This window comes from Plecotus auritus (assembly GCF_963455305.1).
Source record: "Plecotus auritus genome assembly, chromosome: 6".
NCBI classification, from domain to species: domain Eukaryota; kingdom Metazoa; phylum Chordata; class Mammalia; order Chiroptera; family Vespertilionidae; genus Plecotus; species Plecotus auritus.
Window position 1 is genome coordinate 34,145,408 of NC_137773.1, and position 72,089 is coordinate 34,217,496.

Below are 72,089 nucleotides of genomic sequence, written 5' to 3' on the forward strand. Positions count from 1 at the left end.
CCATCTTTCTAGGAAGAAAAGGAAGAAGAAATGGCCAAATGAGGGGAACCACCCCCACACTCTAGGAAACAAGCTCCCAGCCTATGGACTGCTCCCCAGCCTGCCAGGCAGCAGGCCCAGGGTCACCCGTGCGGCTGCACAGGCTGCAGGCTGCACACTGGCCCATTGTCTGCCCACGGCCCGCTGTGGTCAATGGGAAGCAGATGGCCACGATTGCCTGTGCGCACTGCACTCCCCTCACACACCTCGGATGCAGGGGCTGCTTTGAGCTGAGCCGCCAGCGAGGCAATCTGCTTTTCATTTGATGGCAGAGAAAAGCCAGAGAGGAGGGAGGGAGGCCATAGTTTTGAAGGCGTCGGGGGAGTTAATGCAAGAATAATTCAAATCTCCCCTACTCTGAAAGGCAAAGCAGTCCAACCCCACAGGAAGCCTGCAGCGCTGGCCTGAAAACTCAAACTCACCTCAAACTACCTCCGGTGGCTGCAAGCCAAGCCCGGAACCCACGGCCTGGAAGCCGAGGCTCCAGGCTCTTCGGGCCAGCAGGGGAAGGGCGTTCAAACAGGGGCTTCTTCGGTCTGCATTGTGAAGAGGAGCGGGAGGAGGACTGGGCAGCCTCAGAGCAGCAGGGGAATTACTATAAACACGGAAACCAGGGGAGCCATCTGGCCTGTGGGGTCCCTCCCTCCCCTTGCCTTGCGGTGCTATCCCTTCCTGGGTAGGACCTTGGGTTCTGTGGTGCCTATCTATCCAGGATCTTATCCCAGCTCTCTGCTTTCTTGCTGTGTTACCTTAGGTGAGCTACCTAACCTCTCTGAGCCTCTGTGTCCTCATCAGACAGGTGGGCAGGAGACTCAGGTTACCTGATGAGACTGCGGGAGATAGTCCATAGGAAGTGTCTACACAGTGCTTGGCACATAGCAAGTGCTTGTTGACTGCTGGCTATTGTTATAATTGCCAGGTTCTCTCTGGGTCTTATGTCCCTCGTTTTTACACTGTGACATAATTTACACCGTGGCATGCTCTTGTACGAAATTTCTCCCCATAGCGGCAACTGTTTCCATTTTCGGCCTCAGGGTGGTCTCTGCCTGTGTACCACATGTGAGTCCCCACCTGCAACACCGATGATTCATGTTGTCTTTGGGATGAGTGGGTGATCACTGTGGGACAGCCCAACGCAGCCAGGGTCCCTACCAGGCAGTTGTGGAGCAGGGACAATGGTATGGAATCTCCCGTAGGGAAGTGCCACTCTGAAGTGCTAAAGTAAGGAGAGTCCCAGGAGGAGAAAGCCCAGGGCAGAGGGTAGCACGGGCCAGTCTATGAAGGAGGAATGGTGGAATGGTTCCCAGAGGAAGGGGAGCAAACAGGAGCCTCTGACAGGTATGGAGGGGCTGCAATTTGAGAAACTTCAGAGAAGGTACTGAATTGCAACATTCTCAGGAAGGAGAAATGCTTCAGTGGCCCGTTGGAGGTGGTGGCAGAAGAGAAAGCCCCTATGAGAAAGATATCATCACATGAAAGTCTGGAAAAACAAGAATCATAAGGGTGCCTACACGATGGACAAATTGTAGGCGCAGGGAAAGAAAAGAGGATTCTGTGCAGATGGCTTGGCAATTGAGATTCTCAGAAAGAGCCGGCAGGTAAACTGCTTCAAGGCATGTCGCAGTAAGGTGAGGATGCTCTGACTGGCAGCTTTCTCTGAATGTGCTAATTACAGTTATTTGTTCTCAAGCAAAAATAGCTTATTTGTCATGAAGGCTGAGGTGCGAGAGTGAGAGAGCATCTTCTCTCCGTGAACAGGTCGACAGTCTGTTTGAATAACAGGAAATGCATGAATATACCACACCACAACCATTTTCATGAAGATTTTTGGATGGGGTGTACAGCAATATGTCACAGAAGTAACTGGATCTGGGGCCTGGTTAGGATGAGGGTTTTCAGAGAAAACGGGCAGGGAGCAGCAAGATTAACAATGAGACGACCCTTTGTCTCCCCAGCATCGGCTAGGTTACGATGCAGGAACAAGCAACCCCAAATCTCCGGGCTCTAAACAACCAAGGTTTATTTCTCATGTACACCATACTCCACAGTGGGTTTGCAGCCCGGGTGGCCCACTTCTTCCCTGTGTTTCTAGGGAGCCAAAGCCGCCCACCTAGGCTCTCTCCTGTGGCTTCTTCTAATATAAGCCCGTCCTTTGTTTCCTTGTCCCCAGCTTTAATAAACACACTCTCAAAGCCACCTGAACTTGTGGTGTGAAACCCTTCCTGCAGAAAGTCAAGAACTCACAACCCCCTCCCGCCCCCGCCCGGCCAGCCCAAGGCAGACCCGCTCCAGGCCCCCGTCCCCGCCCAGTACCAGACCAGCCTTCACCCTTGAAGCCATCAGGAAAACAAGCTCAAATAAACACCCACCATGTTCTCTTTTCTTGCATTCTTCACTTCATTCAAACCATCTCACACAACCATGACAAGGGAAACTTTCAAACATTCTGCAGGCATACCTTGAAGATATTGTGGTTTGGGTCTAGGCCATGGTTATAAAATCAGTATCACAATAAAGCAAATCATAATCGTTTTGCAGGTGGAGAGTCTTGTCTTCAATTTGTAAAACACACCACACCTGTGAAGCGTGATAAAACGAGGCATGCCTTTACGCACACCCTACCCTTCCCCTGCTCAGAAACCTGCAGCAACGACCCCATGCCTGGGACATCAATTCTGGGTGTCTAATCCCAGTGTTCAAGGCTTCCCAGCCCTTTCTCTCCTTCCTACTGAGCACAAACTCTCTATTTCAGGTATGATGGTGTCTGCGTGGCCCCACTGCTCCCTTCCCCTGGCCCCTGATCACCTGATAGGGGCTTTATTTATTTATTTTTTTTATATATTTTATTGATTTTTTACAGAGAAGAAGGGAGAGGGATAGAGAGTTAGAAACATCGATAAGAGAGAAACATCGATCAGCTGCCTCCTGCACACCCCCTACTGGGGATGTGCCCGCACCAAGGTACATGCCCTTGACCGGAATCGAACCTGGGACCCTTCAGTCCCCAGGCCAATGCTCTATCCACTGAGCCAAACCAGTTTCGGCTGATAGGGGCTTTAACACGCCAGCCCCCAGCAGCATAAAATCACCCGCTGTGGCTCTGCCCACTGCACCTCATTCCCCTACTGTTCCACCGCACCTGGCACACTGTGACACATCCCTGCAGTCAGTCATAGCCGAAAATAAACTTCCACAGGTGTCGCATCATTCAGATCTTCTTTTCCTGACAAGATTTAGGGCAACCACCAAGGTTCCTCCAGGTGCTTCATCCACAATCAGAAAAAGTAGTAGGTGTACCAGTTACTAATGCGAATTTTTTTCAATAGATGGAGTCACGCATATGTTGATATATATGCGATTTAATATGTATGCTATTTTGTTGTATTGACAGCAAGCTTCAAAACTTCACATGTCAAATTTGCTGAAGTTGTTAACATAGATATTTTTACGCTTAAAAATGTCAAATTTCGTGCCAAAAAATGAGCACTTGCAGGAAGTTTTAATTCATTATTTTGAAGAAAAGTGCTGCTAAAAGTTATCGTATACTTCGGGAAGCTTACAGTGAACATGCTCCATCTCAAGATACTTGTGAACGCTGGTTTAAACGCTTTAAAAGTGATGATTTCGATGTGAAAAACAAAGAATGTCCAGGTCAACCAAAAAAGTTTGAAGACCAACAATTACAAGCATTATTGGAAGAAGATGTGTGTCAAACTCAAAAACAACTTGCAGAAAGATTAAATGTTGCTCAGCCTATAATTTCCGATCGTTTACAAGCAATGGGAAAGATTTTAAAGGAAGGAAAATGGGTGCCACATCAACTGAACGAAAGACAAATGGAAAACCGAAAAGCCATTAGTAAAATGTTGCTTCAACGGCACAAAAGAAAGTCTTTTTTTGCATCAAATTGTGACTGGCAATGAAAAGTGGATTTATTTTGAGAATCCCAAATGCACAAAACCATGAGTTGATCCAGGTCAACCATCAACATCAATTGCAAGGCCAAATCGCTTCGGAAAGAAGACAATGCTCGGCGTTTGGTGGGATCAGGGAGGTGTGGTGTATTATGAGCTGCTAAAACCAGGTAAAATCGTTAATATTGATGGCTACCAACAACAAATAATCAATTTGAACCATGCTTTGATCGTGAAATGACCAGAATGTGCCAGAAGACACGGCAAAAGTAATTTTGCTTCATGATGACGCACCATCACACACTTCAAAACCAGTTAAAGACACGTTAAAAGATCTTGCCTGGGAAGTATTAACCCACCCGCCGTATTCACCAGACCTTGCTCCTTCAGATTACCACTTGTTCCTATCAATGGCACACGCACTTTCTGAGCAGCACTTCAAAACGTACGAAGTAGTGGAAAATTGGGTCTCTGAATGTTTTGTCTCAAAACAAGATAAGTTCTATTGGGACAATATCCACAAATTACCTGAAAGATGGGGAAATGTGTAGCTAGCGATGGACAGTACTTTGAATAAAGCACTTTTTATGATTCTCTTGAAATTATTGTTTTCTTTGATTATAAACCTGCCATTATTAACCGGTACACCTAGTAATTGCACTCATAATATGCCCAAATGGAAACAATGCAAATGTCTATCATCAGGTGAAGAGATAAACAGATTGCGTTATATCCACACAATGGGATACTGCTCAGCTAAGAAGTAAATTATTAATAACATGCTACCAAATGGATGAATCTCTAAAACATTATGCTGAGCAGAAGACACAAAAGATACAGTCTAAACTGTATGACTCATTTATATAAAAGTCTAGAAGGATCAAAACTAATCTCTATCAACAGAAAGCAGGTGAGTGGCTGCCTAAGGCTGAGGGTCAGGAGGATGATTGCAAAGGGGCACAGGGAACTTTTTTGGGTGATGAAAATGTTCTGTATGTCAATTGTGGTGGTGGCTACATGAATGTATACTATTTGTCAAAACAGCTGCATTTTATTATATGTAAAATGATGCCTCAATCAAGCTGACAAAGAAAATCTTAGTATATTCTGAATCAACGAGGACTGTTGGAAATGTCTTAGGTTAGGACAGTGGTCGGCAAACTGTGGCTCTGTTGACTAATGAGTTTGCCGACCACTGGATAGGTGCTTAATCACAAGGAACAACAGCCTATAATTATTGGAATCAAGAGTCTAGGTCAGTGGTTGGCAAACTCATTAGTCAACAGAGCGGCAAACCGCGGCTCACGAGCCGCATGTGGCTCCGAGCCGCAGTTTGCCGACCACTGGGTTAGGAGGACTTTACCTTTCTGAAACGGAGATCAGCACGTGGTTTGCAAAGGGTGAGCTGAGTGCAGGAGATTGTCTACAGGCTCATGTGTGCGCAACCGGGCCCTGGGAAGTGGTGGGACCATTTCTTCCACACAGATGAGCTCCCAGGCTGACAGCAAAGTTGAGTTAATCAACTTGAAGAAATTGCTCAGCAACAGAAGTCCAGAAAGAGGAGAGAGAGGGCCGAAAGGAGCCACGTGTTCAGGAAGTGAGGCCTGGGTTGGGAGGCGCAAAGACTAGCCACCCGCGAGCTCTCACCCTGCTGTTCGGCAGGTGAGGCTCTTACAGAGGCCTCACTCTATGGCCAAGGAAAAGCCATGGAACCAGCTACCCCAGCTTGCTCTGCATCCACAGGCCCCAGCCTCCACCTGGTTCCAATCTGTTCTAAGACAGCCAGGTCCTAGAGAGGGGCCATGGGTTTCCCACCAACAAGAAGTACCCCCCTCTGGGCCAGAGGGCCACAGCCTGCCACGCTGCCTGGGGTGGCCTTAGGGTAGCCTGCCACAGCCCCTTCTCCCCACCGTCGCTCAGGACACTGCCCGAGAGGAGAGGGCCAGCGAGGGCAGCAGCTGGAACAGGAGGAGAAATCTGCAGGGCTCCAAGCCTGGAGAGGGCCAGATAAGAAGAAAACGTTCACCCTAGCTGGCTTGGCTCAGTGGATAGAGCATTAGCTTGCGGACTGAAGGGTCCCAGGTTCAATTCCAGCCAAGGGCACATGCCTGGGTTGCAGGCTTCATCCCCAGTAGGGGGCGTGCAGGAGGCAGCCAATCAATGATCCTCTCTCATCATTAATGTTTCTATCTCTCCCTCTTCCTTCCTCTCTGAAATCAATAAGGAAATATATTTTTTAAAAAAAGAATAAGAAAACATTCCCTTTCTTTGTAAGAAAGAAATCATACCTGAGCGACTAGCACCCCTCACTGTAGAGGCAGAAACCCAGTCCTGAGGCAGGAAGAGAACGAGAGTGTGCCCAAAGGCTAGGGCTGGGTGAGAAGCAGAGTGTGCTGGGAGCTAGTGAGTAATGAGGCAGCAGGAGGAAGAGGCCGTGAGCTGGCGTGGCCATGAGCAGCAGCTGAGATTACTAGTAAAAGGCGCTAACAGGAGAGGCAAGTGGAGGTCAGCTCTGAGATCACAGAGCCTGCTTATCCGAATGACTCCCCTCCCCCTGACCAAGCCCAGAAGCTCCTCTTTCTGCCTGAGTTCCTGAACATGACCACCGGGACCACCTTCCATCGGAGCCCCCAGCGCCATGCTGGTCAGCATGGCCCTGCCCCACCACCCAGAGGCCCTGTTCCCTTTTCCCCGTAGGTCAGGGGAGGTTTCATGCAAACTGTCTCACACAACTGTGACAGGGGGCTCCCGGGAGGTTGCTGGAAACTCTTAATTAACTTCCTGCCACCCTACTTGCTGAATGGCATCGACAGGCACTCAGCCACAAAGAAGGGAACCAAGATGTATCAAGTGTTTATTATCCCAGGATTTTAATTACAATTCTCCTAACAACCCTAGGAAGGCAGTGCTATCTTCATGCTGACAAAGACCTGGGTTTAGTTCTTTTGCCCAAATCCAAACAGCTGGTACAGGGCCAGCCAGGATTCAAACCGCCTTCCATCGCTTCTCTACTGCTCCCAGGTACACTTAAGTACAATCCATTTGTTTCCCTGATCAAGATCCTTCAGTGATTCCCCACTGCTTACCCCAGTGTTGTTCGTTATTTTTGTGTGGTTATAACTCTGTTTTCTCCAAAAATTGTTTGTACAGAACACAAACCTAGCACACAGACAACAGCAGAGCTGACTCTATGAGTGGGGTGAGGGCCGGCACCCTGCCCACTTTCCCAGCTGACATCTCCATTTGAAGACTCAACGTCTTATCAGTCATGAACTCTTGATCTGACCCCTGGCCTCTTGCTGAATTTCCTATCTTAACATATTATTGGGCCATCCATTCAGGAACCTGAGAGCCACCCTTCCTACCATCTTCTCCCTCATCTCCCATAGTAGCACGTCAGCAAGTCCATTTGATTCCCTTCCCCTTCTCTCTCCAGCTAGCCTCCTGCTCCTCACTTGTACCGTCAACACCAAGCACCCAAGTTCACGTGGTTATAGTCTCTCCCCTGGGATAGTGGCACAGCCTCCCCACATCTGATCTCACACCCCAAAAGTCCCGTCATTCCCCACATCAGCCAGACTGAGCGAACACAAAATTCCCAGGCAAAGAAGAGGGACACTCTGACATAGGAACTTCCTGGCATTTGAGTGACATTGTCACGCCCCCTTGTCCTCAATCTAATATGACTGTATATTTTCTTCTTTCTTTTAATTTTATTAAAAAAATTTTTTTAATAAACCTTTGGTTGATGAGACTATCAACTGTGGTGCGGTGTTTCTTCCTTTTCCGTGTCCCGCATGGAAAGGGAGAAAGACAGGTTCCTGAGGGGAGGAGCTGGGGATTAAGAAATTAGAGAAAGAAAGAGAGAAGAGACAGAAATAGATTCAAGCTGGGTGCCAGGTGGCTTCCTGTCCTCTGATAGAGAGACAGTCACACACACCTCAGACAACACAGCATATTTATTGGTTTCCAAAAGGGATTTTATGATCAAAAGGAGTTTCGGGTGTGCCCAAATCCTATTCATCAGGATCTGAGTAAGCTCCTTATTTTGGGTGGGTCAAGGTCCTTTTTGTTCCTCATTCCAAGTACAAGGAATCAGTACTGATAACAGGATTCTGCCAGTGCCCTCGGGCTCAGCTGATAAGAATTAAAAAAGTATCCATGTGCCTTCCCCTTCTCTACAATCAACCAAAAAAGCAAGCTGAGAATCAAGAAAATGAGGTGTGGGTTAGTTGATTTGTGTGACCACTGAGTTTCATCAGCCATAGAGCAGAATTACCAGAATCTTCTCCCTCTCTTCCCCTCAGTTGTTATGGAAATAACTTACATAAAATGTTCCGAATTACAAGGGACATATACATCTGAAGCACTCCCATGTTTTGCTGACATGAAATGATAGATGTGGATCTATGGACATCTGGTTGACAATATGACGTTCTAAGATCTAAAACAAATTTGACAAAGTAATTAAATACCTATCTTTCCACTTTTACTTGTATTTAAAACAAGATCCCTCTTGAAGTCTGTCTATATTTATACATATAAATCATGTGCAAATTTGGAGCAGATGTTGGGTAGCTGGAATTCTGTTAGGACTGGATGTTAATGGAAAAAACGACACAGTGCAGACTTCCTACGTGCTTCACAGATGGAGTAATATAGCTACTTGAAAGGAATCCTTACATCCCAGATTGGTGGATTTTTAATCAGCAAACATATTTGCTTATTGTCTGGTCCTCAATGAGTGTGTAGGCATTTCCGGGCAGGAGGGGGTGGGCTGCCAGGGGAAGGCTAACAGTACCTGTTCTGTCCAGGTGGCTGTGGGGTCTTTGTCCTCTTGCTGGCTGGTGATCTCTCCCAGGGCCTCTTCACAGTAGCTTCCAGTGGCCTTGTGGCCTCAGAAACTTGTCCCAGAGGGAACTGGTAAATGCGAGCTAAACCTGAGACCCACCCATTACACAAAACAAATCTTTGGCTGTGTACATTTCAAAGATTTTTTTAAATCCTCTGTTTCGCTGTGTTTACTCCTTTCAGCGTTTCATTTGAAGTCTTCGTTTTGAAACTTGTTTGGAACAATTTTCAGATATGATTCTAGGGAGGCAGATTGTCCTTCTGAAGACAAGCGCCTGTGCTTTCGAGATAAAGTAGGCGACATTCTGCTGCATGTGGCCTCTGGCTCCCCTTCTCCCTCTCGTGTTACTGAGCGGAGAATTACAAGCCAGACTCCAGATTTTCTTTTTCTTCTTCCTCCTTCTTTGGTAACTTGGAAAATGAAAAAGTAAAGCTACAACGTTCCACGTGGGAGGTCTGGTGGGTAAACAGATTGGAAAATGACTTAATCCAAACAATGACTCAATAGGATTTTCTGACAGAATAAGGTTGTTTAATTCTGCTGATCTCGGTTAGGTGTTCTGAGTAACTGAATCAGCATCCTCTTTTGGGCACTATCTGTGATTTCAGGGGCGGTCGGGGGTGGCTGAGCAGAAGAGGGACTGTACCAAGGGCCCCTGCGATGTTGTGGCTTGAGGATGCGGGATGCTGAGCCTGCTTCTTTCCTGCACTTAGCACCCAGGTGCAGAGGGCTCTGTTTGTGTTTTTCTGCAGGAAAACGCTGGGGTTGGAAAGGCAGCCACAGACCCAGCAGCTGGCTTGTGCCACCTCAGAGGAGCCTGGGTTCAGTCTGGCAAAGTGAATAGCAGACAAAGAAGAATGACAAGAATCCCATACATCCCAAAATCACTTTTTTTGGTTGAGGTAATTGCAAGGATCACTGAAAACAGAATACATGTTATCAGTTCAGAGAGACATGTACATGCCTACTACGAGTGAGTCCAAGGCTAGATAGACCATGCTGCCCATGGCATTTGTTACTTCAATGGTTTATTGAATGCTTATTACATACTAAGCACTGTACTAATCAGTGATCATGTGGCATCCCAACCCCGCAAAGTTCCACGTAGTTTTCACCAGCACAATGTGTTCTTCATAATAGATTGAATGAAAGAAAGTAGTTTGAATCACAAAACCAGTATAAGAACATAATCAAACGATTAGTTATGGCTCTTTGGGTAATTGGATAATGGGCAATTTTTATGTTCATAGAGTATTTAAAATACACATATGCCACTACCCAGGATATGTCTAACACAGGCCACCAGGAAAAAGTTCTCCCAAGAATGAATCATCTACAATTAGCAAGGGCAACATGTTATTTGTTGCCATAGCTACACAAATCTTTACCGACTGGTTACTTACCACGTTTGCCTTTGAGAGCTTGTTGATGTAGATTTCTGCTTAGGAAGCCCCCACTCTTCGGTCCTCTTAGATAGCTTCGTAGCTTTGCAGTACAAAGTTCCTGGGTGGACAGGTCTGGTTCAAGTCCCAAAGAACCCATGCATCAATGCCTATTTGTCTTGACATATTTTATGTGTAAGAAAATGGAATTTACATCTATTTCAAAGCCAACGTAACCGGACCTTCCATTTTCCACCAGGAAAATGCATCACGTTATTGCTTTTCATCCCTTTTCTTTGGACAAGTTTGGACAAGAGACATAAACTCTAGGCAATGCCGAATGTGCCGAGGGGAGCGGGGACACCTGCGGAGACGGAGGTCTTCAGTGAGGAGCACTGGGAGGCACACTGCTGAGTGGTGGCCAGAGACCACGCCTTATGAAGGCGGATTGCATTGAGCAAGCATTTGGGGTTTCATGTAAATGTTTCTACTTAACATATTTGCAGAATTTGCAAGGAAGACAACAGTAAAAATGAACTATTCAGTGGATTAGGGATGACCAAAGGTCATCTTACTGCAGGGAAAAAGTGTGTGAACTGGTCCTCAATGAAATCTGCTGTTGTTGTGAGTCGTGGATGTGCCCCCGAGTGACCTGACAGTGGCAATTATCCATCGTCCGAGAAAGATGCCCCACTGTTGCTATAAAGTTCGAGGCACAAAGTGTATGAATCCTGTTTTTGCTTTGCAGTCAACCAGTGGAAAATGCCAGTTTTGAATTTGGACCTGACAGAGCGCACCTCTAAGCTATGCTTTGATTATCTCAGCATAAATTCTCTTCACATGTTTACTAAACAGGGTAACATTGCCATGGATACTTTCCACTGCCCCATAACCTCCCATACACATTCTGGCACTTTCTCTCACAGCGACCACATATGAGACCAGTTGAACACATTAGCATGTCCTTTGTTCTTAGCCCGGATGGGAACTCCAGGGGAAAAGCTGCATACACATATGAAGAGAGAGGGAACATAAATGGAGGTGAATGGGAGGGTGCAGACATGCAACTCGACTCAGAAAATGCACTTGGGTGACTTAACGCTTTCCTAGCTCAGGAGCCCCCAGGCTTAGGCTAACCCAAGTCACTTCCTTGGGTGGGAATAGGTGAATATGTTTAGCTGAGATAGCTGACAACAGGAGGCAGAGAGAGGACAGCGGTGACACCCAGAGGAGGAAGGAACTTTTACCCCAGGGTGCACATGCAGAGGGCCTGCGCTCGGCCCTCAGCCTCTTCACACGCCCAAGCTGTGACTACAGAAGGCCTGCCGGGAGCTGGCCATTCTGAGTTATGTGCTGGGGTCATAAGAGAGGACGACAGGGCTGTGGACATCCATTCAGATGCTCTCTGCTGGGTTGCGACAGAGATTCCAAGTGAGCAAAGTAAAGACATGGGTGACTGTTTGCTGCCCGTGTTCCCTCCTAAAGTCTCTGAAGTCTGCTTCTCCCCACCTCCACGGCCAGCTGAGACACAGCGGCAGTGCGGCCGAGTACCCCTCACCACGCTTCTCAGTCCTGTCGGCCACGCTCCAGTCTATCTCCTCACGGCAGCTGGGGTTCACTTCTCAAAACAGATACTTTGCAGGGACTATAGCTCATCTCAATCTTGTAAGTTTTTTTGAGCTCAGCCTGGCTTGTTGGGATGCTTAGGGATCTGGCAAAAGCAAACATCATTCCTCTCTAGAATTGTAACCTCAGCTTAGTCCTCTATTTCTACAAAACTTTTTGTCAATGCAATGTCCAACACAAGATTAAAAGTAACCAGAGCTACTCAGAGACAAGACAACGTGAAAGCAAAATAGGAAAATCAATGGAGAGAAGAAAGAGGCTCACGAGGGCTTCTTGCAATGTGAGAGTTGCATACAGACTTTCAGTAACGATGCTGTTTATATTCAAAGAGCTAAAGGACAAACCTGAGAATTTTAAAAAAATATATATTTTATTGATTTTTTACAGAGAGGAAGGGAGAGGGATAGAGAGCTAGAAACATCGATGAGAGAGAAACATCGATCAGCTGCCTCCTGCACACCTCCTACTGGGGATGTGCCCGCAACCAAGATACATGCCCTTGGCCAGAATCAAACCTGGGACCTTTTAGTCCGCAGGCCAACACTCTACCCACTGAGCCAAACCAGTTAGGGCAAACTTGCGAATTTTTGTCAGAGAACTAGTACTATCATAAAGAATCAAATGTAAGTTTTGGAAATTAAAAATACAATCACTGAAATTAAGAACTTAATGAATGGGTTTAATAATAGGTTAGATATAACTAAGTAGAAAATTGGTAAAATAGGTTAGAATATTGTATTAAACTGATTTGTAGACCAGATGCATTGACATAATCTGGGAGTAGTTTCTTTTAAATAATTTTTTTTTTCAAAATAATTCATGATTTATAGAAAAGTTGCAAAAATAACAAAGAGAGCACTCAGCCCACACTCAATTTCCTCTATTATTAACATCTTACGTTAATATGGTATATTTGTCACAATTAATGAACCAGTATTGACACATTATTAACTAGAGCCTATACTTTATTCATACTTCCTTAGTTTTTACTTAATGTCCTCTTTATGTTTGGGAGCTTTTTAGAGATATTAGTAGGATATTAGGTCCTACTACAGACCTCTTGAAGTAGAATCTACATTTTAATAAGATTTCCGGGTGACTGTAAAGACATTAAAATTTGAAAAGTGTTGGTTAGAAAAAGGAAAAATTTCAGAATAAAGCATGGAGAGAAAAAATAATGAAACATATAAAAGAATATAAGAGGCAGGGTGAAGACAATGAGATGCAGTTTTTACATAAGTATAATTGCAGGAGATTACAGAGAGAATGAAGCAGAAGCAATGTTTTAAGAGACAAAGGCTGAGAGCTTTCCAAAAAATGGATAAAAGATATTCTGGAAGCTGTAAGAAACCTAAGTAGAAATAAAAAGAAATCTACACCTAGGTATATCATGGTAAAACTGTTCAAAACTGAAAACAAAACAAAACACAAACAAAAACAATTATAAGAGCAGCCCAAAGCAAATAAAGAGAGGTTACCATTAAAGGAGTTATTGTTGGGCTTACAGATGACTTCTAAACAGAGATCGTGAGAACAAACAGATATTGGAATATCTCCAGAGTGTTGAAAATAGATAACTGTAAATCTATAATTTTATACCCACACAAAAATATTCTTCAGAAATGGTAAGATGATGAAATTCAGGCTTCTCCAGCAGGCTTGCAATAGAAAAATATTTAAAAGTATCTTCAGTTAGAAGGAAAATGATTCCAGAGGGAACTTTGGAGGTGCAGCAAGAAACAAAGAACAATGAAAATGAAAAATATGTGGGTAAATCTAAATGACTTTCAACTGCATAATATAACAATAATGTACTGTGAGTTTAAAAGATATAAAAATTAAAATACAAACAATAGCAGAGAGTTAAAGCATCAGATAAAACCATTGCCTTGTCCAGAAAGAAACACCAATTAACACTGGATTTTGAAAAGTCAAAATGCATGCTATTATCTCTAAAATAAATATTAAAAGAATAATTAAAAATCACACAAATCTCTTAAGTTAATAGAGGCATAAATGTAAATATACAAATAATTAGTCAAAAGGATGGCAAAAATGGGGAGAAAGGGGAATATATAAAAAGGACAGGTGAGAAAAATAGAAAGTACTGTGTAAGAGGATACATTTAAATGAAAATGTATGTTTTTACCCTTAACAATGTGGTCTAGGTAATAGTCTGATTCCATTTCTGGATGTTTGACTCCTGATAGTTCTTAAGTCTCACCCCTTCCACCTTGCCCTCTGCCCCACATCTGGGAAAGCTGATAAGAAAACCTGGGTGCTCCTGCTTTTGGCACCAGTGGGAGGTTCATACAATGCAAATTCCTTCCTGCATGAGGGACTCCTCATCCCAACCCAGTCCCCTAGCCCACAGTCTCCTTTCCTTGCTCTTTCAAGCCATTTCAGTCCTGCCTGGGCAGCCTGACTGTTTACCCAGCCTCAAGTATCCTATCTGATAAAGACTAAATATGCAAATTGACCATCAGCCGCTCCAGGCCTCTGGGCCGCATGCGAAGGCGGAGGCAGCTCTGGGCCGGAGAGAAGGTGGAAGGTGGTGGCCAGAGCAAAGGCCCGGGTCCCAGGTGCCAGCAGCCCGGGGAAGAAAGGCCTATTCCTCCACAAATCTCCGTGCATCAGGCCTCTAGTATAAGTCACAAACCTTTTCAGATCCCCTTGGTGTGCATATATTGGGTCATCAGTCTCCACATCAAAACCAGATTTTGGGTAGGGTCTACCCTGCTTCTTTATACTGGCTAAAACAGTTTACTTGTTCTAATTAAAAGACCAAGGTTATGAGGCCTCACTAAAAACTGCAAAACCCAACTATCTACCAAGACAGTAATGCACGAATGAAGTTTCAAACACTAAGAGAAACAGAAATGTGCAGTCACAGTGGGAGACTGCTACAGACCTATTTCCATAATGAAAGACCAAGCAAACAAAAAGTCAGCCACAATATAGAAAATGTCAACAATATGATTAGCAAATTGACAGTGTGGACACATTTTCCTACACCTTAAGCTGCAAAAGAAGCATTTGACATAGAATATTTACAAAATCTGACCAAGTGGTAATTACATGAAGCTTTCCTTTTTGATAAATTGTTGAGCTGTATATTTTTATTATATTCACATGACTGTTTTTTGTTTGTTTGTTTGTTTTTTGTTTGTTTTGTTTTTTTTGTGTTTTTTTTGCTATATTTTCCACAATAATCTGGAGGTTCTCTGTCCAGGATTATTAGGATCTTCCATGGTGTCAGAGACTGAGGCTGTTTCTACCTCATTGCTTCACTATATGTACCTTCCATCTTTAAGACCAACTCTGGTCCAAAATGATGGCTGACGTTCCTGCCATTGGAACCACATTCCAAACACAGGAAGGAGAAGGACAGGATCTTCATAACCTCCTTTTAAAAACACTCTCTAGAATTCGCAAGTACTATTTCTGCTTATATATACCATTGGCCATAACTTACTTTTATATCTAGTTCCACATTCACATAAGGCTGGGAATAAAGTCTCTATTTGGGTTGGCCATGTACCCAGCCAAAAAAAAATGTTGAGGGTTTTACTGCTACACAGGAAAAAATAAAATGATATCTGGATATTGAAATAGAAAGAAAAAGATCCACATTTTGATCTTATCTTATTTAACGGGTCTTTTCTCCAGCCCCAGCCTCTCATCACCACCACCAACAAAAAGACAAACCTCGTTCCCCCAGGTCCTCTTTGCCCATGTGGCATGAGGTAGAAATGGATGGGCCAGAGAGGAACAAGCAAGCAAGCAATTATTAAGTCAAGTGAGCATCCATCCCCTAAACATAGTAAGTTTAATGAATAGGCTGTGGAGGTCTTGCTTTTCAAGTTCAAATGAGTGAACTGCATGGAAACTGATGTTACTAATAAATACAGCCTCTATTTCACGTAGGATGTCCAAGTCTAAATCAAACACAACTGCTGAAGGGCCAGATGTTATTCCCATTGCTACATGTCAGTGTTTTCCTGGAAGTGACCTCACCCTGACGGTAATGCCGTTATCCAACTGTGCATACTATTTATATCTGGAACCCTGGCTTTCAGGTCTGCAATGCACCAAACTGTAAGCAGCTATTGCTCTGAATGCAGAGTCTGTCAGAGAATTCAAGCAGAATCCTTGGGCTGTGGTGTGTTAACTTAGATGGCTACCAAGAAAGCAAGAACTATGTAACTTGTAAACATGGAGATATAGTGTTATGAGGCTCTAATGCACAGTTTGGACAACACCTCCACATTGCCAGATGGAAAATCAAGGTCTTCTCTGTCCCCTTCTATGGAGCAAAAAGTTAGCTGCAATTAATGAACTCCTACTGATTAAAAAGTATATAATCCCAAATTCCGACTCTCACTTTTGTCCAGAGCCATGAACAAAGTGCCAATCTTTAAAAGAAAAAAGAGAGAGAGAGACTATGAGGAAAAAATGTGATGATGCCTTTTATCTGTAGTATTTCCTAGTTCGTGTTTGATCTTTTTAAATGTCAGGGTAAAGAGAGGCATCATAAGAAAATAAACTACAATAGCATTGATTTTTTTCATTTTGGTTTTATGCATTCATTTTACACAAAAACGTTATTTCTATGATGAAGCAAAAGCAATACAGTTATCAATACATTGCTAGTGATACACACTTTCAATAGTTCATTCACATTATAAAGGTGAAATAGAACATTTAGACAGTTCCTATGCTGAATCTCAATATGAAGAAAACTAATGCCTAAGACTGATTAAAACAATAGCTAACATTTCTGGGGTGTGTCCTATGGGCCAGGTCCCTTGCTAAGTGGCTTGTATGCTTTATCTCACTGACTAGAAAAAAGGTTCTGTTATGATCCCCAGACTGAGCAGAGGAAAGTGAGGTGCAGGGAGGGTATATCACTTGCCCCCACCCATGTGGCTCTTGAGGAGTGGAGCTGGGATTTACGCCCCAGTCGCTGGCTGGAGCCCGTCCTTGTAAACCTGGATTGCATGGCCTGGGATCAAATGAGACACAATGCGTTGTGGGAGTTTAGCCCAGTACTTAGCACATAATGAGCTGCCTGCCAATAAAGGCAAAATTAAGGATGTTTACATAAAAATAGGCTAATGCATGTGGCAACTCACAAACCTTCCACGTCACTGCAGGTGTCAGAGAGGACAGTTAAAGCAATAGGATAAAGGAACCCTGTGGTTGGTTAAGGGTCCCTTTTTGGTTCTACCTCTCTCACCATTATCCCTGGATTCCAGCCCTGCCTCATTCCCTGGGGGAGTGGGTGGCTTTGGACCAATCACTTCTCTCTGGACTTGACTTTCTTCTGAAAACAAGAGGATTTGCCCAGAATGACTTCTAAGCTTTCTCACTGTCCTGAACTTCTACAACTTAAGTGGTCTCCTAGGATTTTGCCAGTGAAAATTAGTCCAGGAGCCCAGGGAGGTTGATACTTGCCTTTAATATGTAGAAAGAGAGTAATTGCTTTATTAAGAAGGAGCAGTGCACTATAAGGATCAGCATTTTCCACAAAGGGGGAACTGCTTGGATGGCAACTGGCTGTGGTGGCAAAACGGCCAGCTCACAGTGTGGGCATGACTCAAAGCCAGAGGGCGAGGAAAGACCTTCAGAATAGCTGATGGAATCGAATCATGCCAACGACTTTCATAACCCTATACCATTTCAGACCCTAATGCGTCATCAGTCAGGATGGGAAATGCAGGCAGTCTGTTCTGGAGGGCAGAGGCCCTAAATTCTGCTCAATGGCGCCCGCTAGTGGAAGGCCACTAAGTGGCCATGTGTACTTGCCTGTTGCAGGGGTTCCAAAACTGCTCCACCCTGCTGAAGCCCAAAGGCCACTCATGCGGGGGGGGGGGGGGGGGGGGGGGGGGGGGGGGGAATGAAGGAGAAAGAGGAAGTGCCCTGTCCAAGGCAACCACCCAGTTAGAGGCAGAACTGAGCTGTTGGCAGCTATTTTGTTTCATGCAGAAAAGTTACATCCTGTACAACAGACTACTTGTTCTACTTTATCATAACCTATTATTTAATACTAATTGGTTGCTTGATGCTGTCACCATATTAAAAAGTGCAAATTTGCTCCATATTTAATCCAAGGAAACATGTCAGGAGAGAGTCAGTTGCTTTGATTCTCTCATAATTTAATAATTGCAAATGAATGCCTGGGATCGCCTCTCCTACGAATATTTACTGGAATAAAATGGTTCCTAGAAATAAATAAATAATATTGGAAATAAGAGTTATTATACATATATTTGAAGTTTCTCATGAGAGACCGGACAGCATCTTGCAAATTATCAAATATCAAAAATCTGACAAAATCCAATAAATAGCTTTGAAATAAGTGTATGGAGTTATGCCAATTGCAGGATAATCAACCAATACTTTTAAAATTAGAAATACATGCATTCAAACAGTGTTTCACCAGGTTAGGGAAATAAAAGCAGCATATGACTCCGTTCTTACCCCTGAAGACATTGCACATCTTCACAAGGAAATAAGTTACACACCAGAGTGGGCAAAAGTAGGTTTACAGTTGTGAGCACATGAAACACAGAGTTTATTCTTGTATTATTATTTATTATTTACTGTATTTTTAATACAACACAACTGCAGACCTACTTTTGCCCACCCCTGTAAAATGGATACAGTATGACTATAATTCTGAAATAATTTAAGTTTCCCGGAAAAAAAAGTTCTGAAGGAGTTTCAAGAAGGGGTGTTGACAAATCTAGAAGCAGCTAGGAGAAATTCATGAAGCAGGCAGGACTGGACCTGAACCTTACGGATGTGGAGGGGATTTGGGTGGAAGTAAAGGAAGACAAGAATGTTCAGGGAAGGCACGCCCACAAGGATGCTGATGCAGGAAGCTCCAGGGGGAGAGGAAGCATTCAGAGTGGTACTGCCACAGCTCATCTCATTACAAGTTCAGGTGCTCCAACTTCTCCCAAGTCCCCAGCTGGCTTCCTTTTTGCCTCTCTGTCTAGCTTAGAACTCAAGGCAGCCCTTCCCATCAAGCTTGTCAACCCTGGGCTGTAGCTCTCCTGCTTATCACGTCCTCTGCTCCCACTCCCGGCAGCCAGACCCTGCTGGAGAGTCGCAGAGCCTGGCTTCCTGGGCCCAGCTGCTTGGCACCCTTGTCTTCACTTCCCATTTCTCAGCTGCAGTGGCCAGTCCAAACCATGCTTAATGTCAAGCTCATGGCTATTCCCTCGCCACCTTCATATTTTCTACTTATCCCATCTCAGAAGATTGAAGCTATTCTCCATGAGCTCCCCAATATAGTTTGTCCCCAATTTAAAATGTTTATTGTCACTTATTCTTCATCTGTGATCAAACTCCTCACCTCAGGTAAGACTCTATAAGCAGGTCCATGGACTCTCACATTTTCAGTCTCTCACAGGAGAGAGCACTACCTTAGCTTCCGGGCATTCTGTGCTTTAGGTGAATGCGAGACACACAAGGGAAAATATCAGACCTGGAGCTCCCACCGGGCCAAGAGACTGGGAAGTAGTCGCCATCCAAGAGAGACCGTCCTTGGAGACAGTTCAATGGATGTAGACGAGAGCTTCCCAGGAATCAGGGTCGGACGGTCATCACTTGACTTGTCTGAGCGTCAGTTTGGGCACAAACAAGGAGCAGACACAAATGAGGTAGTAACCGCAAATACAAAAGGCTCTTGGTTCTCTTTAAAAGAAACACCAAGGAATAAAGTCCCCTGAATTGTTACGTGGAGGATTTATATAGAACCCTGCTATAATTTTAGCAAAGCAACATTGTCTTTCTTTTTTAACAAGTATCTTCCTTGTTGCAAGTATTATAGATATCCCCTTGGTTGTTTTTTTCCCCATTGACCCCCTTCACCCTGCACCTGCCCCAAAGCAACATTTTCCATGTTGTTGTTTTTTAACATGGTTTTGGGGAGAAATGGACAAACTGTAACTTTGGATAATGAAAAGATGTTTCAAAATATTTCATAATGATCGACAAAAAACATGAAGTCATTTAGTAGGTGATTTTTGTTTCAAACACCATGGGCCAGAAATCCCTCTTGTTTTTTTTACACAGTAAGTTGGAACAGCCTGCTATTTGCTAGGAGAAATGTGGGCCTCTGGCTAACTTGAATGCACCTGTGGGATTCCCTGTTGGCTCTAGCACACCACCCACTCTTTGTCTTCTCTCACGGCCCTTCTGTTTCTGTATGTTTGGTGGCGTGCAGAGTGCTTCCCAAGTGCAAAACATGCTAATGAAATGTGGGAATTAGACATGTTTTCCTGGCTCAATCATTCCAATATGTCTTATTTCTCCTCTAACTCCTCATTAAAAGTTTAAAATTGGTCAGACCATAAGGAACGTGCTCAGTGAGATTGTAGTTAGGTATATAAAGCTTCCATAACGTAAACTAACAAAATAAAATCCCTTGAAGGCTCCCACAGCCACAGGCTCCACAGCATGCCAAGCTTTCTTTCTGTTCTAGGTCAACTCCTGAAGCCAGTGCACAGAGCTAACTTCTGATTCCTGAAGCAAAGGTGCTAAGATGGTGTGATGGCTTGTTTATGTATCAACTTGGCTGGCCACAGTACCCAGGTGTTTGGTCAAACATCAGTGAAACATCTCTGTAAAGGTATCTTTTAGATTAACAGCTACATCAGTAGCCTGAATAAAGGAGATTACCCTCCATAATGTGGAGGAGACTCATTCAATTAGTTAAATGTCTTAAGAGAAAAAAGGTGGTGGTCCCCCAAAGAAGAGGGAAATTTGCCTCCAGACTGACTGCCTTCATGCTAAGCTCCAACATCAGCTCTTCCCTGGCTCTCCTTCCTGCGGACCACCTGCCCTGAAGATTTTGGACTTGCCAGCCTCCACATTTGCAGGAGCAAATTCCTTAAAGTAATTCATTTTGATTCATATTCTCTCCTCTCTGCACCCCCCATCTCTCTCTCTCTCTCTCTCTCTCTCTCTCTCTCTCTCTCTCTCTCTCTCTTACACACACACACACACACACACACACACACACACACACACACACACTATTGGTTCTGTTTCTCTGGAGAGCCCTAATACAGATGGATACTCTTGTTAACTGCAGAGAGAAATTATCTGAATTTGGAATCACAGAAGATGCTTCCAGGCTAGGACTATTACATTTCCCCTAAAAGCTTCTGTTTGCCCTACTGTCTGGGTAAGGTGGTCTATTCTAAAGGTCACATTTTCTGTCTTCTATGTCCACCAAGTCCAACCAAATGCCTTTTCTTGGTAGGTCCTATGTAACAATAACAGAAAAAAAATTTTAAGTAGACTTTGAAAACAGATAAAAACACAAAATATATTTAAATATCTAATCATGACTTCCCTAGCCTCTCTCAGAGTATCCAACACAAATATTCCTGGAGCAGTTCCAGCTCTCCCTAGAGTCAAATGAATTCAAAAATTCCATCTTTATTGTTGGAAACAAGCAAACAGTGGGGTTAGGCTTGGTTTGCAAGGCCCTCTGAAATGCTTCACTGGGCTCAGCCAGCTACAGGACAACCAGCACTCCCTCCACCCGTTTCACCTTCTTGAGCCCACACTCATCCTCATTCTCAGTCCAGGGTTGGCCCTTCCCAGGTGCTCAGTATGCCCTGGCTTGCTCGCCTCCCTCCTCCCCTTCACATTCTCACAGTGCTTAGTTAAGTGCCTTGCACACATTGCCCACCAAATGTGTGATGGCTTGTGATGCTGAACAGTAAGATGATTGTAGCTTTGAAAATCATTCATGTTGACAGTTTCTTTTTCAGGTGGTATCAGCAGCTAGAGAGGCATTTGAATTCCTGAGCAGGAGAGCATCATTTCTTCCATGATCGTAGTTCATTTATCACTCAATTTAAGATGTTCAGCTGGTCTGAGTCAATCAGAACAGTGGTGCCAAGAATGTGTGTGTTGTAACCTCTGGCAATGCTCTGACCGTGTCTGTGTGTGGTGCAATTTCAGGGTTCAAAGCTCAGTGGGCCAATCACATCTGTTTACCATGCTTTGGGGTCATCTGCATTTCCCGAGGCGGCCCAGGGCTGTTTGCTTTGTGTTGGTCAAAGTACTAGCAGATGGTGAAACTGGGTGAGGAAATATGCCCACTGTGGGTCTGTAAGTATTTGATAGAGTGGGGGTTGTCTGTTGAATGGGGCTTAGTACATTCTGGAATCTTAGCATCAAATGGTCATTCCCATACAACATTCTCAGGCAGGACTTTAAAACCAAGAGACTCTCATTTGAAAACAATGACTTTAAATAAAGAGCATGTATGGTGTTCCTTAATTGTATGGTTGAGCCTACTAGAATAAAGAAAACCTTTATTGGGAAAGTTTATGTCTAATTTAAATCTCATAGGCTACACTGATCTTCCTTTGAGAGATCATGTCTGAGTGCAGTTGGAGAGAAGAGCATACCTGATGAGTGATGTCTCCCTTGGACATAGGCAGGAATGATGGGACAGGCACTGCACATTTGCCACCCTGACTTAGATATACTTCCTCAAGGACCTCCAGCCAGAAAGCCCCCTGGCACATCCCTCTACCCTTTAAGTGCTGCATTAGACATGACACAGAGTTGTATTATGTGTCTTCATTTTGTGAAGAGAGCTTTTCACCTCCAGTAGTTTACAACTTAATTTAAAACAAATCAAACTTAATACTCCATTGTAAGGACCACAATCTGCCCCCTTCATTATCCCATTAATGAAAAAGGAAGTGGCTTATTAGAAAATGCTTCTTTAGGCTCCTGGGGTATGTTAGGGGAGGTAGAATCTATGACCTAAATGTTTACTTAGCATTTTCCAGTCATGGAACGTACCTAGTGGAGACTCCTCCCTCTCCGCATGATGAGGCAGACTTTCACTGAGCGGTTCTGGGGTTGTTCTGGTTTCTGAATGCATGTGGTTCCTAAATCAGCAGTTTAACATAGCCTGGTGTTTCTAGGTAGGTTCTGTCCAGCGAAACACTGAGGAACAGAGAGGGAGGGAGCCCAGTGTGTTCAGTCAGGTCACCCAGGCCAGCAACCCTTGGCAAAGCACATTGGCCTCATCCCTTTCACGAAGGTGTCCACACTGCCAATCCAAACAAAGATCAAAGAGACTAAAGAAATGATTTCCATGCCCTCTCACAGCGAAGGAAATCCAACAAGGTTTCATTTAAATTTTACCCAAATGGAAGCAGTTGGACATGCCCAGCACTTCTGTTATTTAGTGTGCTAGTAAAACGCTTGGTCTTGTTCTGGTGGGTAGCTCAGTTGATTAGAGTGTCATCCTGCTGCAGGTTTGATCTGTGGCCAGGGCGCATACAAGAAGCAGCCAACGAATGCATACAAAAGTGGAACTACATATTGCTGCCTCTCTCTCTCTCTCTCTCTCTCTCTCTCTCTTTCTTTCTCTCTCCCTCTCTCTCTCTTTCATCAATAAATAAAATTTAAAAAACCATCCTTGGTCTTTCATGTAACTTTTAGTGCTATGGTCAGTTTAAGATAGTGCCTGTTTAATAAAACACTGATGTTTTCCTGACAAGAGACACTAGATAAAAATAAAAAGAGAAACACATACACCCCAAATGTTTGTGGAAAACTTGTTTTATATTTTTTTGAAAGTTTGGGGTAATTTTTGCAATAAGAAGGTATTACTTTTATAATAAGAACAAGGATATAACTACTTAAAAACAAATAAGGAAATTATCAACAAAAGTACACCATTGCCTTAAGACGGTGGTCGGCAAATCACGGCTCTCGAGCCACATGCGGTTCTTTGGCCCCTTGAGTGTGGCTCTTCCACAAAATATCACGGCCTGGGTGAGCCTGTTTTGAAGAAGTGGCGTTAGAAGAAGTTTAAGTTAAAAAATTTGGCTCTCAAAAGAAATTTCAATCGTACTGTTGATATCTGGCTCTGTTGACTAATGAGTTTGCCGACCACTGCCTTAAGAGAAGAAACTCCAGTGTTTAATTTGGCATATGGCTTCTCAGAGAGAAGTAAGAGAATAGGAGAGAAAATTGACAAGGAAAGATGTCTGCCTACCCATACCAGGGGTGTAAACATCTTTAACATTTATCTGCAACAGAGTAAGGGACTCAGAATCAGAACACAGGCTCAGAATCCCTTTGGAGTACACATCCCACATATAAGCATGTTACACGGGCTGCCAGAGTTTTCCCACAAACAAGGCCATCCCTAATGAGATGCTCTCAGGGCTTCAGCTGCCTGTTCCAGGCACAGGACACTGGAAACAGACTGAGGTTTACATCCAATTCCACGTTCTAATAGACGACAAGGAAGATGTCAGTCCATGAGTAGGAATAAACTTGCTCTGATTCCCTTATGTGCTCTAGTTCAGCCCTTCAGTGGACGAGGCCCTGCCATCTCCATCCTGAGATGCTAGGCTGGGGTCAAGGCTCTGCCTGGGGTCCTAGGGCAGGAAGAGGTAAGTGACCCACAGAGAGGTCACCGTATGACACCAGTCTCATGAGTTCACTGCCCTCACCAAATGAAGGGAACAGTCAGACAAAACAAACATTAGCTCTGCTTTTAGCTGGAAAACACCATCAATGACTGAATTTCAGGAAGGGATCAACTAACACTACCAAAAGCCTACGGGCATTCGCTAGTCCTCGTTCTAATACGTGCTAAGTTATTGGCGCTTGTCCATCTCTACTAAAGCAGAAAGCAAGGAGGCTGCTTCCTCATTGATGGGGATATAGTTTGGTTCAAATCAATTCTGTGAACACGTATCGAGGCTTTGTGTTGGGGTTTGGCAGCAGAAGCATTCTCCTCATCCCAGTATTGAGACTAATTTTTCTTTGTCTTGTATTCCTTACACTGAGGACATGCACTTAAACTTGTAGCATAGTTTAGCTAATTTTGAACCTGTTTCTAGACTTGGTAAAAGTTAAGACTGGTTAGCTACACAAACTCAATGACCCCAAACAATATACTATATTCCATATAGCCACATACGTTGGCAGGGTTCCCCCAACCTTTTCTTCTTCTAGCTAATCCATTCAAATTTTATTACATCTCTGATAAATTTTTCCTTTAAATTTTGCATTTTTAATCTGGGGGTGGAGGGGAGAATAAGACTCTATGCTGGGAGGTCACCTTCCAATTTATAACTTTGCCCTCTCTATCAAATAGTTTCTCTCCATTGTTTTCTATTTATGATTTAATATCAATCAATTCTGCTATGGTCTGAATGTTTGTGTCCTCCCCCAAAATCACATGTTGAAATCCCAGTGCCTGTGTGATGATATTAGGAGGTGGGGCCTTTGGGAGGTACTTGACGGGTAACCTGAAGGTTCTGTGCCCGGGTGAAAGAGGACTCATTGCCCGTTGAGGTCTGACTATAGGTGTGGCAGTTGGAGTTGTATAGTGTAAATCTGCAATCCGGCTGAGGGCCCTCCCCAGAACCTGACCATGGTGATACCTTGATCTTAGACTTCCAGCCTCCAGAACTATAAGAAATAAATTTATTTGATTTATAAACCAGTCAATGGTATTTTGTAATAGCACCCCGAATGAACTAAGACAAACACAAAATATTAACATATAAAATCAATGTGTTCATAAACTCCTGGAATATGACCAACCTTCTCACTTTGATATTTCAGTACAAACTCATTACCTACCTTATGGGGAGCAGAAGACAGTTACAGAGAACCAGAGATAAGACAGGAGGAAATGGCTGAACCTACTGGATGAACGTTATTACAGTAATTTAACTCAAGCTTTTCTAGAGATGAGTATGTTGAGCTAAAAGAGGCAAGAAAAGGTTAGTTGGTCTCCACATAGGTAAGAGAGTTTTTTTTTTATCACCACAGCCATCAAACTTGAATTATAGCCAATTTGAATTTCTCTGCCTCCTCCTGGTCCTCTCTATCTTTGGTGAAAGTGCTAAGAAAAATAAAATGGTCAAGGCACGAGGCATGGGGGAGAAATGAGGTCAATTTATAATGCTGATAGTTGAGTGTATCTTGCAAAGGTTAAGTGCTCTTCAGTAATCATAGCCCAACAAGTCACTGTACGTCCACATGTATTTATTTATGAGGAAATATAACTCAGAGAGGATCAAGGTCTTATCCAAATATGTCTATTAACAGATCAGTGTTTCTAATCAAAGAGCTCTAACAGGTGGCAATCATCTGGACATTCCTTACACTCACTGGTTGTACACAAAGAACAAGGACAGTGTCTTCCGGCTCTGAAATACCACTCCAAAAAGGACATAGGCCAGCCTCGTTCGGACAAATGTTCAGTTAGTTAGCTCAGTGGTCGGCAAACTCATCAGTCAACAGAGCCAAATATCAACAGTACAACGACTGAAATTTCTTTTGAGCCAAATTTTTTAAACTTAAACTTCTTCTAATGCCACTTCTTCAAAATAGACTTGCCCAGGCCGTGGTATTTTGTGGAAGAGCCACACTCAAGGGGCCAAAGAGCCACATGTGGGTCACGAGCCATGGTTTGCCGACCACTGAGTTAGCCTATATTTGCTTTAATTCCCTTACTATTTCCTTAAACACAATGGAGTTAATTGTGTTCAACAAGCCTGAGAGCAGGGAATTTTCTAATGTAAATGAGGGGGTGTGCTAGGCTGGCTTCAGCTGGGAGGCTTGGCCAGAATGAGTCTGCTCCATGTGACTGTCATTCTCTCCCTGTAGGTTAGTAGGGGAATGTCCTCCTCATGAAGCAGCAGGACACAAGAAGGGAAATGGAATGACATAAGGCTGGTTAGGGGTCAGGCTCTACTGTTACAGTCAGTAGGGCCTGACCCCTAACTCTGTTGGTCAGAGTGCATCATAGAATCGGAACCACAAATCAGAGGTTGAGAAAACCCCTCTGCTCCTAAGAGTCATGGCAAGGGTGTGGATGCAGGGAGAGGTGGAGATTTGGGGCCCCAATCTCAGTCTCCCACAAAAAGAAGGAAATGCTAATACATATTTTAAATATATAGAGAAGTACAGAGAGCATTATAACAGGTATCCACCTCCAATGATTAACTAATTAATAATTATTATATTTGCTTTTGATATTTTTGTTTTCTATAGATTATTTTAGAGTTTAAGCATTGTGCATCCCTGCACAACTCTGTTTCCCTCCCTGCTCTGAGGTAACTATTATCCTAAAGTTAGTCTGTGCATATTTTTGTATTTTTACTGTATCTGCTGTTATTCACGAAACCACAGCCCTGAGGACAGTCACGCTTCACCTGGTTTGATCACTTTCAGTTAATATTTAGTCAGAATTTCCAATAAAATTAGCTGCTTTTCAGCTCAGAAGTGTTTTTATAGGTCCTACATCTAAACCAAATAGCTAGCCAGGGAATATTAGAAAATGACTTGTTCCATTCTCGTATTTTTTGCCTCGTGTTAAAGAAATGAAAAATGCAGAATTCTAAGGCTAAATAGCTAGAAAATATTTACTCCAACTTGAATATTCTTCAGAGAGAGTGTGGAGCCATTAGAATTATCGGAGGAAGAAACATCACAGGAAAATAAAGGCCACATGTTTTCTTCAGGAGTCCTCCTTTTGGCTGCTTTGATTTCAACTGGTAAGTCAGACACAATTTTAGAATCTCAGCTAATTTGTAAAAACTTATTGCAAGGACAGATTTAAAAGTCAATAACAGCACAATCACAACAGAAACTTGTGTATCTGGATATTAAAAATGCAATAGGAAGAACGGGGTGTTCTCAATGATGTCCACCGAACGCTCTGGTTCTTTAATGAGGGAACCAAAAGTGGAATGGGGGGACTTGAAGAAACGTCTTTCAGTTGTGGTCTAGAACTTAATTAGAACGTAATTAGAAGATTAGTGTAAGAATATGACTTAGAAAATTCCCGATGCAGAGACTGGTGGGATTAGGACAAGGGGAACGCTCCCTTAATAGTCACAGCCTAAGAGAAAAATGAAAAAATTAACAAATTGTCTAGTCTCTGCCTCAGTTCCCAAGGATAAGTATTAGTTGCCACAGCGATGGCATTATATTTTGATCAAGGTGTTGACTTGAAGCGTGCCTCCAAGGTATAAGACTTTTGAAAGAATATTGAAGAATATGCCTAGTGGCCATATTCTGTACCTTCTCTTCATAGCACGTGTATTATTAATAAATAGTAAAATATTGTTAAATAAAACGAGTGATCAAATTAACAGGTTCTGGTTTTGCTTCTGTTTTTGGTTAGTTTGCTTTAAAGTGAAGGATTGAGTCTGTTAACTTCATCTTGCTACGAATGTTAACATTGAAAATCCTGGACATAAAATTCAATTGAACATTTATCAAGTGCTTACTATATTAAAGAGAAGATGCACTGACAAAGTTTGCACAAAATACACAGAGAGCTAGCCCCCTCCTCCGTGTTTTACTGCTTCATAATTTTTTATATAATTGTTTCTACTCTCTTCCCCATCTTCTCTTCTCACTCCACTCTAAGCTAAATTGATTTGACATGTTCATATTTGTAAGGATCTCCCTCTTCCTTGTTTGCAAATGTGAAAGAGATTTATTTAGTAATAAATAAACTTTGATAGTTCAGAGTTTGTTTCTCTAATTCAGCGGTCACCAACCGGTGGTCCGAGGACCACTGGTGGTCCATGAGGTCTGAAAGGTTGGTGACCGCTGCTAATTCAAATATTTTCTTGGATTTGATTATTGGGACTAACAATAAGGAAACATTTCAAAGTTACTTAAGAATTTCTGGAGTTATTTCTTTAAATAAATCAACCTGTTTGATTATTTTCCTTAACCCCATGCCAAACAATGAACAAAGAAAATTTGAAAAGCACACTTTATGCCATTTGTTAGTGGATAATCTGAAACTATAATGATGGAGGTTAATGCCTATCAACAGACACACTTACAAATACTCTATATGTCATAAAATGGACTTTTGTGGCCAGAGAAAAAGCCAATTTTACATCTGAACCAGGAATTAAAGGAAGACCTTACCTTAAACTATAGAATGTTAGGGACAAATTACAGCAAAAACAAGATTTTCAGAATCCACTGGAAGACTTACAAGGCAAATGGAGGTTGGAAATACGTGAGATCGGGAAATCTGCCTCTTGTGTTTCTCCTTTTCAGTGCTGGCGGGGCCGTGGGCTAATCTATGTGCTGGCAAGTCTTCCAATGAGATCAGGACGTGTGACAGCCATGGCTGTGGCCAGTACTCTGCTCAGAGGTATGTTTACCATATGCTTTCTGGGCTCTTGACCTCCTTGCTTAGCGTGCTTGCCTTATGTTTCCTCAAGTGCTCATGATCATTTCCTCTGACAACAGGAAAACTCGGAGATGAAACCAGTTACATTACTGTCTTTGGAGCAACTTCCAAGAACTCTGCTTCAAGTATGGGCTCTGAATTGGGAACAGAGTGTGGAATAAGGAAAAGGGGAAGGGGAGCAAACAGTGTTTTCCCACGGTGACTTATTTCACCTGGTTTTTCCAAGGTGAAAATCAAGCATCACTATCCCATTTCATAGATGAGGAACTTGAACTGAGGCACCAAAGGGCTAAGGGACCTGCCAAACACAGCTGGAGGTGGTGAAAGCTGACTAGGATTCAGGCCTTAGGATCCTCTTTCCATCAAACCAGTGTTACTAACCTAGCCTCTGGGAGCTGAACACCGGAGGTGGCCCTAAGCAGGCAATTTATTTCAGACAATGAGGAACAGAATTGTGAGTTTTCAGTAACGTACAGTATCACCTTGGGAGTACCACTCTCTGATGAAATAGCTGGGTGTTCAATTGCATTATTGACCTTCACTCACATTGTAGTGGAACTCTCACTTATACAGATAACTAGAGGCCCGGACCACGACATCCATGCACTTGTGGGGAGCGGTCCCTCAGCCTGGCCTTCACCCTCTTACAGTCCAGGACCCCTTGGGGGATGTCCGCCTGCTGGCTTAGGCCTGCTCCCCCTGTAAACCGGCAGTCAGACATCCCTCTTGTAGTCTGGGGCTCTTGCAGTCCGGGACCCCTCATTCCTTACCACCCACTTTCCTGCAGCAGAGGTGGGAGAGGCTCCTGCCACCGCTGCTCCATTTGCCAGCCACGAGCCCTGCTTCTGGCTGAGCGGCACTTCCCCTGTGGGAGCACACTGACTACCAGGGGGCAGTTCCTGCGTTGAGCATCTGCCCCCTGGTGGTCAGTGCACGTTATAGTGACCAGTCCTTCTGCCTTTTGGTCCATTTGCATATTAGGGTTTTATTGTATAGGACTAGAGACCCAGTGCACGAAATTCGTGCACGGGTTGGGGGGGGGGATGTCCCTCAGCCCAGCCTGCACCCTTTCCAATCCAGGACTGCTGGCTCCCAACTGCTCACCTGCCTGCCTTCCTGATTGCCCCTAACCACTTCTGCCTGCCAGCCTGATCACCCCCTAACCACTCCCCTGCCAGCCTGATTGATGCCTAACTGCTCCCCTGCCAGCCTGATTGCCCCTAACTGCCCTCCCCTGCAGGCCTGGTCACCCCTAACTGCCCTCCCCTGAAGGCCTGGTCACCCCCAACTGTTCTCCCCTGCAGGCCTGGGTCCCCCCCCCAACTTCCCTCCTCTGCCGGCCTGGTCAGCCCTAACTGCCCTCCCCTGCAGGCTTGATCGCCCCCAACTGCCCTCCCTTGCAGGCCTGGTCCCTCCTAACTGCCCTCTCCTGCTGACCTGATCCCTCCCAACTGCCCTCCCCTGCTGGCCATCTTGTGGCAGCCATCTTGTGTCCACATGGGGGCAGCCATCTTTGACCACATGGGGGCAGCCATCTTGTGTGTTGGAGTGATGGTCAATTTGCATATTACTCTTTTATTAGATAGGATACTTACAAAATAACCTCAAGCACCTGGAGATATACCTAAGAGATGGGAAATATGGAAAAATGGTTTCTTAATTGCCAAAATTAAGACTCAATTAGTCCCTACTTTAAAGTTTTTGCACTTGACTTATATAATAACTTAAGGGCTCTTCACTTGGAACCTGCTCAGTGTTGCTTTATATCATCTAACAATCCTGGTACGTCTTGAGTTTTCAGGCAGGAGCCCATTAGAAAGGAGAAGAGGCTGGCAAGAGCGGGCATACTGACAACAGTGAGGACTGTTAGCGACAACCTCAAGAAATCTCACAATCTGGAAACATTCCGTGTTTGTGCTACACGTACTTTAGTAAAGACAGGCAGCATCACTCACTATATTAAAATAGCACGTACAGTAAATGATGTTTGTAATAACTTCTGGATCGCTGAGGGAAAAACACGACTAGGGTAACATAAGATTCTTTTATGACAGACTCCCATAAAAAGACAACTCTTTCCTAAGTGGTCTATATTAAAATGTACTCATATAGCTTGCTTCATTTCCCCCAAATGCCATATAATAACAATAGCTAATATTTTTAAAGGCTTCCCAAGTGCCAAATACTATCTTAAATGCTTTAATCTTTACAACATGGTTATTACTACTTTCAGGGAAGGAGGTTAAAATTGGGTAAAACAGAATGAAGAAAACTGGGACGTCCTAATATGCTCTAGCAGCTTCAATTGTTGAAACCCTGGTCTGGGAACAGAGCACTAACACCACACTCCTGGGCAATAAAGCTCCCAGGGCAATTCCTGAGTCTCTTCATTCTTATCTGCATCCTAGAAACCATAGGCCTCACCAGGGTGTGGACGTCTTGTGCTCTGATGGATCTACTGTGTATGCACCTTTCAGTGGAATGATTGTGGGCCAGGAGAAACCTTATAAAAACAAAAATGCCATCAATAATGGTGTTCGGATATCTGGAAGAGGTAAGAGGTGGTGGATATGTCTGGGACACATACGGAGATGTTGGGTATTTATTTATTGAATGCATATTCCATAATTGAAATTTCATACTTCCTTCAAGATGATAAAACCTATAACATAAAGGACTTAGTGTAGCGAACTGAAACAGCAAATGCATCTCCAAAGATGTTACACTGGTTTCCTGGAGTCATCTGCTTTTACGCACACACTCCGTCTACTCCTCTAGCTAACTGAGGGCTTTCTTCCCGTGGCCCATGTGGTTTTGCTTAACAATCTATAAACAAAACCACTTTCAGCAATACTAGCTATCATGAATAGATACTTTCATTTACCAAAATTCCACAATTGGAAAACGCTGGCCTTCCCACAAGAGTTGACTGTGGAGTATTTACAAAGCCCTCTATATTCTAGGCAAAGCTGTGTCTGCTGGCATCCCAGGGACTGGGATTGTAACGTACACACAGAAACGTGCACAAAGCCTAAGTGTACAGCTCCATGAATTTTTACAAAGTGAATGCACCTATGTAACCAGCACCCAGATCAAGACAAAGAACAGCAGCAGCATCCCAGAGACCATACGTGCTACTTTTTTCATTATTCCCAGCAAGGGCAATCGCTGTCCCTCCATATGCTAGTTTTGCCTGTTTTTGAAGATGATATAAATAGAATTAAACAGCATGCAGTCTCTTTTATAGGGCTTCTTTCCATCCACATCATGTTTGTGAGATTCATCCATATTTTACACATCGTTTTAGTTCATTCTTATTGCTTTATATAGTATTCCATTACATGCATATATCTTAATCTATTTAGTCATTCTTCTCTACATGGACATCTGGTCAGTATTCAGTGTTAGGGATTATGAAAATGCTGCTATGAACTTTCTTGCACATGTCTTTTAAGGAACATGAACATGCATTTCTGTTGGCAGTGAGTCCAGAGGACAATCCCTTTACCAAGTAAGAAGCATTTTGTGAGGGAGCCCATGTCCCTGAGGAACTATATAATGGCTTAGGCTTGAATGACAAGAGAAGCTGCTGCCGTTGAATGAAGTCCACTTAGTAGTCAAGGCCAAGGTTGGCATGGTTACCTAACAGGCAGTAGAGGTGAAGCAGTCATCAGATTTGTCTGAAGCCCGGAAATCTGAGGCCTTGTCTAGTTAATCATGGAGACCCTAGAATGAAATAGGTGGGCAGCCTACTAAAGCCTTATTTGATTTGTATACATGGAAACACTCTAGGCCTGATGAACAGAATTCTGACTTCAATCATCACAACAATGGGTTAAAATCCACCCCACCCCAATTCCCGGACTTGAGCCAGCTCACAGTCCCAGGGCCCCTTGAGTAAAAGGAAGGCTGAGTCTCTTTGAGGAAGGGCTCTGTCACACAGCCAAAAATTTATACTGTAAACCTTACTTCCAGCCATTCCCAAAGGGACCTGCGGCTATTTAGCAGAATGTACACTGGGGAAGAAGAAATAATTAGGCTTTTCAGAGATTATTGGACTCTTACTCAAAACTGATACTAATTCTTAGAGACTCAAAAGGCCACTGTGGTCCATCAGTCAGACTAGGGGCTTGTAAGGTCAGATAATCAATGTACATTTCACTAGGGTCCATTTTACAATGGGCCCAGTGCATCCACAAATCCACCCTGGGGCAATTTCCCCAGTTATATAATTAGAATTATTACACTCAGCAACTGGCAGGATGCTGTGGGAGAGGAAGTGCTGGGTCACTTGGTCTATGTGTATCTTCAGCCTTAGTAGATACTGGCATAATTTCCCAAAGTAGTACCACTTACACTCCAAACAAGGGTATACGAAAGTTCCAGTGGCTTCACACACAATACTTGTGTTATCTACCTTTCTCTTTTCAGCCATTCCGATGAGTATGTAGTGATATCTTGTTTAGCTTTAATTTGCATTTTCCTAATGGCTAATAAAATTGAGCATTTTTCATATTTATTGATAATATGGATATTGCCTTTTGTGAAGTGCCTATTCAAGTATTTTTCTCTTTCTTAATTGTATTTTCCTTACTGGTCTGTAGGAGTGTTTTTTTTTTGTGTGTGTGTGTTTTTTTTATATTTTATTGGTTTTTTACAGAGAGGAAGGAAGAGGGATAGATAGTCAGAAACATCGATGAGAGAGAAACATCGATCAGCTGCCTCCTGCACACCTCCCACTGGGGATGTGCCCGCAACCAAGTTACATGCCCTTGACCGGAATCGAACCCGGGACCCTTCAGTCCGCAGGCTGACGCTCTATCCACTGAGCCAAACCGGTTTTGGCTGTAGGAGTGTTTTGTATATTCTGGATACAAGTCCTTTGCCAGATATATGTATTGCAAATATCCTCTCTCACTTTATGGGTTGTTTTTCACTTTCTTACTGTTTCTTTCAATAAATAAAAATTCTTGTTTTTAATGCAGCCCAATTTAGTATTATTTTCCTTTATTGTTAACAGTTTTACCTACTTAAGATACATTTTCCTACCCTGAAGTCATTAAGATATTCTCCCTATGTTTTCATCTATAAGATTCATCTTTCATATTTAGGTTTATAATCCACCTGGGCTTGTGTAAGGAATGAGATAGGGATCAAGATTTTTCTCCATGTTGATATCTAATTAACTCAGTACCATTGGCTTGATATGATCATTTTTTTCCCTACTGCACTTCAAGATCTTTTGTCCTAAATCAGGGTCTGAATATATGTGGGTCAGTTTCTGTGGTTCTTTCCATTGTGTTTCATCAGTCATTTGTCAATCTTCCAAAAATAATACACTGAATTAACTGCTATAGCTTTAAAATACATCGTGATATCTCATAGTATAAATCTTCCAACTTTGTTTTTCTTTCAGGTTGTCTTGGCAGTACTTGGTTATTTGCATTTCCAAATTGTAAACTCAGTTTCTCAATTTCCACTAAAAGCCTGTTGGGACTTTGATTGAATTTTCACTGATTATATAGGCTATATTGAGAAGAACTTCCATCTTGAAAGTAATGAATCCCCCAATCAATGAAAGTTTTATATCCTCCATGTATTTAGGTCTTCTTGCATTGCGGTATTAGCAGTTGTTGTACTGGTTCTCAGTGTGGAGGTCTTGCACATCTATATAATAAAAGCCTAAGCAACCATTACAGCAGAACGACCAGAACAACCGGTCGCTATGATGCACACTGACCACCAAGGGGCAGACGCTCAATGCAGGAGCTGCCCCCTGGTGGTCAGTGCGCTACCACAGGGGGAGTGCCGCTCAGCCAGAAGCTGGGTTCATGGCTGGCAGTGGCGGGAGCCTCTCCCGCCTCCGCAGCAGCACTAAGGAGCAGCAAGCCAAGCAGTAAGGAGCAGCGAGCAGGCAGGCAGTAAGAAGCAAGGGGTCCCGGACTAGAAGACGGTGCAGGCCGGGCTGAGGGACCTCCCCCCACCCGTGCATGAATTTTGTGCACCGGTCCTCTAGTATTCATATATACATAAGACACACCTTATTGATTTTGTCTAGATCTTCTATGAAAGTACTATCCAAAGAAATATAATAAAAACCACATAAGTAATTTTAAATTTTCTAGGAGTCACATAAAGTAAAAATTAAGAGGTGAAATTAATAATATATTTAACTCAGTATCTCCAGAATATTTTTATTTCAAAATGCAATTAATATAAATATTATTAATATTTTACTTTCTTGGGGGTACTATCATCAAAATCCAGTACATACCTTGTACTTAGAGCACATCTAGTTCAGATTAGCTGCATTTCAAGTGCTAACTAGCCACATGTGGCTAGTGGCTATCGTGTTGTATGGCATAATTCTATAGCCTTACTGATGTTTTCTGTTCACTTGACTTGTTTTTAATGATATAAATGTGTTGAAGTCTTCTGTTAGTAGTGGGTTTCATTTATCTCTCCTTGCATCTCCTGAAGTCTGTTTTATACAGATGGTTTCTGTGTTATTTAGCACATGGACAGTTGTCACTATTGCGTCATCATTGGATTTAGCATTATAAATTGTCCTCCTTTGTCTTGTTTCAATGCTTTTGGCCTGAATTCCACTCTCTCATAACATGATCATAACCCTTGCTTTTCTTTTTGCTTCCATTTTCTTGGCAAATATCTGTCCATTCCTTAACTTTTAGCCTTTTACAATTATTGTTTTTCTATGCAGCATAGAGTAGGGTTTTCCTTTCCAAGTCAATAGAAAATTCTATTTAATAGACGAGATAACATTTATAGATATAACATTGTCATACGACATTATAATTACAGTATTATATTAACTCTATTTCTCTATTTGGTGGGTCTTTAAATTTTTTTTATTTTGGTATTTAGAAAGATTTGTATTCTTGTGATAGTTCTTTCCATTTTTCCTTGTCTTTAAAGTCTAATAGTTTAATTAGAATATGCCTTAGAGTTGACATTATTCCAGGTCAATATTCTCAGCTATCTAGTGTTTTTCTGCTATTATTTAATGCTTTAATTAAATTGTCATTTATTCTTCCTTGGACATCTTGCAATTTTTGTCTTTATTTCTTATATGATTTTGTCATTTCTTTCTACTCCCCCATTGAGTTCAATCAACTCTCTTTTCTTTTTGTGTTTTGTGTGTGTGTGTGTGTGTGTGTGTGTGTGTGTGTGTTATTTCTGTTCTTATTTTTTTTTAAATTTCTGATTCTAGGCTATTAAAACCCAGATAATAAATAATTTCTTCTTTTCTTTTAGGTTTCTGTATTAAAATGTTCTACATTAAGCCAATTAAATATAAAGGTTCTATCAAGAAGGGAGAAAAACTGGGCATTCTGTTGCCCTTGCAGAAAGTTTATCCTGGCATACAATCCCACGTACACATTGAAAACTGTGACCTGAGTGACCCCACCGTGTACCTATAAATGGAAGACAGATGACTAGATCATCAAGATAGAAAGCCATCTTCCTAAAACCAAATGCATATGCTGCTTTCCAAGAAATTTATGTTCAAATAGAAACATGATAAGTGCAAGGAAGAAAACAGTATTTTGATTTCAACTCACTGCCACTTCCATGTTTTTTTATGTCAACTAATTTCTCATGGCTCTCTAAACTTTTGGTAACTTATATCTGGGGTGGTGGCTTTCTCTCTCTTAATATTTCTTAGTCCTAAATACGTAGAATAAATAAACATGTAAATTCAAGTTAGTCCAGACTGCATTTTTAATGATTCTAAAACTAGACTTTGCTTAGGAAAAAAAAATCTTTAATCCGTATTTATGGTAAAAGAATAGAGGTTTGTACAATGCTGAACACACATACATACTGAATGGGTATTAACTGAATAAATTGGAGGCTTCTTTTGAGTTAAGGTTGTGGAGAATTTCAGCAATATCCTTAGGTTTGTCAAACTGGTTGGAGCGTGAGCTGTTTGCATGAATAGAACATAATTTACTGGTCTTTATATTTCCACATTCTATATAAGTGGTAGATCTTCTAAGTAATGAATAATGGCAGTCTAAGAAAATATGTAATACTAGAGGCCTGGTACATGAAATTCGTGCACGGGGGTGGAGGGTCCCCTCAGCCCAGCCTGCACCTCTCCAATCCAGGACCACTGGCTCCTAACTGCTCACTTGCCTGCCTACCTGAACGCTCCTAACTGCCCCCCCCTGCTGGCCTGGTCACCCCCAACTGTCCCCCCTGCTGGCCTGGTTGCCCCCAACTGCCCCTCCTGCTGGCCTGGTTGCCCCCAACTGCCACCGCCGCTGGTCTGGCTGCCCCTTACTGCACCCCTGCCATCCTGGTCACCCCACATAGCCTGCTTGTTCAGTCATTTGGTAGCCCCTCACTAAACCCCCTGCTGGCCTGGTCGCCCCACACAGCCCTCTGTTCGGTCGTTTGGTCATCCCTCACTAACCCCCCTGCCGGCCAAGTTGCCCTACGCAGCCTGCTGCTCAGTCATTTGGTCGTCCCTCACTAACCCCCCTGCTGGCCTGGTCACCCCATGCAGCCTGTTGGTCGTCTGTTCAGTTGCGATGGTCACTTGGGCTCATATATATATATATATATATATATATATATATATATATATATATGCATATATATAGATATAGATATAGATATAGATATAGATATATATAGATTCTAGATTTCAGTATGATTGCATTACATGGCATACTAGAAAGAGAAAGAGGTCTATCCTAACCTAAAGTATCTCAGGGGAACCAAGCCAGTCAGCCTCACCTAGCCATATACGAACGATAGCTACTTATTTCTACACATCATTGTATACCTATATTATTATTTCCTGGTTATATTGGCAACAGGTGCCAACATGAAATAACCATACAAATGTTCAAAGGACCAGAAATAATTATGGCTCCCTAGATTTTAGTCAGTCAGTAAGAAGTGAATAAGTTGAATTCATCATTCTGGAAATATCCTTCATGAATTTTTGCTTAAATCCTTTTGGAGTGTAGAAAACTCCAGCAGAATGACTCCATTCTTAGTGTAGATATGTTAGAGGAAAGTGAAATTAATTGAACTTACTTTACTACTGGTGAGAAGTGGCTGCAGTTGTATACTAGGACACAGGTATAAGAATGTTCATGACATCACTATTTGTCAGAGCAAAACCTGGAACAACTCAAGTGCCCATCAACAGTGAGATGGACAAATAAATTGTGGTTATAGAATGGAATATTACAAAGCACTCATAATAAATAATCCTCAACTAACGACAAAATGGATGAATCACAGCAATACTCAGGAAAATCTCAATATAACGGGCCATTTCGGGCGAGGGGCTGTCCATTATATAATCAAGTAGGTTTGCTGAATGCATATGTCAAAAAAGTGACAAATTAGTTAGTTTACCTGTCTTTCTTATGTAGACACATTTGTGTAATTAAAATTAAGTATGCATGAAAAGTTTAATTTCATAGAAAAGTTTTCTATATGTAGTAGAGTAATTTTAAATTTATGCTGAGTAGGTCTAGTAAATGCATGCATTCACCAGTCAGCACGAGTAAACAAATGCACACGGCTGGGACGTGGCTTAGCACGTGTCGGAACATCAGCGGGCACACGTTAAAACTGCTGTGTAAAGTTATGCCATGCCACAACAGAACTAATTAGCACCCATGATGATTACGTGCTAATCATTCACTGAACATTGTTTTTGAGCGGTGACTGTTGGATTTAAATATATAGACTATCGTTTGAGATATGTAATATTTATTTATGTTGGCAAAATTACTAGTGTTTTTTTCCAAGATATGGCCTATTTGTTAAAATTTGTTAAAAATAAGTCACTTAATAACAAAAACCAACCTGTTAATTTAATTGTAAGCAAATCTTGGTTAAAAGCATTTTAAGATTAATAGGGTATTAATTTTCACATATGACATACGAGCCAGAGATTTTGTTCATTAAATCTGAAGTTTGTTAAACTGAGGTCCGCAAAATCGAGGGTTTACTGTAATACTGAGTGTAAAAAAAAAAAAAAAGTCCAAAAGATCAAATATAGCATGAATACTCTTTTTATAAAGTCACAACAATTAAAACTACAACATAATTTTTAGGAACACATAATTATGTGATAAATATATATATATAAAAGAAATCAAACAAATAATGAACACTAGTTACCTAAGGACTTGATAGGACAGAAAAACTCTGGAAAATTTAAGTTACTATCAATGCTGTAGTTCTACACCTGGGAGGTGATTTCATGAGTATTTATTATTATGAATTATATGTTATAGATATAATAGGACTTGCAGAGGGGTGGCCAGGAAAAAGTGTTAATGATGGTTTTCAGATAGTTTAGAGTCTACACAAGGTATACCCAGTTAGATACTATTCTCTACTGTGTTATACAAGGCTAGCAAATTAAGAATTTAATTTTTAAAAAAATGAAAACTATAACCAGCACTGCCTGGCTTGATAACCTACCTTATTTATCTCCATAGTGCCAAATAACTTTAGATTGTCTCTAAAAATTACATTTTTTTTCCCCAAAGGACAAAAGCTATGCTTCCACTGAGAACATAAAACAAGAACACAGTACAGACTTTAAAGGAAATTTTTAAAGAGCTCTAAAATGTTTAAATAATGAAATATATAGCCTTCTAAATACTCAACCTTCTGAAATGATTCTTTTAAAAACCAGACTCGTTACCTGGATGGAGAGCTTCCCCAAGATAGAGCAAGAACTGTGCCTTCTGCCTAGCATTCCACAAGCACGCTCATATCTGTTGAATGGAAATGCAGACCAAGGACTTCTTTCTTATGAAGAACTAGAGTACAGCGCCCTCTGGTGTATTATATCAGAGTTTTGTTTTCTTTTTTACTAGTAATTTCTGTTTCTTTCAGGTTGGAGTGTCAAAATGTTCAGTGTAAAGTATTACAAAGGTTCAAATGACAGAGAAGTAATAGTAATGAGTAACTTATTTTTCCTTAGTGAAAGTGATTATAATATTTAAAAATTGTAGTGTCGGGTATTAAGTTCATTGACTATAATAATGTGAACAAAATCAATTTTTATTTTGAAAATGTTTTTAAGTTTTTTGCAGAAAGGTAATTTAATGGAAATATAAGATAAGTGGTCAATTTAAAGGGCCAGACCTATAGAGGGAAGAATTCTTATATCCTGTGACACTTGTCACATTTAGTAGCATATCGAGAACAATACATATAATTTTAAAATCTTCCCAAATCCCTAGTATTTAGCATAATACAAATGAGCCCATGAAGGTTTATAAGGGAGGAAAACAAAAATGTGAGAATCTTATTTTTGTGTCTCTTCAGTGCAACCTACGATAGAATCTTTTCTCCCATTCTCTCCATTTACACTTTGCCTACAAAATTATCCTAACTTTTCCAGAACCCTTTAACAAACTCAAAAACACGAATTTTATATGAACAAGTTGCTTACAGAACTAAGATACTTTTAAAAGCCTAAAGCTCAAAATCCATCTAATATCAAACTCTTTCATTTATCTAGAATCCTCTAATCTGAGGCAAACAGTACTTTTCATGGACTTCCACCGTAAATGGAGACATTTTCATTAAATGAGGCATCAAGAATACTCCATATTTCCTCATCTTGTTTTTGGTTGTCCCAAATACGTTTGCTCTTCAATTTGTCAACCCAATAAGACCAACCAGGGTCATTTAATTGAGCAGATGAGTTTTACTCTGAGTTTTGCTCTAAGAGTTATTATAGTACTCAGTTCTCTAGATTCAACTACTGGGCCACTGAAGATCATATGTAAAAGAGGGCATTTGTACTCATTACCTCTCTATGATGGTGAGCTATGGGGAGAACTCCCCCTCAACCCCCTTTTCCTCCAGTCCTTTTCTGTTTGCTTCATTATCCTCTAGTGCAAACACCACTGGAACTCTATCACCTTACCTTACCATTCAGGAATATATACTTTATATATTCTTTTATTGATTACCAGAGAGAGAAGAAGAGGGGGGAGAGAGAGAGAGAGAGAGAGAGAGAGAGAGAGAGAGAGAGAGAGAGAGAGAGAGAGAGAGAGAGAAACATCGATGAGAGGAACATCATCAATCAGCTGCCTTCTGCATGCCCTCTACTGGGGATCGAGTCCACAACCTGAGCATGTGCCCTGACCGGGAATTAAAACAGCAATCTCTTGGTTTCTGGGTCGACACTCAACTGCTGAGCCACACCAGCCAGGCCAGGGATATATATCTTTTAATTCCAGATTTATGTCTTCAGTATGTCCACCATTACAATGATCTCCAACCAGTTTGACCCCTCCCTCTCAGGCCATTTCCTTTATGTTTGTTTGTCCTGCTATTCTAATCAGACTTAAATTTCCCTATTATTGCTGCTTCTGCATTCTAAGAGAATACAGAAATCTTAAGCTATAGCTAATATAATTCTGCAATAATAGTAACTATCTTTAAGAAACTGGTTTTATTTTTCAATCAGTAATATCAGCTCTAATAGCATTTATTTAGTGTGCACTAATATACAATACACTGTTTTGAGAAATTTGAACTCAAAAGTAAATGAAATGAGATGCCTGTTCTTACAGAACTCAGTGACAATGAATGTGGTACAGTGGTTAGAATGTATGCATAAGCATTCTCTAAATAAAGGAATGTAAAATGTGATATTTCTTATCACATTGTATTCCGATTTCCTAATAGGTGAGAACATTTTTAAATGTTTTTCTGATAACAGAAGATTGTTGCAGCGTAGCTGGAAGCTCCATCCACTTGCTCCCAACCCCAGAGCAGATTGCAGCTAAACTGCAGAGAAATCAGTTCAAAAATCAGTTGAAGAGTCGCTGATCTAAAATACTGAGAGCACAGAACACAGAGGAAAGACAGGAGGAGATGCAGGGAGGGTGAGCCCCTTGTGCAAGTCCTCGACATTCCCACAGAGTACAGTTCCATGGGGGAAGGGAGAGCAGCTCAGGGCAGGGACATTCAAGGTGCAAGACCGGAGGAAGACCCAGTCTCTGGAGGCCCCACCCTCTGGACTACTTGGGGCTCTGCCCTGCGGAGCTTCGGACAAATTGCTGAGAGCCAGGCAGGGACAGTGACTTGGCCTGCGCCAGAGAAACTCCCAGGAGGTGTGGGGCCAGCACATAGGTGGCCAGCTTCAGACAACATCAGGGCAAAATCCAGCAAGCTCCACAATCAGCAGATACAAAGGGTGAACCCACATCCATATAACAGTTGGCACGACATGGTGACATGGTCGGGGTTGAGCCTCACAGTCAGCTAACCCAAGGGGCTAAGCCCACCCACAAATAGCAATCAAGACCTAATTACAATAGGAGGGCCCACATTACCCACACAAGACACATTCCTAGAGCACCCAGCACAGAAGATCAAGGAGACTATACCACTAGGTCCCACAAGACATTACAGAAGGCCACCCCACCGGGACTGGGAGTTGTAGCAGTTCTATCCAATACACAGAAACGAACACCAAGAAACAGCAAAAATGGGGAAACAAACAGGCCCCAAATGAAAGAACAGGAGGACTCTTCAGAAAAGGAGCTAAATAAAATGAAGGCAAAACAATTTATCAGAAACAGACTACAAAGTAATGGTTTTAAGAATCCTCAACAGCATGGAACAGGACATAGAAATCATGAAAAAAAACCAACAACCCAACCAGAAATAAAAAATAACATATCTGAAATAAAGAATACACTGGAAGGAATAAGCAGGGGCTTGAATCAGCGAATTAGAAGACAAGGGGGAAAAAGTCAATCAGAGCAGCAAATCTAATGATCAAAATAAACTGATGAACAAAATGGGACCAGAGGCATGGCTACATGGAACACACTGACAGATCTTAGAGGGGAGAGGGGTAGGGGGACTGGAAGAGATTAACCAAAGAACATATACCCATATATGCATAACCCATGGACACAGACAATAATGTGGTGAAGACCTGGGATGGGGCAGGGGCTGGGTCGGGGGCTTAGGTGGGGGGGGGGAATGGGGGACATCTATAATAATGTTAACAATATGTTTTCCTGAATATTTAAAAATATTCAAAACTGGAAAATAATAAACATATTTCTAATTTCCTTTTTAATTGTATTTCTTAGAATTAAATTTTAGATTTGGGGGGAACAAGTTTGAAAAAGAAAGTACTTAAGTAAAATGTACTGAGTGCCTATTATGGTGCTAAATATTATGCTGGGAACACAACAGTGAATAAAACCCAATAATGATCTTACACTGTGAAGTAGAATAAGCCGATAATCAGACAGGTAAATGGCAAATTGCAATAGTGATCACACCACATGGGAAGCCACAGAGTGCTGAGAGTCATGAAGACTTCCCTGAGGAAAAGACATCTACTAGAATAAAATTCCATCTGTCCAGGATTTTCACTCACAACATGTCCCTGAGGGAGCAAAGAGAGTGATCAAAGTAGAAAGAATTATATGTACCAATGCTTTCTGACTAAAGGGTGCAAGGCAGTCTCAAGGACCTGAAAGGGAATGGGAGCAAAAGGGCAAGGGGCAGTTTGGTGGGAAGAAAATGAGAGCAAAGTATGGAGCAGCCAGGTCTTGTAGTATCTTGTGGGTCATTTTAAAGGTATATCTTTATCCTAAAGTTAATACATAGCCATTAAGGAGTTTTGCTGTGTTACTGATTAGATTATAAAATCAATGTGCAAAGGATTTGGCATCGTTTCAGATACATAGTAATAGATCAGTAAACATTGATTCCCTCCCACTCTGCAAAATTTAACTTTTAACTCAGTAGTATATTTAATCAATTGACACAGTATCTTCATAAAATAAATTAATATTATTTCACTTTGGTTTATTATCAATTTTCTCCCAAGTTAATGTAATAAAGTAGAATTCCAAGTGTATTGGAAATTAAAAGTTATTTATTAAATCATAATATGATCTTACATAGTACTAAAAATGAAGTATAATTACGTCAGCCTCTATATCTATATTTTGATTTTACTTAGTTTTTAATACTAAATATTTTATAAAATATATTAAAATTAATATGAAATAAAAACAAATAAAATAATACTAAGTTGTAAATGGCATAATTTAAGGGAACCTAAGCTCAATATTATAAATTTACTTCGCAAGGTACAATATTCATTCAAGGAAGGCTAAGAAGCTTATCTAGAAACTAGTTTTTAGCATATCAACTATCTAACCACAACACAGTCTCTGTGTCCTTTTACTACAAATTCTGGCTTCTCAAATTTCTTGTGTTTTTTCCAATGTTCCTGCTGCAACCTATTAAGACAATTTACAAACGATGAAATATTTTACCTGAAATATTTCAGCAACGCATCTATGCAAGTTTACATTTGCATAGACTGAAAGAAGCTCATCTTACTGATTAAAAAGTAGTTAAGAATCTTTGGTTGTCAATTACCAGATGGGCATGACCTCAGGGAACCATATTCTTCCCAGGTGTTTGGAGACTTCAGTGTGAATTTCATCAAGGCTATACTTGCCATCAGGGATCAAAACCTCCTCCATTATTGATAGCTGGGTTAGCCTTCTCCCACATAGTCTTACAAACTCAATGAATGCACTGCAGCTAACTTCACATTCACTGAGGCCCAAGGCTGTTAAGTTTTTACAGTGTTTAGCAATACAAATAAGTTCATCATCAAGAGTCTGAAGACCATTGGCACATACCACTAACTCAATTAGTCGTGGACAGTTAAGACCGACCCGTCCTAGAACTGCTTTGCTTACTGAACGACCAAAATAAAGGTGAGTAACAGGGGTTTCTTCTTTGAAGAATGTCTCAAATTCCTCTTCATATAAAAAAAAGTACATAACAATATTAACTCCAGGGGAGTGTTTAATAAGTGCATCCCAACTTTGTTTTTTAATAGAATAAAACTCAACCTGTCCAGGATTTTCACTCACAACATCAATGCGAAGATGCTCAAGGTTAACATGAGTCTCACTTGAAAGTGCCAGGAGAAGTTCATCACTTAGCATGTAATAATTCAATGCCAGTTCTTTAAGGCCTTGACAATGATCAGCTACACAAAGGATTCCTGTGGGAAATGGGGAAAAATCTTAAGAACGAAAACAAAAAAAGGAAAATAAAGAACAAAGATCATACTAACATTTTTGTCAATTTATATTTGTTATTAGTCATTATTTACTAAAATAGCCAAGATATACATAATTATATATATATGCAATATACACTGAGTGGCCAGATTATTATGATCTCTGAATGCATAATAATCTAGCCACTCAGTGTATATCCTATATAATAAAAGGCTAATATGCAAATTGTCCCCTCGACCAGGAGTTCGACCAACAAGCAGGCCAGCCAACCGCCCATGTTCCCTCCCCCGGCCAGGCACAAATTCATGCACCGGGCCTCTAAAAAATACACACACACACACACACACACACACACACACGCACACACACACTGAGTGGCCAGATTATTATGTGTTCAGAGATCATAATAATCTGGCCACTCAGTATATATAACTATAATACTCTTAGGAGAAGCAATTGAAGCTATCTCAAGATAACAGATTAAGATTTCTTTCGAAAAAAGTTTAATAAATTATGTTTCAGAAGCATGTGGTCTTCAATAAGAAATTGCATTGTTACTATTACTATAATAAAAAAGCATCATGCAAGCTTAAAAAAAAATATAACCCACCATCAGATGAAACATGAGGACAGCTACTCATTTTTAGGAGTCTTAGAGTATCACTATTATTGGCCACGAGAATCTTCAATGAGGGGTCATCCACTGGTGTGCCTTCGATTTTGATTGATGACAATGATTTTGAGTTGACAAAAACAACTGTAAGTGCTGACACAAAATGAGACTTGCACAGCAATAAGAAAAAAATTATGAGAACATTATTTTAAGATCTACAGCTTCAATCAAATTAATTCATTAAAACTATTACATCAACATATGCTAATAATAGAATAGTAAAAGCCATCAACATATTACTGTTTTTCGTAACACCATTAGCCAATAAAAGACATTTCTATAACAAAGTGTAGTTTTTAAAATACTTTTATAATTCACTAGAGGCCCTGTGCATGAAATTCGTGTACGAAATTCATGCACGGGGGTGGGGGGTGTCCTTCAGCCCAGTCTGCACCCTCTCCAATCTGGGACATCCCTCTCACAATCGAGGACTGCTGGCTCCCAACTGCTCACCTGCCTGCCTTTCTGATTGCCCCTAACCACTTCTGCCTGCCATCCTGATCACCCCTAACCACCCCTGCCAGCCCGATTGCCCCTAACTGCCCTCCCCTGCTGGCCTGGTCACCCCTAACTGCCCTCCCCTGCTGGCCTGGTCCCCCCCAACTTCCCTCCCTTGCCAACCCAGTCACCCCTAACTGCCCTCCCCTGCCAGCCTCATCGCCCCTAACTGCTCTCCCCTGCTGGTCTGGTTCCCCCCCAACTGCCCTCCTCTGCAGGCCTGGGTCTCCCCAAACTGCACTCCCCTGTAGGCCTGGTCCCCTCCAACTGCCCTTCCCTGCAAGCCCAGTCACCTCCAACTTTCCTCCGCTGCCAGCCTGGTCAACCCTAACTTCCCTCCCCTGCAGGCTTGATCACCCCCAACTGCCCTCCCTTGCAGGCCTGGTCCCCCCCAACTGCTCTCCCCTGCAGGCCTGGGTTCCCCCGCAACTGCCCTTACCTGCAGGCCCAGTCACCCCCAACTTCCCTCCCTTGCAGGCCTGGTTACCCCCAACTTCCCTCTCCTGCAGGCCTGGGTCCCCACCCTAACTGCCCTTCCATGCAGACCCTGTTGCCCCCAACTTCCCTCCTCTGCCAGCCTGGTCATCCCTAACTGCCCTCCCCTGCAGGCTTGATCGCCCCCAACTGCCCTCCCTTGCAGGCCTGGTCCCTCCCAACTGCCCTACCCTGATGGTCTGATCGCCCACAACTGCCCTCCCTTGCAGGCCTGATCCCTCCCAACTGCCCTCCCCTGCTGGCCATCTTGTAGCAGCCATCTTGTGTCCACATGGGGGCAGCCATCATTGACCACATTGGGGGCAGCCATCTTGTGTGTTGGAGTGACAGCCAATTTGCATATTACTCTTTTATTAGATAGAATAGAGGCCTGGTGCATGGGTTGGGGCCAGCTGGTTTACCTGAAGGGTGTCCCGGATCAGGGTGGGGGTTCCCTTGGGGCATGGGGCGGCCTTGGTGAGGGGCCTGTGGTGGTTTGCAGGCCGGCCATGCCCTCCAGCAACCCAAGCATAGGCCAAGGCCGGCTGAAAGCAGGTATCTGGGATTTATTTATCTTCTATAATTGAAACTTTGTAGCCTTGAGTGGAGGCCAGGGCAGGCCAGGGTGGTGGGAAGCTTGGCTTCCTCCATTGCCAGGGGCAACCCAAGCCTCTGGCTGGCTCCAGCTCCATAGCCACCACCATCTTTGTTGGGATTTACTTATCTTCTATAATTGAAACTTTGTAGCTATGAGCGGAGGCCAGGGCAGGCCAGGGCGGGTGGGAAGCTTGGCTTCCTCCATTGCCGGGGGCAACCCAAGCCTCCTGCTTGCTCTAGCTCCATGGCGGCCACCATCTTAGTTGGGTTAATTTGCATACTCCCTCTGATTGGCTGGTGGGCGTAGCGGAGTGGCAGTCAATTTGCATGTTTCTCTTTTATTAGTGTAGATAAATGGAATGGTGAGAAAGGAAAGTTTCAAAGATTTCATAAATATGTCTTTCAATTATTTCAATCTTAAGGATTTAGTTTTCAATATTAACAGGATATAATTATGTATATTGTAGCCTGCCAGCCAAATCTAGTCCACTGTCTATTATTGGATAGCTCATGAGTTAAGAATGGTTTTTACATTTTTAAATAATTGCAAAAAATGTTCTGAAGGCTATTTCATGACATGTGAAAATTATATGAAACTCTTTCAGTGTCCATAACTAGCTACTGTAACACAGCTATGCTGTTTTAAGTATGTATGGTGTACGTTGGCTTTCACACTGTGCTAGATAGAGTTGATAGCACTGCAGCAGTAGGGTTGTAGCAAAACTTTGTGAGCCTAAGATATTTACTGTCTGTACCTGTTCAACCCTTGCCCTAGAAGAAATATAATTCTTATCTGGTTTATTCACTCCTATATATCTAGCACCTAAAGTAATATCTGGCATATAGTAGAAGGTCAACAAATATTTGTTGATCAATAAATGATGCCATTCTTTAGGGACATGCTTTTTGCTGGCAAATTAAAAGTATGTTTTGAAACTTTCTGTTTTGAATATTGACAAACTCAAGCTTATTTACAGTTTGAACTCAAAATGGGTGGAGTTTCACAAGTTTTCAGATCTAGTATTTTTGGACATGGATAGAAAGTCTGGAAACCATATCCAGGCATGATCATTTTTCCTTTTTCAAAATCTATTTGGATTCTCCAAAGGTTCTATTGTCCCTTTTAGAATGATCAAATTGGTTGTAAATCATAATTTATTTATAAGAAAACTTATTGACTTATACTAATTGTTAAGTGATTTACAAATTTTTAAACAGTGGATGACTAGACCTCTTTGTGAAATTTGATGATGCCAAAAATTGTTAGAGAAACATAAGTACATCGCTCCTTTTCGTTAAGAAATACAAGGTTTTTTCCCCCCTTTAATCAACTCTCAGTGGACTCTTTTAGTCCTGAAGGACACGGTTAAGCATTAGAGTACAGGTTTCCCCTGTTTTTTAAAAGTTTGCTTTACACCACTTCACTTTTACAAAAGACCTACATTAGTACTGTTTTCATGAACCAAAAGAAATCCAGAGTATTTCACTTATGTGAAAAAGGCAACAAGCAACAGTAATGCTCAGCATCTGTTGGGCAGCGAGTCGTAGAGTCAGCGTGCACCTGCCAAGCTCCTTCTCCAGGAGCCACACAGCATCTCAGCATCAAGCTGCCACAGCTTTGACCTGTGTCTGTGGGCACCTGTGCTTCATTTTAATGTGTTTTGCGCATCTGTTAGTAAGATGCGACCTAAGGTAATAGCTTCTTCACTTTATGCCATTTCGGCTTAAAAAGATTTTATAGGCAAGCTCTGCTTTTGGATAGCAGGTGAAACCTGTACAAATTTTATTATAGTAACAATATATTCTTTTAGCACTTCTTATGCCTAGCAAAATGCTGTACTTTTATCTTATTTTCCCTTAGTTTACAAATGAAAAACTGAGGCTTAGAGAGATCCACAACCCCCCTAGAAGCCACAGAGCTCATTTTACTGTAGAGGCAGAGCTTGACATGAAGCCTGCTCACGGCCGTGGCCTCTCTCCGGTGTTGGCATCAGCTTACCTAGAAGTGGGCTCTTGAAGCTGATATTGTAACATGAGAGACAGCTTAGAATTTAAGAATTTTAGGCTCATCTGATCCATAGTTTATAAACAAGAAAATAACTATTTAGAAGTAGTACATTTTCATCTGATTAATTATATTACTCTAATCCCCAAATGACCCATTTTTTCCCCCAGCACATCTCTTAAAAAGATAAACAAGATAGCAGAAATGCCTGCTAAGAGGGCCATGACCTAGTTTATGAGGGAGATGTTACTATTCCTCTATCCTCTTCTATAGGAAAGTTTCCATTAGCCAGTTTTACTGAAAACCATAATTTAGTGCTCATTATGTATCAGGCACTATCCTACGTCTGGGTTTATAATGGTAAACAAACAAATTAGAATATCTGCCTTCAATAGTTTATGATTTTGGTCTGGGGAGAAGAGAATAAATATGTTAAATAAGTACGGTATTTTCAAGTACTGACAAATGATACAAAACCACTAAAATGTTGTAATAGAGTAGAGAGTAGCTGGAGGAGTGGGTTTGTTTTAGCAAGTGGTCTCGAGGAAGGCCTCTCTGAGGAGATGGCATTCAAGCTGAAGCCTGGATGAAGAGAAGACAGTCATTGGTTTTTGCGGCAGAGACTGCTGGTTGCTTCTAACAACCATTCATCCTTTCTTCTTTGGTAATCTAGTCCCAATATTTAGCTGGACACATTGCCACCCAGATAAAAGATTCTCCTAGCCTCCCAGAAATCTGGTGTGGCCGGCCATTGTGCTAAATCCTGGCCTAGGAGACAAACAGAAGCATCATGCGATACTATGGCTAGTCTCCCTAGAAAGGAGAGGGCATACCCTTCTCCCCCGCTTGCTCCCATCAGCTGTCTAGAATACGGACGTGATGGCTGGGGCTCAGAAAGCTGTCTTCGACATTGAAAATGAAGAAATGCCTTGGAGAGGAGTGCCTGGAGGAAGCCTGGGTTCAGAACAACTTCATGCCAGCTATGGACTGTCTCACCTAGGGATTTCTTTAATGTAAGAGAAATAAACTTCCGTCATGTGTTCTAAGCCACGGTTGTTCTGGAATGTCTACTACACAGACTCAAAAATCATCCTAACAAATATAGTTTATTTAGTCAGATATTATACTGTTCCACCTCCAAAGAGAGACTCTAGAGCAGGGGTGGGCAAACTTTTTGACTCGAGGGCCACAATGGGTTCTTAAACTGGACTGGAGGGCTGGAACAAAAGCATGGATGGAGTGTTTGTGTGAACTAATATAAATTCAAAGTAAAGGAGCGGAGGGGAGAGCAAGAGAACTGGATAGAACAGCCGGATCCGGCCCGCGGGCCGTAGTTTGCCCACGGCTGCTCTAGAGTGACAGGGAAGACACCCACTTACTGGCCCAATATGCCCTATATTCAAAGACTAAGTAAACAAGCACTAGAAAATCATATCATTAATTTCATATTAATAATATTTACTGGGGAAACAATGACTAAAATATACCTAAAGAATGAAACCATGAATAATCTATTTCAGCAAAAATAAGTTCTAGTCAACAGAAAATTGCTTTAAATAATTCTTTGAATACAAGTAGAATATTGTCTGTTTTTAGGAAAAGAATCCTTTCTGCCAGTTTGACAAGAATTTTAGTATATCCTACAAAAAAGCATAGCATCTTTACCTTTGACATATTCATAAAACTTGACTTGGCTGTTGAAATCAAGCCCAAGGTCTGGATAGAACAATTTACCAGCTGAGACAGTATATCACAGGCAGCTTCTGCTGATTCAGTACTACTGTCAACCTACAAAGACAACTGTAAATCTTAATCTCATGAAGGTCAAACTTATTAGAAAGTTACAAATACTTATTTAATAGGACTCATTTGCAAAATTGTATTTAGCCTTCAAGCTATAAAATAAATTAGTATTTTTTCTTAATACAAAATGTCTCATATAAAAAAGTAAGAAATAGAGATTATGGAAAATTAACTTTCTAAGCACCTCATACTTTCAAATCTTTTACAATCACCTGAATTTTAATAATAGTACCCAGTTGAAGGAAACTGAAGTTTAAGTCATTCAATTATAGCTCAAGTTCTACATCTCAATCTATGCAAATAACTATAAAAAAACAGGAATAAGTTTGAGATAAAATTCTGAAAAATTGACTCACTGCTTAACATAAGAATCTAGGTATTAAAAATATTGGTAAAATATGTCATGGTTTCGATGTAATGCTTATTCTTCTTACCTTAAAGCTGACATACTGGAGATGGGTAGCATGCTTTTTAATAATCTGCTGAATGAGATCAGGATGAGTGGACTTAAAATATGAAGTAGCTGGCTGATTCAGTTCAAATTCAAATTTTCTCCAAAGGTCAGGAATATGAAAAACTTCATTCCATCTCCTACAGACAGAAGATGCCCGGGCCCGATCTATTAAAGGAAGATACTGAAAAATGTGTAATACCACATGATGAGGCAAACTCCCCCAGTCTGGAAGAGCAGTGTACATATGAGTCTGGTTGAGAGAAGAGTAGAATCCAAGTTTTGACTGTTTCATTGCTGGTGACGACTGGACAATTTTATTCACAACAGATAAATTGTTCCTCTTCATTCTGTAAACATTAAAAAGTATTACGTGGTCATTGTTCCACATTCCGATTTTATGTTTGTGCTCTAATTGTACAGAATAACAGTTTAAAACAGTGAAAAACAATTTAAGACTATTTTAAAAGTAACCTTCCATTTTCATGCATTGATAAGTACTGCTATATGCTGGGGGTACAGAGATCAATAAGAGAGAACCTGTTCCCAGAGAGCTGTGGCCAAATGGCAAAATGCTGTGACAAATACCATCACTGAAACCGGAGCAAGTAGCAAGGCAAGGCTACACAGTTGAGTTTCCATGTGGGAGGGGGTCGCCGGGCCGGCTTCAAAGAGAAAATGTTCAAGAAAACTGTCTAAGTCCCAGGTTTATTCCTGGTCAATTATTGTGTTCTTATTATCTCCTACACAGAAGGATGCATCACATCGCAATTGTGCTAAGAACTCCTTGGGGGACTAGGGAATAGTAAAACACAATTAAAAGCATAGGTCTCAATGAGTCCGAGCTCTGCCACTTACTAACCATGTGACCTTGTCTGAGAAAATTAATTTCAGCCTCAGTCTCCTCATCTGAAAAGCAGGGAGAACAACAGTACCAACTTGTAAGGTTGTTGTGAGAATTAAAGCATATTAAGTGCCAACACATAGTAAGTGCTCAATAAATGTTGCAGTTGTTGTTATTTTAAATTGTCCAATGCATTCTTCTGAACCAATTTCATTAAGCTGAAGCACAATTCTAATAAAAAGTCAAATGATCTGTTACAATTTTCAGATGATACCCAGGACACAAGAGCTCTAGAGAAACTGGCCATGGCAGGGACAAAGTCTGTGTAAGCAACACACCTGACTGTTTCCCACCAATGAAAAATAGCAAAGGAAAGCAAATTCTTCTCCAACAGAAAGAAGTGATAAACCTCCAGGTATTAGTCAACTTGAAATACAACTAAGTTCCAACAAATTTCAGGTCCAGATATACCCAAGCATATTGGGTTATCTTGTACATATTCTTCCATAAAAATCCAAAGTATTTTACGTATACAATTATTTGAGAGGCAAAATAATGGTAAGAGTAGTTTTGAACATTAACTTTGGTTGACTATTCAATCCTCTTTTCACCCTTGATTGCCATAAATGTATATGTGGAAGATTCAGTGTCATAATTAAAACATACCTTTAAATCTAATGAAATAGTGATTTAATATGTAAATATCTCTGTCTTATGAGTCACTCTGTCTGACATGAAACATTTCTTAATCACAACCTAGAGTTGGATCCCACAAGCAGGTCTGACCTAGTCACTGGACAAAATGAAAGGTCATCTTTTGGGTTTGGAAAACTGAAATGAAAAGCAAAAATAGTTGCAAAGCTATGTGTCTTAAGCATCAGGCAAAAGTGCTACCACATACATTTTAATCTGACTAAAATCACATCCATGATGGAGAACTGGTCCAACAATACAGTGCAGAATATATGAAACTGCGGACATCAATAATTCAAAGTATATGCTATTTGAAAGGGCTGATCTATTCTTTAATGCTAATTTCCTAAAATAAAGTATGATTGCCCAGGGAAGGTAAAGGAACCGACACTGGATTCTACTAGTGTACCGGTTAATAATGGTGGATTTTGTAATCAAAGAAAATATGATAATTTCAAGAGAATCATCAAAAGTGCTTTATTCAAAGTAATGTCCATCGCTAGCTACACATTTCCCCCATCTTTCAGGTAATTTGTGGATACATCCCAATAGAACTTTTCTTGTTTTGAGGCAAACCATTCAGAGACCCAATTTTCCACTTCTTCGTATGTTTTGAAGTGCTGCTCAGAAAGTGCGTGTGCCATCGATTGGATCAAGTGGTAATCTGAAGGAGCAAGGTTTGGTGAATACAGCAGGTGGGTTAATACTTCCCAGGCAAGATCTTTTAACATGTCTTTAACTGGTTTTGAAGTGTGTGATGGTGCATTATCATGAAGCAAAATTACTTTGCCGTGTCTTCTGGAACATTCTGGTAGTTTCACGATCAAAGCATGTTTCAAATTGATTATTTATTGTTGGTAGCGATCAGTATTAACAGTTTCACCTGGTTTTAGAAGCTCATGATACACCACACCTTCCTGATCCCACCAAACGCAGAGCATTGTCTTCTTTCTGAAGCAATTTGGCCTTGCAGTCGATGTTGATGGTTGACCTGGGTTAAGCCATGATTTTGTGCATTTGGGATTCTCAAAATAAATCCACTTTTCATTGCCAGTCACAATTCGATGCAAAAAAGACTTTCGTGCCGTTGAAGCAACATTTACTGATGACTTTTTAGTTTTCCATTTGTCTTTCGTTCAGTTTATGTGGCACCCATTTTCCTTCCTTTAAAATCTTTCCCATTGCTTGTAAACGATCGGAAATTGCTTGCTAAACAACGTTTAATCTTTCTGCAAGTTGTTTTTGAGTTTGACACACATCTTCATCCAATAATGCTTGTAATTGTTGGTCTTCAAACTTTTTCGGTTGACCTGGACGTTCTTTGTCTTTCACATCGAAATCATCCCTTTTAAAGCGTTTAAACCAGCGTTCACAAGTATCTTGAGATGGAGCATGTTCACCATAAGCTTTCTGAAGTATATGATAACTTTTTCTTCAAAATAAAGTAATAAATTAAAACTTCCTGCAAATGCTCTTTTTTTTTGCATGAGATTCAACATTTTTAAGTGTAAAAATACCTATAATGTTAACACCTTCAGCCAATTTGACATGTGAAGTTTTGAAGCTTGCTGTCAATACAACAAAGTAGCATACATATCAAATTGCATATATATCAACATATGTGTTTTCTATCTATTGAAAAATATCTGCATTATTAACTGGTACACCTAGTAAACCCTAATGTAGAGCACATTTATTGACATTTTACTTGTGAATCTTTTATTTGGTAGCCTATAGAATCATAGTTAAAATTTCACTAAGTTATTACCAAAAAAGTAATCTTTAATACATTTCCTCACTAGCAAAGCAATGAAGCAAAAAATAAAACAGACTTTTTAAAAATGCCAGGTTAAAAAAATCGCCTTGCAATTCTAGACAAAGCAATAGTGCTATATATTAAATCTGACCATGTATAATATGAATTGATTGTTAAAATTGCTTATTTAGTAAAATCATTAAATAGCCAATTCACTGTTGGAATTACCATAACTAAAGGATATTATATGCCAACTAGAGGCCCAGTGCATGAAATTCGTGCATGGGGGGGGGAGGGGGAGGTGTCCCTCAGCCCAGCCTGCACCCTCTCACAATCCAGGACTGCTGGCTCCCAACCACTCACCTGCCTGCCCACCTGATTGCCCCTAACCGCTTTTGCCTGCCAGCCTGATCACCACCTAACCACTCCCCTGCCAGCCTGATTGACGCCTAACTGCTCCCCTGCCAGCCTGATTGCCCCTAACTGTCTTCCCCTGCAGGCCAGGTTGCTACCAACTGCCCTCCCTTGCCAGCCTGGTTGCCCCCAACTGCCCTCCCCTGCTGGCCTAGTAACCCTTAACTGCCCTCCCTTGCCAGCCTGGTTGCCTCAAACTGCCCTCCCCTGTTGGCCTGGTTGCCCCCAAATGTTCTCCCCTGTAGACCTAGTTGCCCCTAACTGTCCTCCCCTGCTGGCCCAGTCACCCCTAACTGTCCTCCCCTGCAGGACTGGTCACCCCTAACTGCCCTCCCCTGCTGGTCTGATCGCCCCCAACTGCCCTCCTTGCAGGCCTGGTCCCCACAACTGCCCTCCCCTGTAGGCCTGGTTCCCCCACAACTGTCCTTCCTTGCAGGACTGGTCTCTTCCAAATGCCCTCCTCTGCTGGCCATCTTGTAGCGGCTATCTTGTGTCCACATTGGGGCGGCCATCTTGTGTGTTGGAGTGATGGTCAATTTGCATATTACTCTTTTATTAGATAATTCTATTAAAAATAACATTTAAATTTTTTTCGTGTGTACATTAGTTTTCAGAGCATAAAACTCATCCACGAACTATAAAAACCATATAAAATAATTTATAACAATGAGTGTCAGTAAACTACATTTTAGAATGCAAAACAAATTATCTTTATTAGCTTGAAAATGATATATAAATTCCAGCCTACACATGTATGACCATTTTTAGAAATCGATCATTTATTTTGCAAATGATCAACTTTCTTACCTAAAGGAGGCTTGCAAGTTACAGTTCACTTGGGATGAATGAAATGAAGTAACTGCGGCCATGGGGTACTCACCAACATCCATTTGATTTCACTTCCTAAGTTGGCAAAATACCACAAAAATACATTCATCAGAATGTATAAGTAGAAATACAATAATTTTGATGCTTAGGATATTTATACTATATATCATTGTATATACTGCAAGTTTTTGTTAGGAAATTATTGATTACAAACTATTTTCTTTTTCTACTCAGAAGGAAGCCTGCCCATTAAAAAAATCAAAAACAAAAAACAAAAACCACTAGCCTGGTTAGTGGAAATATTGCAACACTTGCCAGGAATTACACTTGAAGCTCTACTAAAATAGAAGGTAGTAGATCAAACAGTAAAATGGCTTTGAAATTCACATTTTAATAAATATGTATGGAGAGATACTACAAAAAATTTAAGGTAGTCCATAATTACATTTATTTGTTAATAGCCTGCATAAATTGTTCAGTTCTGGTTTTAGCAGCAATAATACCACTACAAATGTAATAATTAAGCAGACATAACTTTTATTACTTACTGTTCCCATATAAATATAGTTTGACTAGTTTGCTACTAACAGAACATATGCTTCTGTGATTTTTAAAATTTTCACTTATATTGATAGATATAATTGATTCACTTTTAATCGATTAATTCATATTCTCTTTGAGGTTTGGCCAATTTTAGGCACAGCAACTTGTTAGAGTTAGGAGCAGTTTATGGACATGGAAGAAAATAATAATTGTTCCACATCATGATAAAACTCACTGCCTTGGCATCATGAATAAATGTCATAAAGTAGAAAATAAATAAATAAATGCATCCTATTACTTTTGTGAGCCAAATTAAACTACACAGAGGAGATGGAGGAAACAACCTATTACACAACTAAAAACGTCTCTTCAATCTCTGTTGTCTACTACCTGCCAGCTCTCAGCCTCTCTCTGAATCCTATTCCTAAAATAGAGCTTTGGAGGACAGGTAGGGAGAATGTATTAGACACCAGTATCCACAATTTGATTCCCCCCACCCCACTACCATCTGTTCTACTATTATCTAAATCATTATTTTCCAGACAATAGGAAGGTAGGCTCTCTCTCCTTTACATTCCAATCCAGAAACAGGCAGAAAGGAGCTATCAGGCTCACATTTAAAGGAACACCACAAGTAAGAGAAAGACAAATCGATTGTATTCCCCTAAGCAGATGACACAATTATATTTACTGCAGAAACCTTTCTATTGAGTTATCAAACTGGCTACTTTTGCATTTTAGGCCATTCTTTATGCTAGAAAATAATAATCTGGTAACCGTATATAAATAGGAAATCACTACCTAAGACCCATAAGAAGACGGTATGCAAGTACCTATCTCAAATCAGTTCTCTGGAGTTTTCAGGATCAGATGAGCTATGTACCTGGTTGCTGAAGGAACTCGATTGCTGCTTCAGAGTCACTATGGGGACCTGGGAGGCTGGTAGAAGACAAAACCAGAATACAGGATCCCATCAAGTGATAAGCCATACTTCCAAAAAGGGAGAGATGAGCAAGCTTGATCTTTAGCATAATTCTGGAGTACAAAACAGGTTTATTAGCATTGGGAAGAGTGTAATGATGACTCAAAGTCCACTTAAGAGGCTTCAGTAACCACCCTAACCCAATTTTCTTTTTTGATATGTTTACTAATTTGGTGGATCAGGTGGCCACGTAACTCGGATCCTCTAAAAGTAAGAAGTCTCCCACAGTATATATGTATGTATGTAGATAGATATAAATGTAAATGTAGATATATAGATATCAGAGAGGAGAGAGGAGAAGAGGAGATGGAGAGGGGGAGAGGGGGAGAGGGGGAGAGAGAGAAAGAAACATTAATGATGAGAGAGAATCACTGATTGCTTGCCTCCTGCACACCCTTACTGGGGATCAAGCCTGCAACACAGGAATGTGCCCTGATGGGGAATCGAACCGTGACCTCCTGGTTCATAGGTCGACGCTCAACCACTATGCCACGTTGGCTGGGCTCCCACAGTATTCTTGAGGGAAAGATAGTCAAAGACGTTAGAAAAAAGACTAAAAACACCCAAAGCCAAGCTAGTGGCAGCAATGGAAGCAACTATCTTCTGCACCTCCCCAGGTTCTTCCAAATTGGTTAAATTTGGTTAGGTTCCAAGTTTTCAATTATCACAACACTAGAAATGCTGTATAAATACTACAGATAATAAAGATTCAAAATTATCTAAAAGGCTAGACCAGGGGTGGGCAAACTTTTTGACTTGAGGGCCACAATGGGTTCTTAAACTGGACCGGAGGGCCGGAACAAAAGCATGGATGGAGTGTTTGTGTGAACTAATATAAATTCAAAGTAAACATCATTACGTAAAAGGGTACGGTCTTTTGGCTCCGCAGGCCGGATAGAACAGCCGAACGGGCCGGATCCGGCCCGCGGGCCGTAGTTTGCCCACGGCTGGGCTAGACAAATCTGTTAGAAGCAGCAAGATGAAAATGAAGAGGAATTAGCAAATGTCCTTTTGGTTACTTTCTAAAGTGGCACACTGTGAAGTCAGATTGCTGTCACCACAGGCTGATGGTCTCTGCAATGGAGTCTGAAATCCCAGTTATTGGTACAGTGACAAGGGAGATGTGGCCTGGACAGGAAAGCTGAAAATTTGTTCCAAAATACAGCTCTAAAATACGTAGCTTTCTAATACACCTCCTCCCACTAAATAGAACCTAAGCAGAGAGCAAAACTCAATTTTTTAGGAATGTTGTCAAAATTTTTACTTTCTTGGCAGCCCACATCACCTCTAAGTTCCCTTCTAAATCTAAAACCTACGTGAAAAAAAAAGTCCCAGTCAAATGATAATACCATCAAGGTTTCAACAAGACAAAAGGTAAGTATTTATGTCAAATAAATCTTTCCTAAAGCAGTGATTCCCAGCTATTTGGTGTTCTCACTTTTTATCAGTGATTTAGCAATTTTCTATACTCTCAAAAGTCTCTGCGATATAAAGATATTTTTATTTTTTAAAACCTTTAACATTAGAATAGGTATGTTTGCTTTCATATGAAAAACTGAAGTTTTGAAAATATATGTTGATTCAAAACACCTTGTGAGATGCAAAGAAGAGTTATGCAGAAAGTGAATTGGGCAATGTGTTAAAATCCCTGAATGGCAGCTGTTTCCACCATCTCCAGACTCTGGAAGAGAAAGGGCAGTGAATGAATGCCCAGGCTCTGGACCAGGAAGCCTTCTAAACGGGGAGTCCCCACTTAGAGAAGGGTAGACTTAGGGACCTAACAATTAGCACAAACGATTCAGGAAAGCATTTGGCAACACTTTTCTGAAAGAAAATAATCCTAATTTAGTCTACTTCATATTTTGGAGAACATTTCTGGACACACGTGTCAAAGACAAAACCAGTACATCTTAAAGGGACTCTTCCGACTCACAGGCAAGTTACTATATAGGTATAGTTACTGTATAGTTGTCAGTCTGTGACAGAGGGAAAGAGACAGTGGGACACATGTATTTCTCTGTGGCGAGTATAAACTCTCTTACACGATCGTCCTGCAAACTACAACTACACAGGCTCCCATCATCAACTAATGCACGTCTGAGAGAGGGGTTAGGGTGCAGACAATCTTTTCCGAGCTTACCCTCTAAAGATGAGCAAAATGACGGAATCCAGGGACCGCGGGGTCCCGTGCTCGCCCTGCAGAAAAAAAAAACAACCCGGAGGAAACAAGAACAGAAGTGAGGCTATAAAACGCCACCGACCACCGGACCTCAGGGCAAATCAAATGCAGGGGAGGGGGGGAATGAGGGTGGGGTGTTTGTAAGGCGGTCTTGGTCTCCAGCCGGGGGATGGGCTCGCTCCTCGGGGGTTTCCTCCACACCTCACCCCTCCTCGGGCAGCTAAGGATACCAGGTCACGCCCCCTAGCTCCCCAAGAAAACGCGCGGTGACCGCGGGCACCTCCGCGTCTCCAAATCACTAGCGGCCGGAGACAGGAGTCGGTTCCGGCCCGCAGCTTCCTCGGTCAGCCGGGGCGCATACCTCCAAGTCCACCGCGACCCCAGAAGGAAATGCTACGTGTTTCTGCTTCTGCCAGACGTTTGAAGGCCGGGCACCGCGGCTGCTGCCTAGCGGCGGGCACCGCTCCCTGGCGTGCCGCCCCCGCCCCGCCCCGGCCCCGCCCCGCCCCGCCCCGGCCCGGCCCCGCCCCGGCCCCGCCCACATACCGCCACGCATGCGCACAACTCCACTTTTCCGCGAAAGACGGGGCACCAGGCTCATACCTGCTCAGGTCAGGAGTCCCCTGGGCGGCCCCTAGTGGGTGAGTGGAAGGATTTCTGCCTTGGTCTTCAACTAATTTCAACAACCTGCGAAGTAAAACAGATGGCCAACTTCTCCAAACGTTCATGAATTAACAATTCTGGTTTCTAGAACTTAACCTCCCCAGAAAATGCACCCCTTTATTAATAACTACTTTAAAGAACCGTTTAAAAATATCAAAGATGATAACAGCTCAGCATTAAATATCTATATATATCACCTCCCTGTTCTGTGCCACGTGTTGTTTGTCTTTACACTCTCCTTTTGAAGAGCACAAGTTTTCTTGATGACAAAATTCAGTTTATCAATTTGTTCTTTTATGGATTGTGATGCCAAATCTAATAAATATTTGCCTAAGACATGTTCACAATGATTTTCTCCAATATTATTTATAATTTTAGATATAATATGTAGGTGTAGATTCATTTAACTTTTGTGTATGGTTCAAGGCATGAATCAAAGTTCACTTTTTTTTTTAAATCTTCAGCCGAGGATATTTTTTTCCATTGATTTTTAGAGAGAGTGGAAGAGAGAGGGAAAGACAGAGTGAAATATCAATGTAAGAGAAACACATTGATTGGTTGCCTTCCGCACACACCCCGACCGGGTTGGGGGAGGAGCCTGCAACGGAGGTAGGAGGTACCAGCCCTTGACACCCCCTTCCCCCTCACTCACCCTTTGGTCAGCAGGCCTGATGCTCTATCCACTGAGCCAAGCCAGCTAACGCAAACGTCACTTTTTTGGTAAATGTATATCCAACTATTCTATCACCAGCTTTTGAAGAGTATTATTTTTCTCCACTGAACTGCCTTTGCACCTTTGTGAAAAATCAGTTGTCCTTGTATGTGTGGGTCTATTTTTAAATTCTCTATTCTGTTTGCTTGATATACGTTTTTGAGGGACACCCTATATATTTGATTTCAAACTCAGGAGCATGCAATTATGCCAATAATAATTTTTTAAAGCATTTCTGTATAGTTCTTTTACAGGGAGTGTCATTTTCATTCTTTGAGCAAATAGAGATTCTAGTTGTTAGAATCAGGATAGTCTAGGTTGTGCTGCAGTACCATTCTGCAAATTCCAGTGATTTTACACACGAAAGTTTATTTCTCAGTCATACTACATTTCTGTCACAATTCAACTAGGTGCTCTGGTCCCTGTTGTCTTTTCAGTTATTATATAGGTAGGGTTATTATATAAAAAGTTGTCAGTCTGTGACAGAGGGAAAGAGAAGTGGGACACATACATTTCATCTTATGCTTCTAACCATATATCAATTCCGTCCTCATTTCCTTGGTCAAAGCTAGTCAAAATGGCCACACTGAACTTTATTTTTTTTCCTTTTTTTTAAAATTTCTTTATTGATTAAGGTATTACATATGTGTCCTTATTCTCCCATTACCCCCCACCTCCCATTCATGCCCCCACCCCCCTGTGGTCTCTGTCCATTGATTAGGCTTATATGCATGCATATAAGTCCTTTGGTTGATCTCTCCCCCTTACCCCCACTGTCCACTACCTTCCCTGAGGTTGGACGTTCTGATTGATGTTTCTCTGTCTCTGGATCTATTTTTGTTCATCAGTTTATGTTGTTCATTATATTCCACAAATGAGTGAGATCATGTGATATTTATCTTTCTCTGCCTGGCTTATTTCACTTAGCATAATGCTCTCCATCTCCATCCATGTTGTTGCAAATGGTAAGGACTCCTTTTTTACTGCAGCGTAGTATTCCATTGTGTAGATGTACCACAGTTTTTTAATCCACTCATTTGCTGATGGGCACTTAGGCTGTTTCCAAATCTTAGCTGTGGTGAATTGTGCTGCTATGAACATAGGGGTGCATGTATCCTTTCTGATTCGTGTTTCTAGTTTCTTGGGATATATTCCTAGAAGTGGGATCACTGGATCAAATTGGAGTTCCATTTTTAGTTTTTTGAGGACACTCCATACTGTGCTCCACAGTGGCTGCACCAGTCTGCATTCCCACCAGCAGTGCATGAGGGTTCCTTTCTCTCAGCATTCCTCACCAGCACTTGTCATTTGTTGACTTGTTGATAATAGCTAATGCAATACCATCTCACACCTGTCAGAATAGCTATTCTGCCGCCATTTTGTCTCCCCACACCTAACTTTAAGTGGGTGAAACAATCCAATCTTACCACTCACCTGGAAGGAGAAACCTGGAATGTCTGGAAACATAATGACTGTCACATTAGTAAAATTGGGAATCAAATTTTCACACAAAAAATATTATTTTATACTTCTGTTCTCTTTTTTATTTTAAGAAAAATATTTTTAAGCATAAAAAAGGACACACTTTTATAAAGTTCGAAGAGGGAAGTCCTCAAAACTGCAGTCACTTCTGACACCAACTGTAGATATTAGGGATCCTCAATACTACGCTGCTTCTAACAACAATTGTAAGTGTTGGGGTCTCCAAGACCACCCTCAGATTGTGTGCTAACTCTCTGGAAGGACTCACAGAACTCACTGAAAGCTGCTATATTGATGGTTCTGCTTTGTTATAGAGAAAGCATACAGTTAAAGGCAGCCAAGGGAAGAGATGCATGGGACAGAGTCCAGGAAATGTCCACATGGGAGCTACCAGTTGTCAGCTGCCCATGGAGTCATGGGCAGCACTGAATTCTCCCAGCAATAATGCATGACAATATGCATGGAGTATTACCAACTGGGGATGCTCACTTGAGCCTTGGTGCCCAGAGTTTTTACTGGGGCTTGGTCACATAGACATGGTTGGCTGCCTTTGTGGTTGACCTTTAGTCTTCAGTCCCTCCACAGGTCCAGTTGATAACTGTGTAGCCCAAAGCCCCACCATAAGTCATATTGCTAGAATGTTTGGTGTGGCCCAAAGCCCCAAGTAAACAAAGACAGTCTGTCTTATCAGGCAGAAGAGTCTAAGGTCTTAGACATCACGCTGCAGGAGTTGAAGGCAAAGCTCAGACTTCTCTTTGGTTAAGATTAGTTCTTTACTACACAGAGGTTAAATCGTATTTGATTTAACATCATTTCAGAATGCTACAATTAAATTGTCTATGGATCCTATTTGAAAGAAAAATAGATGTCAATAATATTTATTGCCTAGTAAAAAGCATTTATTTTTGGCTTTTTACTGGGGAAGCAAGTGATGGGAAAAATCAATGCCATATTTGCTTTAATATATAAACTGTCTGCTTTCCAAAGAAAAATTTAGGTACATTTCCCCTTTTATACCTTGCATGCTACCAAACACATTACCTACATAAAAAGACACTCAAAGATTTGCTTTGCTATTGTCTGTTCCATGAAAACCCTACAATGAATTTAATCGAAGATCTATCCTGCTTTCCTTTAAAAATTTTGGTGTTTAGTATTTAAAAATGTATATGATCTATTTTCTAAATAGGTTAAGATTTTTTTTGCCTACTCAAGAGATTTTTGAGATTCAGCCTTCACTATATATATATATATATATATATATATATATATATATATATATATATATTAGATTAAGCTTTCCCCTAATGAAATTAGTAAAAGAACTATTTGCTCTCTGCTCCCCCCTGTTCAACAGACTGTCTTCCTGTGCAGTACCAGCTGCAACCCTGAGATACAATGGTGAAGGTTGGAGTGAACGGATTTGGCTATTTTGGGCGCCTAGACACTGGGGCTGCTTTTAACTCCAGCAAAGTGGATGTTGTCACCATCAATAATCCATTCATTGACATCAATTACATGGCCTACATGTTCCAGTGTAATTCTACTAATGGCAAGTTCAAAGGCACAGTCCAGGCTGAGAACTAGAAGTCTATTTCCATCTTCTAAGAGCGAGATCACACCAACATCAAATGGGGTGAAACTAATGCTGAATATGTTGTGGAGTCCACTGGCGTCTTCACTGCCTTAGAGAAGGCCCTGGGGGGCTCTTGGAGGGTAGAGCCAAGAGGGTCATCATCTCTGCCCCTTCTGCAGATACCTCCTCGCCAAGGTCATCCATGACAACTTTGGCATCATGACCACAGTCCATGCCCTCACTGACACCCAGAAGACCATAGATGGTCCCTCTGGGAATCTGTGGCATAATGTCCAAGGGGCAGCCCAGAAAATCATCCCTGCCTCTACTGGCACTGCCAAGGCTGTCAGCAAGGTCTTCCCTGAGTTGAATGCGAAGCTCACTAGCATGGCCTTACATATCCCCGCCCCCAATGTGTTGGTTGTGGATCTAACCTGCCGCCTGGAGAAAGTTGCCAAATATGATGACATCAAGAAGGTAGCAGGGATCGTGGGCCCCTTCAAGGGCATCTTAGGCTGAATTGAGGACTAGGTTGTGTCCTGCAACTTTAACAGTGATACCCACTCCTTTATCTGCGATGCTGGGGCCGGCATTGCCCTCAATAACCACTTTGTCCAGCTCATTTCCTGGTAAGACAGTGAATTTGGCTATAGTAACAGGGTGTTGGACTTTATGGTCCACATAACCTCAAGGAGTAAGAGCCCCTGGACCACCAGCCCCAGCGAGAGGAAAAGAGGCCCTCAGATACTGGGGAATCCTGCCCCAAGTCAATCCCCAAACACACTGAGAATCTCCTGACATCCACAGTTTTCATACCAGGCCCTCTGAAGAAGAGGAGGGACTTAGAAAGCCCTATTTTGTCTTGCACCATCAAGACACGTTCACTGTACCCAGCTAAAATAAGTAAATAAAAAGGAACTATTTGACTTTACTAAAAAATTAAAGCCATGCATTTTAAAATCACAAATGCCAACTAGTGTGTTTCTAACTGTGGAAAAACTTGCTGCTGTTGGCACCATATTCAAACACAGTATGAAGTCCCCCATAAACAGGGGGGATTATGAAATAAGCATTTCTAAATGGGTCAGGGTTAGTCATCACTGACAACATTGAGTCAAAGCCATTACCCTGTTTTGAAGAGTGAATAAAGTCAAGGGGATTGCGTAGAGATTTTGTTAACAATGTGTTCTATCTGATGTAAGATAGCCTTGTCTTGCACAGCCCTGTGGTTCTGAACTTATATTATTTCTTAAAACAGAGAAGAAAAAATGATTTTTAATCTGTTGCTTTTCACTTATGCTTTTCTAGTCAAAGCTTTATAGTGCAATGTCATTAAAATAAAATATAACATTGAATTGTGTTTTCTAACTTTGTAGATTACCTAGTGTTTAAAAGCTATAACTCAATTCTGCAAATACACTTCATTTTAAAAGAAAGAAATTAATGTATTGCCGTGTTTAAACATTTCATAGACTTATGTCGTTAATCTAGAGATAATTTTCTACAGTTGTTTTATTTATGAAAGGCAAGACCCTGTGTTGGTTGTCAGGACAGGTCTGGGATCATTGAGAAAAACAGGATCAGTCATTTGAATTATTTAATAAAAGTAGGTTAGTAGGTCACAGCTGATGATCCATCATTTTTAAGGGCATTTCAAAAAGTAGTCATTAGCAAATATGAAAATTTCTTAGTCTTTTGAACAAAAAAGAAAAACTTAACACTGAAATCATTTCTTTATAAAGAGCAATAAACTCTTTCAAGTTACTAAATTTTGATTTCCTTGTTTATGGAAAGTTTCCCTATATTAATTCCAAATCTTTGAAAAAACGACATATCTTGAGATTGAAAATTAGGAAAGCAGTAGTTTAACTTACTGGACTTAGAAATCCAAAGGGAGGGTTTTTTTTTTATAATTATTATTAATCAACTTAAGGAATATGCTGTATTGCCAGTCAATTACACTGAGATCATAAAGTAGAACAATTGTCAGAGGGAATAGAAAAAAATACTATAATATTTAATGGAAGTAATATTTAAAATGCCACATCATAGCAGTGGTCTGCCAGCAAACACACCAGTCAAGTACCCATACAGAAGCAGGGCAGCTCTTTGTTATAAATTATTAAGGAGACATTGAAAAAACAAGCTGAAAGACATCAGCAAGGCTTGTCAGTCAATGACAATGATAACCAATCCAGGACAAAGAACAGTGCAAAAATACAAACATCTGTGCAACACAGCTAGGTACTAGGGACAATAACGTTCACTACAGCTCACATCACTGCTGCACATACACACACCTGCAGTGAGGTTCCTGGATGGTAGTGTTAATTACAGTTATTACAACAGCAGAAATTAACACAGAGCACAGCATGTCTGGTTTATACAGTTTCCTGTATGGACTCCACGTATTGAGTAAAATTATAAAGCTCAACATTTGAAGAGTTCCATCTTCAAATCTTTCCTGTGAGTATTATTTGAGCCTTATGAAAAAAATGGGGTGAGGTATGCAAAACATCCTATATAATAAAAGCCTAATATGCAAGTTGAACGAATGGTGGAACAACCGGTGGAAAGACCTGTCACTATGACGCACACTGACCACCAGGGGGCAGACGCTCAACACAGCCCCCAGACTGCAGGCCCAGGCCAGCCAAGGCGGGTGCCAGTGGGGGGAACCCCCCTATCACCCTGCTGGTCACCCCACAGAGGCAGGGGGGTGGCAGGGCTGGTGAGCGGGCAGCGCCAGGCTGGCCAAGGCAGGTGCCAGCAGGCCCCCCTCCCCAATTACCCCACAGATTGGTCCTGATTGTTGGCCAGGCCTACGGACCCTACCCATGCAGGAATTTTGTATACCGGGCCTCAAGTGTACAAATAAAAGTCTAAATGAAACGACTTTCCTGACCACATGCATATCCAGCACTTGGAGTGGTGTGGGCTCTAAGATGGGCTTTGAGGAAAAGTCCAGACTTTTGAGAATACAGAAAGCTCCAGATTTAGGAGGAGTGATTTTCTTACAGAAGAAGGGAGCAGATCTCTTGTGTGAGAGTTGGAGCTATTTTCTTTCGTGATTTGTAGCCTATGTATTCAGTTTGGGTTGTGTCCTAGTAAAAGAGTATATTTTAGATCCCAAAATGAACGGCGTCCCGTTCAGCCAGGGGTGAACCTGAAGAGGGGAGGTGAAGGATTAAAGAAGACAGACAAGAGAATACAGGGGGGTTCACTTATGCCTGGATGAGGACACAATGACACTGCCTGCAAGCCGAAGCTTTATTTTATAGTCAGAGCACACAAAGCAAAACAAGGGGAGTGGTCAACATGTTTACAACGTTCTTGTGAGTTTCACCTTGTTTTGGCAGCACTGCTGTGCTGTGAAGCGAACGTGAGAGAACGACCACTGGAGTCCAGACCAAATTAAAATTTAGGGAGCCTTTATTAGCTGGCCGGCCGGCCAGCCAGCCGGCGACTGCTCTGCCTTTCTCCACGCAGGGAGTCCAGAGAGCAGCCCCGATTCTTTGTGCAGGACCACTTTTAAGCACATTAACCACATCCTGTTTTTGCAGAGCAAGTAACCCAAGACAAAACAGTTTTTCCTAAGCAATGTCAGGATCATGCCATTGACGACCATGTTATTCACAGGGTCATCCTATTCTTCAGAAAGCTGACAGTGTTCTATGAAAGAAGGCCTACTGTGCTGGGAAGGGTCCATGAGACCGTATCTCAAGGCCTGGCCTGGTGTCAGCACTGACAACTCGATCTGGGGCATAGTCCACGGCCTCTCTGGAATGGTAGTAGTAAGCATGCTCAAAAATTCCCACTCTCCAACATGCTGCACCTCCCACAGCCCATTAGCTACCTAGGAACAAGGGAGGACTGTAAGGTCAAGCTTAATTATGCTAGGAGGGCTCTGCCCTCCAAGCTGGGACTTGTTTGTGGCCCTGCCACAGGTCAGTCTGAGGCTTGACCCTATAGCCATGCCCTGCACCCAAATCCTTGTTAACCATTTTTGCCCTTATATTATTTTTTTTTAAAGAGGTTTACTTTTCAGAGAACACTTTGTTACTCATTTTTCTTTATCAACATCGATCAAACCTTCTTACCTTTAGGAAACTTTTCAAATCTCTGAAAGAAAATCACGACACCATCCACTGTTGAATGAAGTGTGTTTCATTAAAAGCAAATTGCTGTTGAGTCATAACCTGAAAGTGAGTGGTTACTTTTAGCAGAATAATTGCACAGGTGCTTCAAAAGAGAACCCAGTCAAACTTGTTATGCTGACGTATTTCCCTGTGTAACAGAGTTTTCATTTTCAATCCAAAAAAAATCACGAATATGAAACTTGTAGAATTACATGCATTTACAAGCAGTCAACTGCTTCACTGACTTCTGAATATAATTTAGTTGCATTTCCTTGAGTTAACTACCTGGAAAATTGTATTAAAACATTAATAAATCACAGTGTTTCTTATACAACATTCATAGCGTCCCTAGCCCTTTTCCTAACTATTCTCAGTATGGAGTTTGAACATTATCCACCCATAAAAGGTAATGGATCTGAGCAAAAGGTCCTTTTCACAAACCTATATGTTCATGTTGACCAATGTCACCCCAAACAATTTAATAAAATTTTTTTAAAAAAGTATAGTTGGCATACAATATTGTATTCATTTCAGGTGTATAATACAGTAAGTTGATATTTATATGCCTTACGATGTGATCATCACGATAAGTCTATTAACCATCTACGTCTGTGCCTACCATATAGTAGCCAGAGTAGTCCTGTTAGAATGTCAGCTCATGTCACTCCTCTGCTAGAAACCTTCCAATTGTGTCCTCACTCAGAGTAAAAGCCACCCCTTTTAAGGACCTAAGAAACCTTCTCTCAATCTTTTTATCCCCCACTCCATTTCTTTGACTTCATCTTCTGCTGCCTCCTCCTTCCCTCCTTCACTCTAATCATAAGGGACTCCTCCTCCCTGTTCCTCAAATCCTCCAGGTACTCTGCCCTGGGGCCTTTGTACTTACTTTTCCCTCTACCTAGAATGCTCTTTCCACAGGTATCTACAACGCTTACTCTGTATTCTCCTAAGGGCTTTACTCACATGCCACCTGCTTTTTGTCTCCTTAGTATAACCACTATATACTGCAATATGGTTTGCTTCTCTCCCACTAGAATGTAGGCTTCAGACAGGCAGAGGTGTTGGTCTGTTATGTTCACTGCTCTACCCTCATTACTTAGAATAGTGCGTGACACGTAGTGGGTACTCAGTGCATAACTACAGAGGGAATGAGTAAATGAATGTCTTGTCATCTCACAAAATTGGTCCAGTAGCCAGAAGATGGATGGATTGATAGAGACAGATGATTGATAGATAGATCGGTAGATCAATAGATTGATCGATCGATAGATAGATGATAGATAGATAATGGATAGAACAAGCCTATAGATAGGTTGTTATAACTTGTCACTACCTCTCCCACCCCTACTCTAGGGAAAGCAGCACAAGTTCCAGTATAGAATTACAAATAGAATTTTCCCATTTTAAGCTGAGGACAGCATATAATCATGTTTATGCATTTCACGTTTCTCAGAAATTAAGTATTAAATAATAACTTTCATTTGAACATCTTAAAATGTATTTTTTAAAAGAATACCATAATTACATGTAGTTATCCTTCACTATTATACATCAGTTAGCAGCAAGAGGCTTCATGGATTTAAGATCTCACTGGCTTTTGACACCTTCGTATTGGATGAGGACATGCAAGGGAAACCCAAGTAGCAGTTGGACATTTACAATATGCCGTTTAAACCTTAGAAAGTCTATCATTGCCTGGCTTATTCGCATAAGAAAAAAGTGAAATGATTCATCAGCCAGAGTGCTCTAAAAATGCCCATGTCAACAGAGTGTCATGGTGTCCTTGGGCCGTTACTTTAGTTACCTGGGTTCTTCCTGTCTACTCAGCATATCATGGTTGAGCATATTACTCAGGAAGGCTATGAAAAGGAAGTGGGGCTCACTCTTGGTGGTTAACCAAGTGTTTTCCTGAGGTCAGAGTGTGAGTGACACATGTGCTCTGTGCTGACCACACTTATAAGGTAAAGATAAGTGTTCTTTCTGAGACTGAGCTCCCACAAAGTTGCCAAATGCTTAGAGTGTGGTTTTGGTGCCCTGGTCTCCTAATGGCATGCCTCCTAGCATCCTAAACCCCCTCTTCAAATGCCCAGGACCCTTCATCCTTTCAAAATTAGCACACAGGAAAGCTTTTGTTACAGCTTTAAAAAGTTGCCTCTTCCAAGGTGGTTATATGTCCTTTGGAGAGAACAAAGCCAGAAGCAAAACAAGTGTTGAAGTGAGGTGTCAGGGGTGAAGTTTCAGGCATCAGTAAGCCAGGTCCAGCCTCTGTGTTTTAGGGAGCAGGACTCTGACTGCCCATGCCCTGAAGATAAAGTTGAGTAGGACAGACACAATCCCGGACTCCAAGTATATCCAGCATCCAAGTGCTACACTTAAAATAAACTGCCCCACAAGTCTTAACGTCTGAAAGAAATGCCAACAGGTCTTAAGTCGTGTATGTACCATCTTCTGGAGGATCTCAGAAGTCATTTAGTCTAACTCTCTCATTTTATAGGTGAGGAAATAAAGGTTCCAAAAAGTTAACTGCTGTCCTGTGATCTCCGCAGTATACATTCTATGTCTTGCTTTTGTGTGTGCTTAGAAATGACTGAGTGCATTTCTTGCAAAAGGTCTTGTAATTCAGCATAGTCCTTCTGCATATCTTCCTAGTCTAAAGTAGTGATATTTGACTGAGCTTGTCAGCCAGAATGCTCTAAAAATGCCCTTGTTCTAAGAATGCAAATAATAGAAACTATTAAGGAGATTTTCGAGTTGGGCCCAGGAGGAACTAATTTATTCCTAGACCTGCTTCTAAACTGAAGTAATGCCATGACCATATGCACCAAATGGTAAATCAGTGTTACCTGCTTGACCAAAGAAAAATCAAGGTGGTATGGAGAGGACACTGGTTGGGAGAGGGTAGGTGTGAGTTTTAGCCCAGCCTTCATCACAATCTGGCCATAGAAACCTAAGGTAAAATGCCTCTTGAGCTCAGTGTCTCCTCATCTGTCAAAGGCTTGGAGAAGCAGATTGTCTGGAAAGGCTGAGAGCACACATGTGTTATCCCAAATCTTTCTAGCTTCTTTCTGTAGCCAGAACAATGGACACCAGGGCAGGAACCTAGAAGATCGCTCCTCCAAACCAATTTCAGAGGAAGACATGTGACCCATACTTGGCCAATGATAGTACCGACTCCCAAGCAACATAAATAGGTCCAAAGGATAGCCATGTGACCAATGCAGACCCAATCCAAGTTCTCCCTTCAGCTTGGTTTACAGATCTTGGGAAATAGAGGTCCTTCTCTAAAGTGAATCAGCTGAGATGATGCAAGCGTGAAGTTACAGAGGCTACTTCCCTTGGGCCAATAGAGGCCAACACAGAGATCATCAGAGCTGAGAGAAAGACATGTTCTAGTGACGCTGTCTGATTCCTGGATCTAGCCATGCCTGAAAATATTTGAGTTGAGACTCTTCCTTCCTTCCTTCCTTCCTTCCTTCCTTCCTTCCTTCCTTCCTTCCTTCCTTCCTTCCTAGCTTTAGCTAGACTTTCCATTTTTGATTAAAAGAACCCTGATAATCATCCTCTAATTTTTCAAATGAGGAAAGTGAGGCTCAATGGAGGGAGTGTGACTGACTCAAGGTCACAC

At 41.7% G+C, this 72,089-nt stretch overlaps 3 protein-coding genes across 3 annotated transcripts; 2 read left to right on the forward strand and 1 right to left on the reverse strand.

Moving 5' to 3' along the window:
- Nucleotides 1-27,342: 27,342 nt before the first annotated feature.
- Nucleotides 27,343-36,775, forward strand: LECT2 (leukocyte cell derived chemotaxin 2; the record flags this gene model as incomplete). The annotated part of the gene is made up of 4 exons (XM_080675564.1): nt 27,343-27,388; nt 28,920-29,016; nt 31,464-31,609; nt 36,331-36,775. 4 exons carry the CDS (start codon nt 27,343-27,345, stop codon nt 36,495-36,497), a joined length of 456 nt encoding a protein of 151 aa, XP_080531690.1. The 3' UTR covers nt 36,498-36,775.
- Nucleotides 36,776-44,293: 7,518 nt separating this feature from the next.
- LOC308251177 (F-box/LRR-repeat protein 21-like) lies at nt 44,294-51,241 on the reverse strand. The gene is made up of 3 exons (XM_080674317.1): nt 51,065-51,241; nt 45,763-45,934; nt 44,294-45,133 (listed from the first exon to the last, which is right to left on the reverse strand). Exons 1-3 carry the CDS (start codon nt 51,077-51,079, stop codon nt 44,490-44,492), a joined length of 831 nt encoding a protein of 276 aa, XP_080530443.1. The 5' UTR covers nt 51,080-51,241; the 3' UTR covers nt 44,294-44,489.
- A 12,906-nt stretch (nt 51,242-64,147) lies between these two features.
- On the forward strand, nt 64,148-64,844 carry LOC308250721 (glyceraldehyde-3-phosphate dehydrogenase-like; the record flags this gene model as incomplete). The annotated part of the gene is made up of 2 exons (XM_080673409.1): nt 64,148-64,305; nt 64,505-64,844. The coding sequence occupies 2 exons, from the start codon at nt 64,148-64,150 to the stop codon at nt 64,842-64,844; spliced, it is 498 nt and encodes a 165-aa protein (XP_080529535.1).
- Nucleotides 64,845-72,089: the final 7,245 nt, after the last annotated feature.

Excerpts from the sequence above, each read along its gene's own strand:
- LOC308251177 (XM_080674317.1), bottom strand. Across the intron at positions 45,134-45,762 it reads TCCTCATGTTTCATCTGATG|GAATCCTTTGTGTAGCTGAT; the intron begins GTGGGTTATATT and ends CATTTCCCACAG.